This window comes from Megascapheus bottae, chromosome 30 (assembly GCF_031878675.1).
Source record: "Megascapheus bottae isolate mThoBot1 chromosome 30, mThoBot2.hap1, whole genome shotgun sequence".
Taxonomy (NCBI): domain Eukaryota; kingdom Metazoa; phylum Chordata; class Mammalia; order Rodentia; family Geomyidae; genus Megascapheus; species Megascapheus bottae.
This window is the reverse complement of record NC_143538.1, coordinates 12,219,251-12,291,339: the sequence shown is the minus strand read 5'-3', so window position 1 is coordinate 12,291,339 and position 72,089 is coordinate 12,219,251.

Sequence of the window (72,089 nt, the reverse complement as noted above, 5' to 3'; positions counted from 1 at the left end):
CTATTTAGAGTGAGTTTTCGCCACATATTTTAGCACACACTCCTCCTTTCCCCCCTCCCTTTTTCTGTGTCACTCTCTGGAAATTATAAATAGAGATGAAAAATGAAAATCTCCTTTTAGGGCCATCTTGCTGGACTCTGGATTTTGGTTCAGCATTGTTGTTGTTTAAGGAGCTGGTTCTTTTTTGAGGACAACTGAAGCTTGGGTGACAGTGCGCACTAGAAGATAATCAAAGGAGACCGAGTGAGAAGACAGGTGCCAGAGGCCTGTGGTCGTAGCAGGCTGAGGATCTAGATGGTGTGGTAAGGAGAGCAGAGCCTGGAGTCCACGGGCGATACACAGACCCTCTGGGCAGCACCCAGAGAAACCACTGGACATTGGAGGGGCATTTGCTGAGGCCTTGGGATCTCCTGTGGATGGCTCCGACTCTCCTGGTTGGGGCTGGCTTTATTCTACTCCAGTGGGTCAGGCATCCTGGCCTCTCCCTCTGCCTGCTGCCCCTGTCCGGGCTTGCTCTCCTGTGTCCCCGCTTCTCACTCCCTGCGCCCAGCTCTCTGAGGATCTGCTGAGGTCAGACATAGTCCTGGCGCAGAGAGCCATGCATGGACCAGCAGCCCCCCCGTAGGTGTCTTTCCTGGCGTCTCAGCGTATGAAATTCACACCTGCAGCAAGGAATGTCGATTCCTGAACAACGTCCTTGGCTCATGAGGGGAGCTGCCCGGCTGGGAGGCTAGCATGGCCCAGTCCCCAGGTGGAACAGACATCTAGGTCTCTCTGTGGTCAGAGTCCAGGAGCCCTGGAGATGGCCTCCAGGCCTGAGGAGCAGTGCTCTTTAGGAAACCTAGCTCTCCGAAGGCTGGCTGGTTGTTCTTCCATGACGGAGGAGAAACCCACCACCCGGCCTTCTTTGTCTTCTTCTGTCACTTCTCTAGTACATGACACACGAAGCCGTTCTCTTCTAGTGCCACCACCAATCCCTTGTTAAAACAACGATGGCACGCAAGAGTCCTCACAAGGTCGGGGGGAAAAACCAGAGTGACACGAGGCCCCGTGTGACCGGGAGGACAGATGAGTGACATGTAGGGTCTCGTCTCACAACTGCTTTTCTCTGTGCATTTGCACATTTGCTCAGTGCACAAGCCAAACACATGGTATCTGGAGTCAGATTGCCCAGGGCTCATAATTTGGCTCTACAACTGTGAGGACAGCAGTACCCTTCATTCTCTGGTGCCTCAGTTTCCCTTACCTGCACAGTGGGCACACGGATAGCAACTCCTAGAAAAGTAGATGTGTGCATGCAACTCAGCAAACACTTTTGAAGGTTGCTGATTCGTTCACTGGGTACTCTTCCCTCTAGGGGAAGCCCTTGACTTTGTTTTGTTTACTTTGTAAATTCCAATCGTTTGGCATAGTTTGTAGCACCCAATAAATACTTAATATTTGTTGAATGAATGAACCATTATACAAAAGATTAGTCTTAGAAAAAAAAAGACTCAAACTCATACATCTCTTCTAGCACAGGGAATTTGCTTTCTGCTCCCTTAAGACATTCAGCTTTGACAGCCATGCATGAAACCATATTAAGCTTGGAGAATTTTCCATCCACTCTGGGGGTTGGTATTGATTTTTACCTACTGAAATATTTGGCTCTTTCCTAAAATGAAAAATTATTCACAAACAAAGCCGGGAAAACAGTCTTTAAATGCTTATATCTGCAATTCACGTGTGATTTAACATTTTTTTGTTTTGCTTTTGCATAGGAATGAAAAATATCTTTCTGTTTTGGATAGGAGTTTTAAAAATGGCTCAGAATCAATTGGTTATTTGGTCTATGGTCGTTTTTGGAAGATGGATTGAGAACAAAGAATAATTTTGTAAACTGATTTTTGTTTAGATGCAGTGGATCAGATGTTAGCCCTGGCTCAGCCAGAGACTAAGATTTTATGTATCGGATTGTGTGTATGTGTATGTGTGTGAAGGAATTTGCCAATTAAGTGGGTCAAGTATTTCTTTCAGGCATCTTTCAACGCTGTGTAACAATTTTTTTTTGGATAAACAGATGTACTTTTTTTTTTGGAATGGGACAAAGACTTTGATTAGCCATGCCTTGAAGAAATCTAGAAAACATGCCTGCTTTTGAATATTTGCTCATTTATCCCTCCTAGGAACCAAGTCTTAAGAGTAGAAACCTGGTGATTTTTCTACGCTGGGAAATGGGATCTGATTCTTTTCCAAGTCTCCATTCAAGTGGAAACACAGCTTTGTCATCTGTCACAAACGACACGGGATCTCGGTCCTCGTAAAGGTGGCACGCCACGTCACGAACTTCGAGCTTCCATGCTGGGCTTTCACGTGGTGGCTCAGGGATGAAGTCTTCCTCCATTCTTTCCGTGCACTGGGAACCCACAAAGAGTGTGGTGTGGTAAGAGGGCTACTCCCTCTTCACCCCAAGGCAGGTAAACCCCGGTCCTCACCCTCTGTGCTGTGGACTTAACCTCTTTTGGAATGAGAAAGGCTGCAGATAGAGTCAGCAGGTTAATGAGAAGTTTCAGTGAGCGGGTTGTGGCTGTCTCCTTATGGGGAGAGCAGCTGGGGATACGGGGAAAACAGAGGAGGTTCTGGGATTGGGAGACTGGAATATGACTCAAGATCATCAAGGAAGCCATCAAAGGCTGGGAAAGAACAAATTCATATTGTTTTATCACATAGTTTGTGGTCATTTTTTATAGCAACCCTAGGAAACAATCCTAGGGAGAGAAAGAGGGAGGGAGGGAGGGCAGGAGGAAGGGAGGGAGAAAGAGGGGGAGACTTTCCCATTGTAGATATATTTAAGCATTATAGATTCTACATATTGTCTTCAGATTTATTCCAATGAGAAATGAACCTCATCCTTATTTTTTTTTGCACTCCTGTCCATGGCATATGTTTCCTCTGGCTGTGTTTATGAGATTTTTCTTTTTATCATTGATTTTAAGAGACTTGATGGTGCTATGCCTTGGGGCCGGTTTTTATTTATGTCTATTGTGTTTCGAGTTCACTGAGCTGTTCGGATGTATAGGTTTATGGTGTTCCACCAGATCTGGCTATTTAGGATAAACAGCACACAATCCACTGATGGGAAGTTTTTATTTTGCAAGCGATGTTTCCCTTTCTGCATTTCGTGTTGAGGCGTTTGGAGGGCAGTGTCTTGCATTTCACTAGACACACTGCCTTCTGAGAGCCATTGGTTCTGCCATGAACACATTCAGTGCAGTTTTCATCCCAGTGCAATTTTTAAACTCTATCCAATTTTGGATCTATTTCTTGTTTCGTATGTCTCTCCTTAATATGGTCAGTTTCCCAGTAGCTTCTTGAATATATGAAAAAAGGCCATTCATATCCATTTTGATAGCCTCAACAAGCCACTCCCTGATTTGTGTCATTCTATTGCCTGGCTCATAGATTTCTTCTCCTTCTGGGTTCCATCTCAAGCTAGTTTGCATGTCTGATAGTTTCTGACGGACATTACACCTTGTCCAGTGCCATTTTCTTGTTTGGCACTGTGAGTGCTGGGTATTTTTCCATCCTTATAAATATGTTTGAATGTTTTCCCAGGAGGCTGTGGACTTTCTCAGATTTATTTTCATCCTTATATGTCTTTTTTTTTTTTTAAAGCTTTGTTGGGTTTAGTCTCAGGGTGACTTCTGCCTGTGACTGACGGAAGAAGCTTCTTGGTTTTCTGATGTCCTGGGAGGTAGGAAGCAGGAGCCACGCCCTCACCTGCAGTGTCCAGGAAGTCAACGGCCGAGCTGTCCTATTGCCTTAGAGACCCAGAGATCCCTCCCCTGCCCTTTTCTTTATCTTGTTTTTAATTTTTGGAAGTACTGGGGTTTGAATTCAGTGTCCTAATACTTGAGGAGATGGCCCCTTTATGTTTTACTTACTTTTCCTCCCAGGATTGACATTCTTACCTGGGCAGATTAGATTACAATCTTGCCACTCACTCAGGTTTCCCATACTTAGTCTGCCCTCGAGATGAGGTATCACTTAGGCTTTTGACCTGGTTAGCCTTGAACCCCGATGCTCCCCATCTCTGCTTTCTGAGTCATTGAGATTACAGGGATGAACAACTAAACAGTCATCTTAACATAATTTTTAATGGATTTCATCATCATGTTTCCATTTACCACGGATTAAAGTACTGACTCATTTGATCTTAATACCCAGCTGTTGTTTGTGTATGGACGAAGACTGCCTGCTTTTCTCTACCTTTTCTTTCTAAAACCCCCGAGGCTCAAATTGCCATTTATTTACTTAGCTTTGGCAGTCGACCACAGAAGGGTTAACCAAGAAGTTTACATCTGGACTCTCCATGTCTTCTTCATTTATTCACACCTCAACAAATCTTACTCCATTACCGTTTGGAATTATAGTCGAATGTGGGTGATTAACTTTAAATGGGGGATAAAACCCTGACAGGCATTCACAGAACGTCCAAACATTTCCTTACCATTACTTCTTAACCTCCTTTCCAACACTCTTTCCCACAAGATCCTTTTACTGTCTGTACCCAACAGAGAGGCTCACTCGAAATGAACAAGGCCGGGGAAAAGACGTAGAGTCTGTGTTCTCACACATCCCTGCCTGGAGGGGGGGGGGGGAGGCGAAGGCTGGAAGCCGTTCCTGGGATGTTTGGGTGAGAGTGTGGCTGGTGGGAGTTTTGTTCCCATTATCACATCTGCTCCCTTCCCCAGATGGAGCAATGCATGCTGGTGAAAAGCAAAAAAAAAATATATATATATATATATATATACCCAGCTTGGTGGGCCAAAAATAGCATCTGAACTGCACACAGAACGGGTACGAACCAGAAAGCGTCTGCTAGGCAGGGGGAGGGGAGAAAGAGTCTGGAGATTTCAGAACCCTGGCACTTGCTCTGCAGACTTCAGGACGGGTAGGTAAGTTCGACGTGGAGTGGACCGGCTCCCGTGTAACTTGGGGATGCTAGAACTATGTTCTGCAGATGGTGAAATGCCCACAGGAAGTTCTCAATCGGTGGGAGCTATTTAAATTATTTTAGGGGAGAAATCGAATATGATGACCCAAAAGCCTTCTCCTACACCTGCTGAGTCCTGTCTCTTTAACTGGTATAATTTCCATATTTTATATATCAGTTAAAATGTGTTTAACCCTTGACCCTTGACCCTTGAGTTCTACTTCTGGTCCACTCAGCCTGGGGGGTCTCAGTGGATGGAGCCATTTACTTTCGTTTTCCAGGTGACACCCAGGTAAATCTATTTAAACCACTTGCAGAATGTCTGTTAACCAGACCGCAGCAGCCACGGGTTTGAGTGTTTCCACAGCAGCCACCGAGAGAGGTCTGCGAAAGTTCAGGAAGATTGTTTCAAGAGAAGAATGCACAGTCACCGTGGGCCATTCCTCCAGACCACGGGCTCGCCTCCATATCCGGTAGGCCCCACTGATGAAGGATTTGGCCAGACAATGTTTGGAAAAACAACCACCGTTCCATCTGTACTGAGCCTGTGCAGGCTTTTCTCTTGTCACGATTCCCTGAACAGTACAGTGTCCCCCCAGTTTACGAGGTGGACACACTCTGTGCAGTATTAAAAGTCAGCTGCAGGAGATTACAAACACGCAGAGGGTTCCAGATCTCCTGCACCAACGCTGTGCTGGCTTACGCAGAAGGCCTGAGCGTCCAGGGACTTGGGGATTGGTAGGTAGGTCCCAGAACCAATTCCCCAGAGCTCTTAAGATGGACTGCAATTAGGGTATTTCTGTGGGGGAGGGGGGTTGTGGCAAGTCACAAGGAGAAAAGCAGGGAGAGGCCAAGACAGGGAAATGAAAATTATGTCATTAGAGGCATAGAACTCCACCATTGCAGTCTGTAGTTACACCAGAAAGTCTGGTCCAAGAATCACACATGGGTCAGAATACTTGACATGATTCTCCTATTGCTGAAGCAGAAGTATCTATGTTTATCGGTGTATATGCGGGGGGGATGTAGTAGTCTGCCTTTGAATGCCACCGGGTAGAAAGCAGAAGGCAGACACTTATGGGTAGTGATTCTTTTGTTGTTTGTCTGGATACCCGGTGGTACTCTGTCTGCCCATACCTGCCATTCCAGTGAATGGAGGGGAGTGGAAGGGGTTGTTCCCAGAAAACCTGACAGGCCCAAGCAGTCTCCACACAGAAGCATTCCCCAGTCAACAGCCCGGAAGAGTGGAGACCTGCAGGAAACCAGCTCTGGGCAAACAGTCACAGAACACAGGTGTGTTTCCTCCAGCCATGGTCTGTGGATCTCCTTCAAGCTGGTGAAAGACAAGATGCCAAACCAGGAAACGGACAAGCCTGCTTGAAGAGAGCCCTGGTGAGGCGCAGCGGAGGCAGGAGCGCAGATAAACACAGACTGACACCGGCAGAGATGTGGCTGAGCAGAACGCACAATAATAACGCCGTTCGTGTCATCAAGAGGGTAAAGCAGCAGTGGCCAATGGCCTGGAAACCCAAGGAGTTCACACAGCATCCAGGGCCAATGAGCTGTAACTGCTCAAAGTGTTTGGGTTGACAAAAGTCAGGCAGCCACCAGGGTGAGGTGGCCAGGAACAGCGCATAAAATGGGAGGCTGGAAATGGGTAAAGAACAGAACGCTTAGTGATTTGGGAGGCACCGGAAATTTTAAAAGCAGAAACCACAATCTACTGAGAAGCAGTTGGACTGGGTGTTGGGTGTGGAGGATTTTTGGAACAGAGAGCCAGCCAGAGCAGTTTGGATTGAGGACATGCTGATGCTTTTATATGTATGTATGCGCATATATAGAAATATATATGTATATAGAAATACGTATATACACAGACACACATATAGATATTTCTTCCTGGATTCATTTGAAGCAAATATCAAACACCACATCATTTCACCTGAAGTACTTCAGAGGGTAAGGCACAGCACGTGTGCTCCTTTGTTGATACTGGCCTTGTCTTCCCTTCAGAAGGGGAGCTAATGAAACACGGGCCATTGAAAAGGCAAATGTACGTGCGTTAGGCTAGGTGAGGGCCAGCTCGTTAGGAGACCTACAGGTACCGGATGGTACTGGATTCCCTACACAACACCGAGAAGAAAAAAAAGAAGGGGAAAAAAGTGGAGCTCTTTGTTTGAAAATAATGTGTGGCACTGAGGCTGGCACTGGGGGTCTTGTTCTTGCAGTCATTTTGCCACCATGTTAGAAGACAGCTGGGCTGCTCCATTTTACTCCATGTGTGTCACCCAGGGTGCCTACTCACGGCTTACAGGCTAATTCTAGCTTGCACACACAGCCTCACCACTTCCGAGGCAGGGGAAGATGTCAACGTGATAGTAAACTTGATTCTCCTCCCACACCCCACCCCTCACATTGACGTTTTTGATTATGAGTGAAAGGTATTAACGAGCTTGTGAAGAGTAAGCGGAAAACTTAAAGAAAATAATGATCACTTGTCCCTACACAGACTCATATTGTGACATTCTCCATTTTTATTGAGTTTAGATTTACTCTGCGACATAAATCATTAGAACGGTATCAAGCCAATCAATCTAGGTACACAATAGTTAGAAACAGCAGCATGTGCACAAACCTGAGAGGAGAGAAGAGACAGAAGAGCACACGAGGCCTCTTTTTTTTTGCTATTATTCAAATCTATCCACTTGACAAAGAGGCAAGAAACAAAATACAATCCTACAGAGAGATTATTGTATATTTAAATGAGGGGATTATTTTGTAGGACAAAACAGGAATAAAGCATGAATCACTGGGGAGCAGATAAGAAACATTAAAAAGGATGGACTATAATAGTCTCTCAGTCATTTATCTATGTCTGTCTATCTATCTATCTATCTATCTATCTATCTATCTATCTATCTATCTATCCATCTATCTGTGAGTGCTCCTTAGCGTTTCCTATTCAAGGTTAGTGTTGAGCACAGCTTCATGTTCTGCATTTTGGTGGCTAGAAATCAGAGCTGAGAGGCTCATGGGCATTCGGGCTGGGCTAGCCTCCCATCACAGTTCTCAGATCTCAGCCTCCTGGTGTGTGGGGATTATAGACAGGCATCTCCAGCACTGGGCTGAGATCATTTTGACCAGAAGCAGCGGCAGCTTTCGCCAGCTGTGTATAAACTGTCAGAATCTGGATAACAATGTCCCAGGCACTCTTGGGAACCCTTCTTGGTCCTTGTTTAATCGCTGTGTTCTACAGTCCTACAGGGACGGTTGCTGCATTGTAACAGGACAGAGGTAATGGTCTCTGTTTCTGCCCAGTCTGGGGCATCCAGGGCCCCCAGGCAGGGGAGAGAAGCATCCAGGCCTGGGCCCTTCCCCTCATTTTTCAGTGACTGTGGATTTAATCATCCCCCAAATGATTCTACCTTGAACCACAGTCTGAGGAAACAGCTACAGAACAAGGACTGCAAAGAATTCCAAGAAGCTGCCTAGAAACTTCCAATTCCAGTCTCTGATAATGGTGTCTTGCTCCCATCAACAGAGGGAAGGGGGGGTCATTGCCCTTCCTGCATCCTGCCTACCTGTCACCCTCTCTATTCCTAAGGAAGTGAATACACACACACACACACACACACACACACACACACACACACCCCTGATGGAAAATGTTGAGCCATGTTGCAGGGTGGCGTTCTTCCCCTCCCTTTAGTGAGCTCCTGGGCTTTGCCATCCTGGAGCCAGAACTTCCACTGGGCCCTGGCAGGCCAGCGACGGAGGTGGCGTCGGGGGGCTTGGGGTGCATGCAAGGTTCCCAGCTCTTTAGTCAAAAGGCAAGAACAAGACTTCTGCCTGGCCAGTCAATTTTCCTAATGAGCCATTAGGATCTGTTTGTGCTGAACCCTCTGCCCTCATTAGAAACTCTGCTTTCCTAGCCGCGCGGCCCTCTCTGCCCACTGTAATGAACAGAACAGAGTGCCACACACTTTTAATGAGTTACAGCACAGATATAAAATGGAACAATTTGCATCCGGGAACACCTCAAAGTAAGGCAAAAGCCAGTGAGGACATTTACAATGGCGGTACCACAAACCAGGTAGGGGTAACTTCTCCCTTCCCAGCTGGGCAAAACCCAGCGGGCTGTTTCCGTAAGCTGTGCCCTGGAGACGGGCAAGCTGAGCTGGGAACTTTCCTTCGAGTTCAAGGGGAAAAAAACCCAAAAAGCCACTGTGGTCTTTGGGAGCTGGAAGATAAAATAGTCTATCTATCCGCAGTCCCTTTAGTGAGGAACTACTAAATAAGCTGTAGCCAACTTATTTGGTGAAAACTACACCCAGTGATAGTCTCACAACAGGAAGATCACCCAAAGATGTATTTTTCAGGATGTATCCGCCATTAAGTGACATGCAATGTTGGCTAATAACGCGCTGAGAATGTCAGAGCTTCATTTATCGGATATTATGTCAAGCCCCCTGGGTGCCTGCCTCAGAGGTGTCTGCTGGTTTTCTTTTCTTTTCTTTTCTTTTTTTTTTACAGTGCTAGGGATTGACTTCAGGAACCACTAATGTTAGATAGGTGCCGAGCTACATCCTGAGCCTTACTGGTTTAATTCTTATTTCCTTTACTTGTTGACTCCTTCATGGATGGGTTGGTTTGGGTGGTTGCAGAGTTTAAACTCCGGCTTTCCCGTTGGCAGGTGGCATTCTGAAGCTGTGTGTGGGTTTGTTTCTGAGATCGTGTCTTTGCTCGTTTCCGAGGTGTGCGCCTACCTGGACTGCAGGCCGCTTGCTGGAGGTTTCCCGTGGAAACTGGGACTGCAGGCAGGCGAGGGATTGAGAAGGGGTCTCCAGCCATGTTCTTCCCCCGGCTGGTCTCAAACAATGATCCTCTCGTTCTCAGCCTTCGAAGTAGCAAGGATTGTGAGCCGGTGTTTATTTGATTTGCATCACATTATTTGAGGTAGCCATTGTGGCTGTTCCGCCTCTCTCTAGGTACATGGGTGGGTGGGATCAGGTTTGGGTGGCCCTGGCCACTTGGTAAAGCCGTGGCAGATGACCCTGAGGCCCCAAGGAGCAGGCGAAAGCCTGCCGCTGCCTTCTGTGTGGCCTCTGCCCTGGGCCGGCAGGGCAGATGGGGAGGGGGAGAAGCTCTCTACATGGCAGGTGTGAGAACTGCAGAGGTCGAGGTGAAGCGCAGCCTCTAAGGAAAGTGGGATAAGATCATAGGGACAATTAGCACCTCTACAGCCCGGAGAGCTCTCAGTGCATGGCTGGCTCTCTCCTTCCCAGGTGCCTGGTTTGACTTCGGAAAGGCAGCTTGCCTCGTCAAGAGGAACAGGGATTTCCACGGAGCTTCTCTGGAGCCCTTCCCTTCTCCGGAAGGCCCATGCCCCTGGCCTGGTGGGCTCCCGTGTGTTGATCGGATGATGGTAGGTGTCAGAGCTGGGCGCTGTCCTCTCTCTTCTTGCTTCCTCAACCAAGGCTCTCTTGACCTGTTCACCCGCTCCCTTCACGAAGGAAGCGCTTCTGAGGCCAAGAGGAGAAGCAACTGAGAGCTAGGGCACAATCGTGGCTCTGAGGCAGGAAATCTTTTTTAATAAGTCACCATCCAAAGGTCAACCTCTACAGGCGTCTAGGTTTAGAGCCAAGCCCCTACCTGTTTTAAGTTAGTGAAGACATACAGCCCTGATCTAGCCCTGATCTCACCGTGACCTTTCCAAAGTACAGTCTTCCCCTCGGGGATATTATGAAGTCATTGTTTTTGTTTTGGTCCTTGGGAATAACAAAAAGAAGAACTCAGCGGGGTTTTCTGTTTTTCTTTTGTTTTTTGTTTAAAATGCCACAGTTTCTACAGCCGCGGGAAGCATTTCCAGCAGAATGGAAAGGGCCAGGCAAAGATGCTTCCCCTTTCCCAGGTTCATGTGTCCTTTCCCATGTCACGAGAGAGGAGAGAGGGGGCCCACAGTCTGATCCTGAAGACGAAGCCTGAACTTTCTGCCTGCAAAGCTCTGCCGGTGGGGCCAGGGGTCAGGATCAACACAGACCAGGGGTGGACATTTCCCGGCCTGTGGGTTGATTCCAGGCGTGGTAGGGGTCCCTTAAGGCCTGTGCATGGATGTGACCGAGCAGGTGGCTCTCCAAGCCATGCTTAGGGGGCGTTAGAGGTAGCCATGTTTGAGTCGTGATCCAGGTGCAACAGAAAGGGCGTGTGTGAGGGGAATGAGGAGAAAGCGGCGACTGGTGGGTGAGGAAGAGGAAGAGCTGGAGGCACAGCTTCGGATGTGAGATTTAGGGCTGCCACAGTTACTGGTGGGGGTGGACAGCCATCGGTCCCAGTTTCATGGGCACAGACTTGTGTGTGTGTGTGTGTGTGTGTGTGTCTTTTATTTTGCCAGCTGATGTCAGTGGAAGCCTTAAGCCACTCAATTTCCAGTTTCAGACATAAGAGGCATTAACACCGGGAAGAAAACCCAAACAGTCTTGAGGCTGTCCCCAGGGCCCTCTTTTCTGAGTAACTGGAGCCAAGACAATATTCTCAGTGTCACAGGGAAGGGAGCGGAATTTACGATTTCTGCTCCCAGGAAAGCGTGTGGCTGAGGGTCTATCTTCTCCCCTTGTCAGATAGCCCTGTTCCCAGACCTCGGCCTGTCATCACTGAGAATGCCCCTCCATCCCACCCTCTCCTTAGTGTCTCTCTGCTCATATCCCACATCAACTTTGCCTATCTGGCCACCCCACAGAGGCTTGCACCCTCATGCCAGCTTCGGGAACCCTCAGGCCTGTATTTAGGTGTGTAATTGTTTCCTCCATGCTCCTGGTCCAGTGGCCTTGCCTGCAGGAAGAATAAATAGTTAGGAGGTGAGTGGGGGTGGAAGGTGGGCAGGCCAGAAGGCAGAGCAAGAGCCATGCCAGAGGAAGAGGTGGGAAGACATAGAGCATCGAATGCAGGTTCCAGAGCCACAAAAGATATCTGCCCACCTGTCCATCTGTCCATCAGCCCATCCATCTGTCTATCTATCTATCTATCTATCTATCTATCTATCTATCTATCTATCTATCTATCATCTATCCTCTATCTATGAATGAGACAGGCTAGGAAGAAGAAGGAACAATGTTGCCAGGGATAATCTAAATTATAAGAAGGAATGGTACGAGAAGGGTGCTTAGCATCAATCCCTTAGAGCCATACATGAATGTATAGTTTGTGTGGTTTAAAAAATAAGAGATTGAACTAAAATACACAGGGAAAAAAATACCCAAGCCCCCAAATCCAGTCCTGAGTCAGACAGCAGCAAAGCCTCGCCACCTACTTGCATCGTCTCAGACTAGGATAAAGATTCATGAGCTTTAGTTCTCATCTTTAATGTGCATTAATATGCATGTTTAAATGTCTAGAGCAATACCATCAAATTAAGCTTTTTTTTAAAAAAAACATGACAATGAAAATGTCCTAAAGATTCCTGCCTGCCCCTGCACCTCTCCATGCCAGTTGTAGCCATTATGAACTTGGGACGAGTCCATCTGTGACTGAGGAGCTCAAGTCTTAATTTCATTTCCCCCTAATTAATTTAATCATCATCTTAATGTGGCTGGTGTCTCCATAACTCTCAGGCGGGGGAAGATTCCTGAAATAACAGCGGCGGGACATCGTCTCCCGGTGGGTGACAAAGGAACACGCCTGTCTTAGTCTTATTTGCGGTGACACAACTCCCCCCAAAGGCATCCAATGAAAACAACACAACAGCCATGATGTCATGTCCCTCCCCAGAACTACAAGGGGTTCCTTCAGTGCTCCTCCGGCCTGGCCTTCCTGCTGCCCTGTCTCCAGGTCCGGGGCTGAGCTGCTCTCTCCCTCTCCCCCTTCCTCTCTTGTCTATCGTCTTCCATCTCAGGGAAGGCTTTCCTGGTATTTCCCATCAACTCAGGCCCCTGGCACTTCCTTCACAATGCACGCGAGTGCACACACACACACACACACACACACACACAGGTTCAGGAGATAGATTCTCTTCCGCCCTGTCTTGGGTCTGCATATTTGCATGATGGTGCAACAGCACTGTACGGATTCCAAACACAACAAGAGGCAGGGAGATGGATAATGGGAAGCGGTGACAGCTGACAGTATGATAAGGAGGAAAACAAGCAGGTTATGAAAACCACGGCATGAAGAGCCATCCTGACTAGTGACAAATTGCTTATCTCATACTCGTGCTATATGGCAGCGAGGCACAATAAAAAAAAATATATATATGTATACACACGAATCATGAAGACCTGAGATGTCCGTGCAAGAGGTTATTGTATGTTTATGGGCTGGGGATGGGGCATTCACACCTGTAATCACAGATAGTCCCTGAGAAAAGAGATCAGAGATGGGCAGGCTCACAGCTGGAAACCAGCCAGGGCAAAGAGTTAGTGAGTCCTTCATTCAGTCAAGAGAGCTAGCTGTGGCGGTGTGCATGCCAGGGAGGCCATAACCTGGAGGAAAGCATCTGAAGGCTGGCCCCCGCCAAAACATACACACATTTGTGTGTGTGTGTGTGTGTGTGTGTGTGTGTGTGTGTGTGTGTGTACAGATTTCTCTCTGTATATACTTATCTCTGTAAATGTACATATATATACATGACATGTGACAGTAATGCAAATGGCAGGAAGGGGGAAGAAGAGGAGGAAGAGGAGGAAGAGGAAGGGGAGGAGGAACAAGGAGGGGAGGAGGAAGAGGAGGAGAAGGACGAGGAGAAGGAGGAGGAACTCTAATGTTCCTTCTAGTTACTAAATTCTATTTTTTCCTTTTTCATCGACACTGTTAAGTGAATCTTATCAAATAGCTATCACTCTAATGGTGGCTGTTTAGCTTAAGAACTGTGGATACAAAGGAGAAAGACAATGATGTGAGGTCTCTAGGCCCCGCAGGAGTCTACCCGGGCTTCTGCGATGCCCACGTGGAACGTGTCTCACGTTCCAGGTGTCTGGGGCTACCTGACCCCCGTGAAAGTCCAGCACAAAATGCGCCTCCATTGTTCCAGGCGGGCAATTTAACATTCCGACTTCAGGCCAACCTTCACACTTGCCTAATTGCCTTGCCCCGAGTGTCTTCTAGAGATCTCCCCGACACAGCATTCTCCATGACATTGCATGATTACAGAGTTTCCTCCTTCTGACCCTGACGGTCCAGAGGAGGCCGGGGAGGTGGTGTGGTTCCTCCATCCATCCTGTCAAAAGCAGCACAGCCAACTTCCCTGTGGTTTGCAGTGGGGGGGGAATTTCCTGTGGGAAACGTGATCCGTCCCTCCATCCTTCCCTGCCAGGGCAAGGTGGGCATGGGGGGGCACTCACAATACTAACATCGACTACACAGGCACACACGCACGCCTCTCCTTAAATGTGCCACGGAGCCGGGGAGGGAAACGGCTCACCTCTGTAATCCCAGAGGCTCAGGAGGCTGAGATTTGAAGGTCATGAGCAGGCAAGTCCAGGAGACTCTCGTCTCCCATTCACCAGCAAGAAGTAGAGTCTCAGCACCAGCATCAAGCCTGAAAGCCGCCAAGGTCCTGAGTTCAAGCTCTGGTACTGATGTGCGCGCGCGCGCGCGCGCGCACACACACACACACACACACACACACACACACACACACACACACACACACCCCTCCCTCTGCAGAGGGGAATGTATTTCCCCTGTGTGGTGTAGGGGCTAAGCAGGCTGTTAAACAGTCTCTATCAGTTTCTACAGGATGAGCCAGCCCCTCAAATGTGTGCCAGAATTGACTTCATGTCTCCCACCCATCTCTCACAGGCAGCTCCTCCCCTCCTGGGCTGGGCTCCCTGTCCTTTACGAAGCTCTGCCTGGACCTTCATGCTTCAGAGACCCCGAGTTTCACATTAGGCCGGGCTCTCAACGCCCCAAGTCATCTCACCCCTCCACTCAGAAATCGCAGCCAGCCATGCCAGCCTGTTTAGGATACAATAGCTTCTTTAGAACATACTTATAAATATTTATAGCACCAAGCAACCAGTAATGGACTGCTATTCAAACACACCTGCTGGGGAAGAAAGAAATATAAAGGGGAAAGAAGAAAAAGAAATATCCCACGTACATCCATGCTTACACCTTTTTATGTTCACGATCTGCAATCATTTAGGCATTTATACCACACAGCACATGTCCAGAACGATTGAAATCACCCGAGCCTGGGGTCTCCACGCTGAGCCCTGGGTGAAGAGGCAAAATCAGGGCTCATTTGGTTTCAGAGGCTGCTTTGCCGGGCACCGACCCTGCTGCTGGAGGTACGTCTGGAAAATACTGAACGGGGCAAAGAATAAACAAAAATTATTACCCAGAGATGGGAGCATCCACCCTCTGAGGAGCTCTTTTCAGCTCCACGCCTGGAAACAGGGTAAAAAGTTCCCCTCATTTCATCCTTGAAAATGATATTTTGTTGTTCCAATTTGTATTGATTTGGTTATCAAGGGCCCGTTACCAACTCAATCGATAAAGGCCGCTTTTCAAAGTAGAACCGAGTGCTAGGATCCTAAGGCAGGGCAGGGAAGTGGGGCAGGAGCGGAGGAGGAGGCAGACCAAGGGTGAACTGGTCAGAATCCTCGCCTCCCGAAGCTCGTGGGTTGGTGGAAGCACAGAGAGGAGTGTTTGCCACCAGCGCGGATCAGTCGCCATTGCTTCTTCTCCTGTGACCTGAGCGTCAGGGTCTTTTAATTGCTTGAGTTTTGGATGGGGTGCCCAGTAAGTGAGCGTTCATATCCTCGTGCAGTGGGAGTAGTTGGAAAAGGGAATGTTTCATTTCAGTCAGTCCTTTATCTGACCATCAAGCCAGCATCTGCAATAAAGAATGGTATGTAGGATATTGCTGTAAGCTTACTTTCAAATAATTCACAAAACACTGGGCTCTCAGAGGCCCTGAAAGCAATAAATGTTCAAATGGGAAAAACTAAATTAAAAGGAAGAAAAAAAGCCAAATGGCTGATCATGATTCAAAAAGTATCTATGATCTATGTATCTCTATCTAATCTATCTATCTATCTATCTATCTATCTATCTATCTATCTATCTATCTATCTATTGTGTGCTTTTCACATGCAGTATTTCACTTTTACAATTCTTGGGCATAGGTTTTTATAGCTCAGCAAGTGGGCTTTAGATTTGTCTTTTGTGTACCATGTGTCTCTGGATTTCCAGGTAACTGAAATGCCATCACTTCATTTATTTGTTCATTGTTTGAAAGCATCCTGGTGGTTTATTTATTTATTTTTAACTTAGGGCCTCGTGTTTTTGCTAGGCGGGCACTCTACCACTTCAGCCTTGCCTCTCTCCCTCTTTCCACCCAATACTTTGCATTTAAATCGTAAGGACTTGCTTCCATTTTAAAGTAAAGCCTCCAGGAATGCCTATTGCACAGACACTCACAGATATGGCCTCCGAACTAAAAACAAAGAAACAAGCAAGCAAGCATATGGCTTTCCAGCAGAAATCTCTGTCTGTGGATGAACAACTGGCCTCAGCAATGTGTGTGAGGAAGGGTATCCTTTGATGGAAGCTGGATATATCATGGCTCATTAATGCAATGCTGGCCTAGACTGGAGAAGGCCGGGTACCAGGAGACAGGCGGAGGGTTTCAGCAGCCTTGAATGGAGGTGCCCCCCCCCCCGCCCTGTGCTAGCTCACTGTCTCCCTGCTCTCAAGGTCTGATCTGAAAGAGACTTCACAAGGGTTTAGACATTCCTCCCCAGAGTCCACCGAAGATCCAACGTTTTTCTGGGTAAGAAAGGCAACCAGAAGAATTGTGGAGGGCATCAAAAGTCAACCGGGCCCACGGCAGAGACAGAGACAGAGCGCAGGGGAAAAGAGAGAACCCTCCACATGCCACAAGAGCAAAGAGCAGTGGCTGGAAACCAGGAAGCCCAGGGGAGTTTCCAGGGCTGGGTAAGAGTTTTCCCGACTCCCGTTCTCCCCTCTTCTCTCCCCTCCTCAGTCATTCTCGGGACTGACACAAGTGTGTCTCCCTTTTGCTTGGGGTACCTCATCGGATGGCCTGCATGTCTGTGGGTAGATCTCCCCACACCGGGTTCAGGAGGCTCCAGGCTGGCTTTCTCCTACCCCGAGTTACTGTATTGTATTCCCCTTCAGGTGAAATCTCTCTGTAAGAAGCCCCATGCGCCTTTTCCAACCCTCACAGCTGGATGCTGTGAAATCATCTGGATAATCGATCCCTCACCACCATTTATCAGGGACAGCTTTTTCTCCCCCTCCCTCTTCCCCCCACCCAGTATTGCCAAATCTAAGGAAGAAGAGATGTCCCCAGAGATGATAGATGGTGCTAGAAGCTCTGGCCCTCACATGCCAGCTCCCCAATTTGTGAGGGAAGAAAACGAACGAGAAGCAGCCTGTAAATGCAGCAGTGATTCAGGGTTCGCTTTCCCAATGGCCTTGGTTTTTATTTCCCCATGATCCCTCAATGCAGAAGAGTAGAAAATGGTGATTGCTTGTGAGATGCTTTGATGCAGACGGAGGAAGTGAAGCCATTTTGTCCCTTCTTTTTTTTTTCTTTGCAGACACCCATTTCCCTCCCTCTCAGTGCTGTTTGGGACTTAGCCCCATTGTCTCTCTGGGTAGGTGCCTACTGATCCATCCCTTGATTGGTTCCTGACATTTGGCTTTCATCTATCCTTCTCAGTGAGATAAGGTGGAAATCATCATCATCATCATCATCATCATCATCATCATCATCATCATCATCTTATTAATCTCATTTCTTTTTACAGTTGTTAAAAAAAAACCAAACAGACCAAAGTAATTTAACTAAAGTACACATAATGTCATTCCAGACTCCAAATCTAGATTGCCCCATCCTTCATTTTTTCGTCATTAATTGCAAAGGCAGACGTATGGCGTTCTCCAACCTGGTCTGCACAGGGGCCTTCCCATGCTCCTATTCTGTCCCCAGGCTCCTCAGATGACTGAAATACACCGGGGACAGCACTCCAGATCTTCACCGCCAACCCACCAGACCACTTCCCCTCCTGGCTTGAGGTCAAGACTTTCCTGGCGGTGTAGGAAGGAAAAGGTGAGACCATGCAAAGACCTCTGGGGTTTCGTGGCATGACTCTCGCTTGGAGGAACGTCAAGTGCAAATGCAAGGGGGTAGATGTTCATAAGCCCTTCCCCACCACCTGCCCTGGGCCTGAAACCGAGGCTCAGCAGTGGTGCATGTGGTCATCCACTGGAGGGAAAGCCACAAAGCCCTTCAGCAACTTCCCTTTCCTCGGCATTCCAAAGCGAACTTCTTCTCATCTTACTGTGACAGCGGACATCTCAGCCATCAAAGTTAATGGCCACGGGCGGGAGGCGTGGGGCTGTGGAACCTGGATATGGTCTTTGTGTGTCAAGGTCTAAAACCAACCCTGTTTTTCCCACTAGGGATTGTACTCAAGTGTGTGCACCTTGAAACTTTTAAAATGTTCTTCCCTTTCTCTGAAGAGTGTCTGATAACTGTGTGTGTGTGTGTGTGTGTGTGTGTGTGTGTGTGTGTGTGCGTGTGTGCAACAATTTTCTCTTTCCTACTCTGCAGAAAGTGATTTGGGGATCAATGGTGGTGGCAGAAAGAAAACAGATAGAAAAGAATCTCTAAGACTCTCCCGGCCAGCCGGTATTGATTGAAATACTTGCTGTGTTGCCTCCATTGTTCTAGGTGCTGTGTGGATGCCCGGAATGTAAGGCTGGGTCACTGCTTCCTGAGACATTATAATGAGCTTCATTTCAAACACTTTAATATCTGATAGAGGGCAAAAATATCATGCTTGCCCTAGGGAAGTCATAGAATCCCAGACAGGTAGGAGAGGAAGGGAGCCCTTCTCACTTGAGGCTGTCTCCTCATGGATGCATTGCCAACGGGGAGCTAGCATTTCTCCAGGGGCCCAGAATTGATGAGAAAGTCATCCAATGGGTGTGTGTGTGTGTGTGTGTGTGTGTGTGTGTGTGTGTGGTGGGGGAGAGTCTCAATGTGCACAAACTAGGCAACCCCTCTTCCTTTTTTCCCCCCAATATATGAGGGCACCCGTCATCTCTGCTCTTATCATCCTGCCTCCCCCTGCACTTTCCCTTCATTTCATTTCTGGTTCTGGATGCATTCCAGAACCATCTCTGAATTCCCCCTGGCTAGACAAGAAAATAAATAAATAAGTTCTTTTCAATGTGATGGGCAGACCAGACAGCATAGACCCTGCAGATTGTGGTCCTGACCTGGGCAGATGAGGCACCATTGATGCTCGTCTCCCTCAAGACAGACTGAGGGAAGGGTATGTCCACTCACACAGCACCCACCCATGCTGTACACGGGCTCCCGTAAGCTCCAGCAAATTGTTGTTGTTGTTGTTGTTGTTGTTTTAGGAAAGGATGCCAAGTTAAAAAGTCACTTGAGGACTTTTCAGAGCGTTTCAGAGAAGTTAGTCTGTGAGATCTGAGTGCTAGCTGTGGCTTCTCTCCTATTTGGCTGTGAGGCCTCAGGCTTGTCTTTATGTTTTCTCTGGGTTTCACGCAAACACCACTGTCAGGTGAGGTCATAGAATTTATGATCTTTCAAGTTCTTCTGAGTCTATGATATTCCATCATCTAAGAGAGCAATTGTGTTTTGGAGGCTTACATGTAAAAAAATTTCACATTTTCCCAGTTCTATTTGTCTCACCTATGTCTCTCCTCCCCGGGAATGTTTGGCTTAGAATCCCAGGCTTTTAACCACTTTTTGAATTATAATCCCTTAACCGAATGCATTAATTCTTATGCATTATAATATTTCATTGGCAATAGATCAGCTACTTAATAAGCCCTTTTAGAAATCACCTGACCAGTTTCCTTCCAAGACTGGTTGCTGGTCAACCTTGCTTCTTCAACCTTGCCCATCTCTCACTACCGACACCTCCAGATTAATTAGCTGTGCAGAATCTACCACTGGATACTTTTTGGAAATCAGGGCTAAAACTAGTGTCTTCAGTCTGCAAGTTTATCTCAGCTCTACTAGTCTCACCTCCTCAGAGTTTCTGGCATAGGCATTCATTGCATCTACAAATTCCTTTCATCCTTCGTGTACATGAAGGGGGGAGGTGACATCTTTGCAACCAGCGATGTTCTGGTGGGGGAATGTCCCCACAGTCGTGGGAAGAGCTGGGGCAAAAGTGTATGTATCTATCTATCATTTCTTAGAACTTCCTGTGAAGTTACAATGATCACACACACACACACACACACACACACACACACACACGTGTTTAATTTAAAAGGAATAATCAGGGCGATGCTGTGAAATACATCAAAAATTTTGGGTCAGCTTCCCTTTGTAAAATGCTAGAAAGAAACACATTATTATGAAAACTGGTTCAACAAGGCCAAGGAAATCGCTCTCTGTTGTCTCTGTTTAAATTATATCCCCAGGCAAGCCAACATTTGAGGAGAAATGTTTCCTCCTTGAGCGTTTCAAGCGAGCGGGCAGAACTAGAATGGTGGACCACCATATCAGTGGTCTGCAGCCCTGGGCAGGCTCGTGGAGCCATGCCAGGCCTTGTGACATCTCTCAGAAAGACAAAGGGAAATGCAGGAGGTGACACTCGAAGAGAGTGGCCATGTTTGCATCCATTGCTTAATCTTCACCTGAAAAGAGATGCAGCCTCAGATTTGGGTGAATCCCCAGGAAGGTATGTATCACCACCTGTGACATATTCTTGCCAAAAAACAAATAAAATGGAATCTGGCCAAGGATCTCAACCAAATTGCCAGTTTGGGTGAGACAGGTGAGGGTTTAAAAAGATGGATTAACCCACAAGGTGCATCTTGGAAGAATCTCAAAGGTAGGGGAATCTAAAGCACCAACCGGCCACCTGATTTCTTAAATTAAAAAAAAAGGAAAAGAAAAATTAAAGGGCTGGGATGTGGCTCATTCCATGGCTAAATGCGTGCCTAGCAAATACAACATCCTGGGTTTGATTCCCTGGACCCTCCAAAAAAAGAAAAAACAAAATAAACAAGTAAATATTTAAAAAAAAGAGGAAGGGGCAAAGAGAGGAAGGAAGCATGAAAACAGATGTCATTCACTGGCCTGGTATGAAAAACTGATCTCCAAAAGGAAACCATAAAAAAAAAAAACAGCACATAAATGATCAGACAAATGGAGCAAGTTCACATGCTGAAGGGGCCTGCAAGGCAGGTGAGGATTTATTAAGTTTTTTATTTTGTTTTTTATTCAGATGCACAAACGGCAATGTGGTTGTGTTTAGTGGTTGGTTGGTTGGTTTGGACAAGCTACTAACTTTAAAGACGTCTACTGTATTATTCATGGGCTGCTGTTGGCTTCTCCTTCCCAGTCCAGTCCGCTGGGAGCCAGGGAAACCCCAGAGGTTCCATCAGGGTTCCCGTAGGATCCTGTATTCCTGCCTGTATTCCTCTCCTCTGCCTCTATTCCAGACTTTTTGTAATAAAATATTTAAAATAGGTCCAGAAATCTTTTCTTCACACTTCCTCCTAACCCTTCCTGGCCCCAGTCTCCCATCCTTTCTAACTCCAAGTATTAGAAAAATACACCTTAAGTCTCACCTACCTGGATTTAACTTCTGTCTCCTGGCATCTTCCCGACACAGGACCCGTGGAATTCCCTGAACACTCAAGTCCCACCGGGCAGTGCCTCTGCACAACAGAGCAGGGTGGATGCTGTGGAGCTCATGGGAGGTCTCTGATATGCCCGTGATCTCCTGCTGGTGTCACCTGTGCCCTCTCATTTGGGGTTAGGTCTCCATCCCACATCTACGTTGGTTTCATCTTTGGTGGTGGCGGGGTGGGGGGAGGACGGGGAGTCACTCTCTCTGGCTGGACCAAAGAAAAGAGAAGGTTGACAGAGCTCTGCCGTATTCTTTGCCCCAGGTTAAACAATATACCTGTCTTGCTTCCTTGGCTTTTTGTAGCATTTTTGAGAATCAGTTTGCTGTGGTCCGGCTCTCCTCCTGCTGCACCCCCAGGGTTTTTCTTTTTCTTTTTAAATTTTTTAACCATACACTGATTTTATGTCTCTCTTACCCAGTTAGTGTCCTGTAGATGTTTATATACTCAATATACTCGGTCTTTTGCAATCGGAACTTGTCAGAGAGCTGTCTATGAACTAGCATCTTTTACCTGAACGATTCTTCCCCTCCCATAACCTTGAACTCAGAACTCCCTACCTCCGTGTTATCCATGTACCCCTTTTGGTTTCTCTGAAAATGGAAAGACTTACAGTCACTTTCTTCAATTCTACTACTTTAAGTCAGATATAGGGATGTGTACGTGTGTGTGTGTGTGTAAATTTGTTCCAGGTGTTGCACTAACTTTCTCCCATTTATCAAATTTTAACAATACATACATCAGTCATGTTTCTTTCTTAAAAAAATGAAATCCATGGAGTTTCAACCATTGATCTCACAGCTTCTACACAGGCCAAGTACTAGTGACAGACTCCACATCCTCTTGGCTCCAAGAGGCTCATCAATAATTGATGCGTGTGTAAATGATTATTTTTTTCCCTTCCCACTGTTACAGAAGTAGAGTCCATGGCCACATCCTTCCCGAGCCTTGCCGTTCCCGTGTCACTGAGGTTTCCTCATTAGTCGGTCTACCATCATATAGGTTTTCTGTCACCCTGCCCCCAATCGTCAGTGAAGTCTGATGAGATTGGTAGATGCCTTGGTCCTTGCACGATTAGGCTGCTAAGCGGCTCTTGGAGACGTGAAATTTCCCTTTTCCGTTTCCTGTGTCTATTTCATAATGTATATTAAGGAGGAATAAGTCGTGTCTTTGAAGTGCATGGTTTGCAGGGCGTATTTGCATAGACATCCTTCCCTGCTTAAAAATACAATCTAAGTTCTATCCACCCAGCATCCATTTCTGTCCCAAGACTCTCTCTACTCAGTGACAGACCCCTCAGGTGCCTACCCTCAACACCTCTTAGAGGAGAGTAGAATTTTATGCCTCGCTCTAGTTAATATTCAATTCAAAACAGATGGTGGGGGGAAATGGTTAGAAGGAGCACTGGGTTCTGAAAAATCTGAGCTGCACTCAAGGTGCACACTCTGTGGTGACAGCATTCTAAATGTGCTTCATGGAGCATGACAGCCTTGCAGTCACGTGCTACAGGTAAAGAGCTGGCCAGGTGGCGAGCCTACCCCATGTCCCTGATACTGCTACACAGCAATGCCAAGATTCCCAAAGCTAGAGGCCAGCGTGCAATGCCCAACCTTGGCTTACAGGTCAGCTGTCATTACTGGGACTCAAATCCTGAGGCAAGTCACATGAATGTCTTTATACTCTTAATTGAAGAGAATCACTGACAGCAAATGTACAAACCTGCAGCTCACTGAAAAGCCCTCTCTAAGTACCATGACTCACCATGGTGATTCATGAAGCTGGCGCAACTGGCAACCGCCAACGTATTTGAGACAGATACTATGGCGTGTCACCCTTATCCTTAGCGTTCCACAGTTCATTCAACTATCACAGGGACCACATGGCGAGGATAACATCATCTTTGAAACTTCAGAGACAAGAAAAAAAAATAGGACCTAAAGAGTACATAAAGCAGGCTGCATACGAGATAATGCCTATTTTCTGAACGCCCTACTTCTGGTGCCGGACTCCTGGAAGAGCACCTTTTGTCTGCTGTCTTACGCTCGTCATTTCCATTTTGTCAAGTGGGTCAGAGCTGTGGGAGGGAGAGGAGAACTGTGGGTGACTCTTGGCTGATCTACCTAACAAACCCAAAACCTGCACGACCACACAACGCTCGATTCGCAAAGAGTTGGACATGCGCTGTCATCCAGGGAGTTTTTTTTTTCCCAGCCATTGTCAGAATTCACTTCTGGTGACAGGACATAATGGACTCTGGGGTTTCATTAAGCAGCAGAGACACTCCACGAGAAATGTGAAGTCTTTGTTTGAACAAGAGAGCTCAGTCAGGAGGGAAGAGATACTTGGTCAAGGGAATAGATTAGAGGAACTTACAGAACCCAGTACCCACTGGCTCTAGCTTTCTTTCTTTTTTTTTCCTGTCTCTCTGTCTCTCTTGCCTCTGTGCCTTGCAGACATGACCCTGAGGTCCCAGCATCAAAAAGTACAGGAGGATGAAGAGGACGGATTGGACTGGGGAATGCAGTCCAGGCAAGTGGAAGAATAGAAAACTTCCCAGACTCTCCGGGAAAGGGGTTGACAAGGGTCAGGGTAACAGGATGGCTAGAGTAGCTTTTCTCAAACCTCCCAAAGTAGATATGGTCAAAAGAAGAGCAGTTTTCTCATAAACCATCATAATACCCTCCTGCATGCAGGAGAGAGGAGAGAAAAGAGAGGAGGCAGGACAGAAGGTAGAGAGAGGAGAGAGGAGGAGAAGAGTGCTCATTGTGTTTAGTGGAAGTCATGCTGCACGGTGGGAGGGTAGAGAGCATGCTCATTTTCTCACTGGGAAGAAAATGCGGAGACAGCGCCTCTTAATGAGAGCCTGGCTATACGCTTTCTGCATCCAGTCAGTCCCACTCATCCACACAAGTATTTCTATCACTCCATCAACTTTTCCTCCAATCTCTCAGCCGGGGTAGCGGGCTCTCCTCTGTGCTAACTCTTCATGGACAAGTCTTGCTGATGGAACTTTGTTTTTGCATTTGATTTGACTGGTGGATTCTTAGGGCTCTGAACCCTGGACTAACGCGGAAGGCATCTTTTACTGTGTATTTAAAGCATCTAGACATGTCCAGGTCTGGAAGGTATGGTACTCGAGCGAGTTGAATGAACCCTTCATTTCAAAGCTCCTTGGATACATATCCAAACAGCTTGTGGATCTTGAGTCAGATGTGTTTTTTGTTGTCTTTGTCTCCCCCCTCACCCCCAATGATTGTTCCTGAAACACAGATCAGGATGTACTACAGTCTACGGCCATACCACCCTGAACACGCCTGATCTCATCTGATCTTGGAAGCTAAGCAGGGTCCGGCCTGGTTAGAACTTGGATGGGAGAACACACTACAAAGAGGGCCAGGGCCTCTTGAATATCCCCTGGAAGGGTTTCAGGCCAGGAGCCATGAGGCTACACTGTACCACCATCTTCTTATCCTCTCCCCCCCCTCTGCTGGAAGCTTGGTGAATTAACCAATTCATCAAGGGAAGCAGCAGAGAAAATGAACCCTGCTGGTGAATTTAAAGGGAACCAGCCAGGGCTCATTTTCTCTGCTGCCTCCCTTTTCCATTTGTACCATCGTCTTCCTTTTGCCTGATGCTAGTTGGGGTGGAACTCAGGGTTCTCACACGACCTGAGCTGAGACCACCATGGGAGAGAGAATAGAGCATCAACTGGCTGGGCTTTGCCCCACTTCACTCTGATTGGTGGATTCTACATGAGGCTGGATCTCTCGTTCTTCACTCTGATTGGCTGATTCTAGGTCACTCTACTTGGGATGCCTCACTATTCTGCCCAATGCTGGCCTCCATGTTGGGCGGGCTCAGCTCTCCTGTATTCTCTGTGGACCTGAGGACCAGATGCAGAAGAGAAAATGGAGTGTCTCTCCTCTTTCTCTTCGTCCTGCCCCTCTGGGCTCTGCTGACCAATTTGTTTTCTTGGAGTTTGCTCTGAACTCCACGGCTCCTGTGCTGTTTGAGTGCCCCTTTTCCTGAGCTTTGTCTGGGCTTCCCCTGGAGCCTTTTAATTTATTTATCCTTGCCCGTGTCCGTGGGTGGCTCTGGTTAGAGGCATCTGCAGTACCCTGGGTGCTAGGAGGGAGGTCTCTGCTGTGTTGTTCTCAGGTGTCATGCTTCCAGGGAGTCCATTTTCTCCTGCGCATCTTCAAAGGCCTCCTGCCCACACTGTTAGTTGAGTCCTTGTGTTTTTCCACGGATGAGAGGGAAGAACTGAGAGGAACAGACCCCTTCTCCAGAATTTGTGATTATCCCAACATCCAATCAAGGGGACTAACGACTTGGCTCCACTTTTCAAACTACTTAGGTGGCACAAACAGCAGCCCACACCCAATTTGTGAGTTCTCCTACGAGCGTCGGGCCTGTGGCTCTAGCATCATACGAGACCTGGTTTTCTGTGTGAGCCTCACTCAGATGTGGCTTGTTCATATCTACTGTGCTGGGGGAAGGGGGCAAGCTACTGATTCTGAAGGGACCAAAGCAAAGACTCCTTTAGCCAAGCTGCCAGAGGCTTTGCCTGCTCCCTTTCCTGGTGTGCTTTTCCAATCAAGAATGGATGGATGCTCACCTTCTTTGCCACCCAGGAGACATGCGCTGTGGAGGCACACAGCCTCCTGCAGACAGATTTGGGACTAAGGAACCCACCCCACAGAAGCCCCAGGAGGCTCCAGGCTGTGGCACCGCATTCCCGCTTGCGACACAGGGTGGAGCTCCGCCTGGCTTGCCACCTTGGTCATTATCCTTGTCAGGACCACTGCAGCCGCCGCCTCTAATACCAGTGGTCATGCAGGGTCCTGAATGGCAATTTGCTGGTGGGTGGGCTCCTGGTTTGTGGGTTTATAACAGGCATATTTAAGGAGATGTTGCAGTAGGAGAGTGGCAGAAAACTGGAAAAAGGAGGTGTGTTTGGGAGAGAAAGAGGAGAGGGAGAGGGAGAAGGAGAGAGGAGGAGAGGGAGAGAGAGAGAGGGAGAGGGAGAAAAGAGGGAGGGGGAGGGAGGGGGAGAGGGAGAGGGAGAGAGAGGGAGGGGGAAGGAGGGGGAGAGGGAGAGGAAGAGAGGGAGAGAGGGAGAGAAAGAGACACCAAGATAGAGAAGAGCAAGGAAGAGCTTGATACAGAATGTTTTTGCTTCATTCTACCTTCCCTATGCTAAGCTCCCATGCACTCTTTTCTTTCTTACCATGGAAGTTATCTGCCCATCTGGGAATAAAACATCAGAACCTAAAAGCAACCAGTTGTTGGGGGTTTTGGTGGAATGCCAGGAACATTCTATGTGCAGCTATGAGCGTGCAGGAGCCCTGCTGTAGCCAGAGAGGTGGTGGAGAGATGGTGTGGGGACGGTCAGAAGGATGCAAGGCTAGTCACTGGTGAAGCAATTACAGCTGGGGCCCAAAGGGTAGGGCTTTATGCATCACTGTTCAGACTGGCAAAGCTGTTGCTCTTGTCCAACAGGCAGGGCTAGAAAGGGTAAAATGGAAGGCAGAGAAGGCCTGGGTTTAGCTGTTACCAACAGCTAAAATTAATTAAAAAATAAATTGCCTTTGAATTTGGAAGCACTTTTTAAAATATTAACTTTGGACACTGTGATCCTTCAGATTCTACACTGTCATTGATAAAACTGAGCTTTTTCTTTTCTCCAGGAAACAACAACAACACTTTACATTGTTCCTGGATGCTAAGCTCTCAGTCCCACTCTGGAAAGAGCCATAAGCAGGCCCTTCTAGAGCCTTCCTTCCGCTGTCTCTCTGAAACCTTAGGTCTTAGGTAATTCCTTCTATTCTTCACGCACTCCTCTGAACTTCAGGAAAAAGCATGTGACCATGGTGTGAGATCATTTCCTAAATATTTTATGCACACTTAAAGCCATCCGACAGCAGATGCGTGCATGAAAGGATTCAGATGTTCTGCAAGGAGCCTGGAGCTTGGGAAACAAGAGCTCGGGATTCATTTGGGCACAAACCTCTGTGTGTACCCACAATACATGCCTGTACTTGTACATACGATGATACACAATGCTTCACTCATGATCTCTGGTCCATACAGCTCAAGGACAGTCACAGAGTCACCAGGGAACCTGGCATGGTTCAGGAAGACACCAGCTGGAGGGGGCATGAGGTTGAGGGCACATCCAGGGGCCAGAAAGGTAGAGGTGGGAAAACAGTGCCTTGGTTCAGTGAACAGCAGCCTGAGATCTCGCTGTAGGAGACGGGTGTGGAGATTTCCCCTCATGTATGCCTTCCCATGGAGGCAAATTAATATTGCCAAATAGCCTTCCTTCTTCAAGCCTTCTCCCTGGCATGCTAGTTAGAAGGAAGGCTTGTGTGGAGGAAGACAAAATGGATTTGGGGAGCCATGTGCCTGTCTGCCAGAGCCAGGCAAGCCAGGCTTCACCCATTCAAATAGTGCACCTTTCCCAAAAGCTCTTTGGTGACTGCTCTGACAGCCCCTCTGTTACCAGGATGGTGTTCTGGGTGCCGAGAGTGAGAAATGAGAGGGGCTGACGCCCAAGACAGAAACACTATTTGCGTGCATGCGCACACGCGCGCACACACACACACACGCACAGACACACACAGAGGGAAGGTAAATGATGTACACAGGACATTTATCTCTGAGGTTGTTCCCCCAGCAAAACCAATTACTGGCCTTTTCCTTGCAAACGTGCATGGAGTGTCAACTTGCTGGGGAGGGGGAGCACGATGTATCTTTGTGATATTCATGAGCCTGCCGAGACTTTCCAGGCAAAAGGATTTAGTATTTCTGTACTTCCTTGGGTGCAGAGAGTGAAAAAGCACATTCGGGAAGAGCTCTAAGGAGCAGCGTGTTGAAGTGGTATTCCTGCAAACATCTAACCTCAGGAGCTGCAGGGGGAAGCTGGAGCCTTTCTGGGGGAGAGGGAGGCACAGGATGCGGAAACACAGGGCTGGATCAAGGGCAGATGTGCTGACCTTCAGGAGAGCTGTGGGAGGTAACTGGTGTATGCTTGTAACATGGAGGGATTGGTGGGGGGCTGGGGTTGGGGGGACGGGCTACCTTTCACCAGCTATCACGAGAAACAGGGAAGCAAAACCAGATGTTGCAAAGGGAAACATAGAAACCACCTCTGGGTCCTATTGTTATCAGAAATGGATCCATGGCCTGTTCAAGATCATCCTTCATGGAGCAAGTTCTGTGTGCCTCCTGGGAGGTTCCCTGGGGCAGAGCTTCTGCACTGGAGCCAGCAGCCTGGGTTCGAGAATACAGACCTATCCTTGATTCACGCTGCCCTGCTCTGACTCCTTCGGGTGTTTTCTGCAGGCGTCTACTTTGCTCCTTTCCCTTCAGGTGGCTGCCTGCACTTGGTTCTGTGCTTTCTGTGTTGCCATGAATTTATCAGCCAGGGAGCCTCGTGTTCCTGGAATAACGCATGTGCCAGGAGGACATGCTTTTCTCTTGGTATGAGCTGGAAGCCCTGTGGATGGTTGCTGGCTTCTGTCCCTTCTCAATCGTGGGTCCTCACTTGTACACTCACAGACATGAGCACAAGGAACTAAACAGAAGTGCAGGAATCCTGGGCCATGCCAACTGGGCTGCCACAGTGAGCAAAAGTAGAGAGCCAGACAGGTGAGGAAAGACAGCCAATCATACAGCACTTCTAGCCCAGCTCTGCCTTTCCAAGGGATCCTGCAACCCCCACGCCTGGAAAACAGACTCAGGGGTGCCTTCCAGCTCTCCTTTGATGGAAACAAACCCCGTGCTCTCCTGGAATCAGTGGAGGTACTCAATTCACTTTTTTTAAAAAAGAATCCAATAAAATTAGTGGAACCATAAAATTATGTTAGCTCTGATAGGAATCACAAACCAGTAGCTGGTAGGCGAGCAGATTTATTTGCTACCCTAAATACTTATTTTTTATTTATCTAGTAGTCACTTACGTGTTTTTCTTAAGGTGGAACGCACAAGTGTGTCTTCCCCAGGGCTCTCCCCCACCCACCACCACCCCGCCTTCTCTTCCATGTCCACCCTGCCAGGCACAAGGCTAGCTCTGGTTCTTGGAAGTGTAGTGAGAAGAGGAAGGAGCACCAGATGAATGTTCGAGGCTACTCTCCTTGTTTTTACAGTTGGAGGGAAATACACAACTGCACGTGGCTCTGCTGGGAAAGCGCACATGGCAAGATCATGTGATCTCAGGAATGCCTCTACGCAGCCATCAGTGAGAAGCTCAGGTCACTTAGCCAAACTAAAGCTAAAACCAATCTTACCAAGACCCATGTAAGTAAACTCGGGAGCAGCTGCTTCGGCAGTAACGCTAGCCCAAGAAAACAGGCACCGGAGAGACCGAGAGGCACAGAACTCAGTGACAGGGCACGTGCTAAGTACCTCAAATATGATTTCACGTCTTCTCCAGTATAACCTGGTGGGGCTTCGTGTCCCACAAGCAAATCCCACACTCGAGGCATGTCGTAGAACAAACAGTTTCCTTCTCACCAAATCACAATGCTTCTGTCCACGCAGCTTGCAGCCAGCGGCTCAGGAACCCAGCATTCTTCAAGGACATGACTACTTTTGAAACCACAACGAAGAAGAGAGTATGAAGAAGATGTACGTGTGCATCTGGGCACAATGGTGACACGGATTATTGAGGATAACATAGATCACTCCAGCTTAAATTCTTAGATTCCATTGGCCCAAACTCATTGCCCAGTGCCACCTAGATATGAGCAGGCAGGGCGAGGTTTTCTATGGCTAGGAAGTCACTTCTCGGTAACAGTTATGTTTGTACTCAGAAGTGGGCAAATACTTCTTTTTTTAATTTTTAATTTTTTTTATTTTATTGTAATTAGTAAAAGGGTTACATGATATTTGCCAGATAGAAGGTGCATTAATTCACATACATTGATACCCTTTCACATGTCTTGGTACCTGGGCAAATACTTCTTTCCCAGTGTCCCCTTGTTGTGTCCAATTGAGGTCTACTCACAAGGAAATCGGGGCTCAGAGAAGTCACCCTGGGTCTCAAGACCTGGAATGTGTCAAGGTCAACACAGGAAGAAATAGTCAGCTCTTCAGGGCTCCAGCCTTGTTCCCAAGAAGAGATGGGGACACTCAAGTCAGACGGCACTTGCTTTATGCAGCCTTAAGGCTACATTGTGTCTTTCCATACCTCTTGCCTTTTTCTTGTCTCCCTGAGCTCCGTACCTCTAAGAACCCATGACCAGTTAGCTTACTACCCTCCACAGAAGAGAGGGCCATCCTCAGTCTTTTTTTTTTTTTCCAGTCCTGAGCTTGAGCTCAGGGCTGAGCACTGTCCTTGGACTTTCTCAAAGCTAGAGCTCTACCATTTGAGCCACAGCACCACTTCCAGCTTTTTTGGTATGTGGTACCGAGGAATCGAACCCGGGTCTTTGTGCATGCTAGGCAAGCACTCTATCACTAGGCCCATCCTCAGTCTTAATCTTGCCTTGTTCGTGTCCTTGCTGTGACTGCACAGGGCGGCTACCATATCTGCTTTGAAGTGATTACAGGAATGGTTACGTGACCTCCATGTATTTTATTCTGTAAATGCCTGGGGTTTTCAGAGTAGCAAAAACCAGTAGGCTGTTTACTAACAGCGAACTACTTAAGAGATTCAGGCATACCCGAGGATAGACAGAAGAAGCAAACCCGATTTGTACCACAGAGTTCGGGCGAAGAAAAATGAAAAGGCTTCCTCTGGTGCTTTTGTGTGGTGGCTGGGTCTGAGGATAATGTCCCCATGAGACATTCACACTATTTGCTCTCTTCACCTTTCAGGGGTAGAAAAGACCCAGTGCTGAACTCTCAAATGCTAAAGGGGTCATTCGTAATTAACTGACACGCCAGGAATTTGTTGTGTGAATGTCACACGCTGCCTGTGTCACTGACCTACACCCCCTGGGGCCTCCATATTCCGAGGAACACAATGACTCAGCCACAGAGTGGCCCCCGGGTGGGAGGCAGTCCTTAATCTTTCCCTTATCCTGCAGTCTCCTCTCCTGGAAGCCCTGCCTGATACCCACTGTTACAGCCCAACACTGGGGCATTGTGGCCTGCCCTGGGCCTGCCTCTCCAATCCTGGAGGCATCCCGGGGGACAGCGCTTCAAAGACACACGAGCTCCCCATTGCCAGACGCTGGCTTCGAAGTTCTCACCACAGCAAACGTAGGAGCAGCCTCTTATTCGAGTGTTCTCTGCTCTCTCATTTCTACTTGTGCAGCTGTATGGATATTTCCTTGGGATTCTGGAAGCGAGAATGAGGAGGCTGTGTAAGTCAGGGCTAACAGCACCACAGATCCCCTTCTCCCAAGGAAACAGAAAGTTCTGTCTCCTTCCGTCCACTCAGGGGAAGAGTCATGCCTGTCTTCCACTAGAAGGAGATAAGTGTAACACCTCCAGCCAGTCAGAAATACGGTTCGACCCCCGTCTTTTGTGGAGGAGGAGCTTTCATGACACCCATCCATGCATATATCTTCTTAAAACGTCAACACGGGTGTTGACTCAGTAACTTAAATGCCACAGCTTTCTCTTCATCCTGAATCTTTCCTCACAGCCCGTAAGAAAACCGAGAGCACTCTCTCTGTTGATCATTATGAAAGTGGTTGGATAAAAAGTAGCACTACCTTACCCAACAGCATTCCCAGCCACGGATAAAATGAAGTAGAGAAGGGTGGCGGAGGAGCGGGGGTGCTGTGAGGAATCTATGCCACAAAAAGTACAGAGTTTCTGTTTGGTAGCAAGCATGTAAGAGGAAGGAGGAAGAAGAGCGTTTTGACTTTTCATTTTACAGCTGATATTTAATTTTTTCCCTTTTTAGTAGTACCAGAACTTGACCTAACAATCTTATAGCTACTCAGCTTGCTCATTCAAGCTTGACCACTTGAACCATGCCTCCAGTTGGTTTGGGGTTGGTTATGTTGGTGAGGAAGTGTCATGGCGTTTTCTGCCCTGACTGGTCCCAAACTAGAATCTTCCAGATCGCACCTCCCTTGAACAGCAGCTGGTGATCCCAACTTGCTTTTGTATTTGAAACAACTATTTTTTTTTTGAAAATTCAGACAGGAATAGCTAAGAGGAGGGTATTGGAACCATTTCTTATGCCTTTGTACAACCTGATGAGTTCTTTTTATGAAGTGGCAGACTTTTTCTGCCCAGGTTGGCTTTGGAAATACCAATCTCTGAGTCTCAGCCTCAGAAGTTAGGATTACAGGTGTGAGCCAGAGGTGGTTCAATTTATATATTTACTTCTGCAAAAGTTCTGGCTTGGTGTTTATCAACTTTTTTTGACTAATTTCTTTCTCTTTTTTATAAAATGTTGATTTATTGGCTCTTCTTTGAATCCTGTGGATATGAATCCTTTGTTGATTATAAGAGTTCCTTATCTTTGGGTGCTTTCACTTTGTTTATGGTGAGGTTTAACAGGAAGAGAGGTTTGAAGTTACATGTTATATAAAATGAGTCAAAGTAGCTAGAAGGATTCAGGCCCTGAGAAACTGGTTTTGACTGCTACGCATCTCGCTGGACTGAGGAGGTGAAGGAGCTGTGAGGTTGTGCTATGTCTAGAGACAGCACTTTGGTTATTGGGCCCTGGAGCTAGGTTTTAATACAAATCACTGCAGATTTGGGATTTGGGGAAGCTTCACCTCAACGACACCGAACAATGATAATGGGCCTTGCTACACACTAAGGAAAAAAAAAGTGATGGATATGGAATGACAAAGCCGCTGCCTGAAAAATAAATTTTATATGTGCTACTTTCTCCTTCCATCTTTCTCTTCTTTTCTAAGAAGAGGATTTGAAGATGGAAGAAGGAAGAGAGCTCTCGTTTTACAAATACCACCCACACCCCTAAGTGCGTGGACAAGGCTCGCTGTGTCTTCTCTGCTCATGTGCTAGACTCTGCTTCTGAATCGTCAACCTACCAACCACCTCCACCCCCTGCCAATTCATCAACTATTTGACCAAATCCAAACCTTTTCCCAAACCACTGCCTGCTGTTCAAATGCATGTAGGCAATCTCCAAATGAATACATATTCATGTGTGGCAATACATTTCTACCAGGGCGTATATCGACTTGAAATACAATTTTCCATCTAATGCATTTATTCACTTCACTGCATGGTAACTGCAGCCAGAATAATATCTTCAGTGATTATTCATTACTGAAATAATATATCGGCACTGAGCAGAGGCTTTTAAGTAGCTGCTGACATTTTCCCCCCCTTTTGCTGTAAATTGAACATGTTATTATCATACTGATAGAATAATCCTATTATTCCCACTAATTGAAGGTGAAGGCATTCCAGAAGTCTACCTCATAGAGTCGTGTTTAGGGTTAGGGGATAAGGGCTAAGGTGGGGGGTTTGGGGGAGGAAGTAGGCTGTGGAGGAGGTGAAGCTTTGGGGTGAGCCAAGAAAAGGAACAGAGCAGCAGGGGTGTGTAAGGCCAAGACTCAGAAAAGACCGTGTGGCCATCTAGAACAGAAGGCGAGATATGACCAGAGGCGTCTTTGGTTCTGTTTGTTTTTGTGCATTTGTCCTCATGCTAGTCCTAGGCCTTAACTCAGAGAGTTGTATGCTCTTTGCTCAGCTCGCTTGTTCGTGGCTGGACCTGAACCAGCTGGGTCATATCTCCAGTCTGGCACTTTGTTGGTTTACTAGAGGTGAGATTCTCATGGCAGACCTTTCCTCCTAGGCTAGGTTTGGATCAAACTGTTAGCCTCTTTGACTAGCTAGGGGTATAGGCTTTGGGCCACTGGTACCTGATGGGTCTCCTACTTCTAGCCCAGCTTCGGACTACCTTAGGCGTGGGATTACAGGCATGCACTACAGTCCCTGGCTCCACATGGGTGTGCTTTTGTGAGCCCCTGGGCTGTGCAGGAGAGGCAGCCACGGCAAGACATTGATTCGCTGCCCGCTGATTCCGGTTCATTCATCTCTGAGCTCTCTGAGCTCTTCTGGTGTGTGGGGTTTTCATGTTTGCTCTCTAGTGTACATTTTTCCTATTTTTTTTCTTTCATAAAGTTATCAGGCTTCAAAGTGCTGGCATCCATCGTGGAGGCTCTGAGCCATGGATGTGGCAAGTCTACACGGCGCTGCTGATGAACACCACTGGTCAAGTTGGTAATTGTCCTTTCAGTGACCGTTGGTTGAGTGTGCATTATAATGCAGACATGGTTTAAAGACCTGCAGGCTCAGCACGGAAGGAAGGCGTCTCTGGAGAGAGCCCTGCCCTTCGGAGTCTGACATCCCAAGGGGAAGATGGATAATAAACAGAGAGAGGAAGAACAAAAGCCTCTGCAGTGATGAATGTGAGGAAGAAGCTTTAAGCAGGAGCATCCTTTTCCGGTAGAAAATTCAGGGAAAAAAAAAACCAAACAACTCCCAGAGGAGATGTGATTGGAAGGGAGACTTCAGAGGGCTACAGCTCATCTTCCGGGAAGAGCCCTATGGCGAGGAACACAGTTGATGCCTTTCTTCAATTTCATTCACCACCTCTGCCCCAGTGCCAAGGCTCGGGTGGGAAGAGCGTTAGAGAAAGAAGAGAACGCAATGGGGGGCCGAGCATTTTGGAACAGAATGGCCCAGCCCCCAGCTGCCTCCCGAAGTCTACCTCAAGTGGAGCTGGGTCTCCCAGGAGCTAGAACTCGAAATAATGGCCAGCCTGGTAATTCCGCTTTACACGCATCTGGGCAGGATTTGGTGATGTCTATGTTGAACCAGCATCTTAGGTGAGGTCTGGGCATAGGGAGCCTTTCCAACCACACTGGGTACAACCCATTTCTCCTGCTCCTTCCCCCTGTCCTGTACCACTGAAGGTCACAGATGGCAGGACCTGATGTCACCCTTGCTTGGCTGTCACCCTTGTGTGATGTCGACACAATGGGATATCATACACACACACACACACACACAGAGGCAAATGCAGACTGCAATGAGTTTGTAGCAAATTAATTAGTGACAAAACTGCCTGGAGGCAGGAGCCGGAGCAAGACCCTTCAATCCTGCCCGTGGGCTGCTGACCCCTCTAAATGTTTATTATTCATAGTTTTCCAGGAGCCTCTCTGATACCATCCTGCCCAGACCTTGGGGACCTATGGTAACTATTTCCCCACCATTTACACGGCGAACGGAGCCCGGCTGCTTGGGAGATTAATTAACTTGTCAAACAATTAAGCGGACAGGCTGTAATCGAGGTTTCCATTTCATAATTGATTTATCACTGTGTCATTCCTTGGGTCCTCAGGACTACGGTGCCAGGTAAACTTCTCCGGGGATGTCAGGAGGCCGTGGGGGGTGGTGGGCAGAGTCCTCTGCTTTGACATGCGTGGTGAGGTCCAGCCTGGCATGTCGCTGGCCTTCTGACACAGGAGAATCTCCCGGTTCAGCTTAGATCACACCCTCAGCCTAGAGCCTCGGGGTTGCTTCCGGCCAGCCCTGCTGCTGCTCGGTGAGGTCAAAGGCGGCCACTCTGTCCTGTGACAGAAGTGACTAAAGAAATGGCACAGGTGACTCCTTTGTCCTGAGGCTGTGACTGGGTCTGCAATGGGTCCTCTTCCCCCAGGCCTCTTCCCGGGAAGGTCACGAGCGGCCCAGTGTTCAAATCTTCAATGTGCATTGGCTCCACCGGGGTCTGCCAGCTACCCTTGCCTTTGGAGTTCTGGGATGCACTTCAACCCCAGACGATTCTACTGCTGTTAAGCCACACATTTCCTGTTCAGGTTGCAGGAGAGCAGCAGGGGTGGGGGATGCAGACGCTGGTGGGGATGGGGTGGGGGCTCCATACACAGACATCTTATGGTCATTTCTGTTTATAAAGATAAAGCTTTAAAAAAAAACTAAGACAGAAGAAAACCTTCTCCTGTTCATTGTTGGTGGTCATGGGGCTTGAACTCGATGGTCAGTTCCAACCATGCCAGCTCCCCGGGGGCCCCAGACCAATATCTGTGTGTGTGTGTGTGTGTGTGTGTGTGTGTGTGTGTGTGTGTGACAGCTAACACGCATGCATGTTGGGTTACATCTGCATTCATTTTCTAGTCATGTGTGTGTTTGTGTCTGTGTATAACTCACACATGCATGCATTTTGGTTACAGGGGTTGCGGCAGATGGCATAGAACGATGGCCGATCCATGGATGTGTGACTTGACAAACAGCAGGACCACAGTCCTGAGGAGGCCAGAAGACAGCATGGGTGCAGAGGCCCAGCCCAGGTGACACCGGCTGACATCAGAAGCAGGGAGGGACACTCAGCCTGACACGCAGCTTCTCTGTCCAGCATCCCTCCTGGGGGTCCTGTGGAGAGGGCCTGTGGGGACCCATCCTCTGCTCAGTCCGGGTTCTGGCTAATGACCCACGCAGGCTATGACCGACCCGGGCAGTCAAGGTCGGGTGAGAAGCATGGCCACGCAGGGTCTGCACGGGAAGGCTCATGAAAACCCTGTGTTCAGAGAACGCTGGTTGACCTAAGCTAATGTTTTATTCAGTATTGCAGTGGGTTCCAGTGACTGCCAATTAGAATTCAACGGCCTTTCTATTCCCAGCGACACTTGCCCTCCCTCCGCGATGAGTTTTGCGATTAATAAATGGTTTGGCATTAGTCACCACCGTCTTCTGCCAGAGGTCCGAGGTCCACTCCTCCCCAACACTCTACCTTTCCATTTCTGACTGACCGGGGCTAGCTTCCGGCCAGCCCTCCACCTCTTCTCCCCTTAGCGACCAAGCAAACCGTGTCACAGCTAGAGGAAGACAGCAAGTCATTTCACTGGCCCTTGAAACCACGGGGCTCTTAAAAATCAATGGGCTCCACTTCCTAGAGGCTGGGCTCTGACGCTTCACGTCTGTCGAGCAGAAGTTTCTAGAATAATGACAGAGGTTCATCATAGGCTGGGATTCCTGGACACGAATGTGTTTTACAGAGGTAAGGCCTCACCCCTTGGTTCACGCCAGCGTTTTTGGTTGTTTTTTTTTTTTTATCATATCTTTCCTTTCTAAGCTGAGTGTTAAGTGCAAAGGGGGTTTTGAGGTTAGCTTCGCTCCTGGTGATGATAGGAAAGTAGTGGGCGCTAAAGAAAGATATGGAATAATAATTATTATTATTATGGCCTGGCAGGCCATGTGAATGTTATTCCAGAGTGTCTTGTGAAAGAGAAACGGAATCTCCCTCTTGTCTTGGTGCTCTGATCATTAGATTTCCTCCTTCCCCAAGGAGCTCTGACATACAAACTGTACTTTGTGCCTTGAGGACAGGCAGGGAGGCAACGCCTGGTTTTAACTAGTGAGAAGATGGCCGTGTTACTGATAGAATCCTTGGACTAGAGGTAATTGATGATATTGGTGGCCAGTTATCAATAATCAATACAGTAGAGCAGTGCTGAGCATGGGTGGCTAGACTGTAACACAGACTTCCAGAAAATTCAAGTTAAAGACAAAAAGACCCCAAAACGTAAGAGCATTTTTCTAGGCTTTCTGGGAATCCCCTTTCTGTGTACACTCGAGACCATCGTCCCCACTTGCTTACCCCAGCCCAGACTCCCCTGCCCTGCTCCACCAGACCCCCTGTACATTTCCCATATCCTCACCAGAAAACGCATTCGCTTTTGATACCCTCCTTGCCAACACTCAGCCCACCAGAGCAAACTGCAAACCCAAATCGCCATAAATTCCTTCTCATCCACCTTCAAAGGCACACAAGAGAAAACAAAATGCTCATAATCCTTCCTTCGTTAACCAATTGTTTTACAGACTATAGAAATCTTGTCGTTGAGTAGCAGTAATAGTTCCTATAGAAGACCGGCACACAGATGCTTGATTTGTGAGTGGGGAAAACAAGAAAGGAAGGGATGGAAGAGGCGAGACACAACTGGGTGTGTCTGGTGTTAACACTGGTGTGTGTGTGTCGCTATCTGCAGATGTAGTGTGGAAAACCTATGCATTATTGTCAAGGGGAAAGACCAACCGGCCTTGAAATAGACAATGGTAACTGTTTCACTTCTCATTGTATCTTGGGACAAAAGAGAGATACCTCGGCGGCAAAGCCCTCCTCCACCCCACTAAGCGAGGGGGAAAGCTAGCCTAGTGTTTGCTATTTCCAAAACCCAAGAGAAGTGGATGCCTTCCAGTAAGGGAGTGGATTGCTTTCCAACCATGACCACAGAGTCCAGTAAAGTCAGTACTGGAGAAGAGGACTTGGACTACCACAGTCTCAGCGTGCTGGATGGACATGCAGTCTGGTGGGAGATTCGGGCCAGATCCCGAGCGACTGACTTAGCAACTGGGCAACTCATTCTGTGGGTGGGGAGCAGAAGCCTGGGCTTGGAATGAGCAGATCGGGAGCCACAGCGTGGGTTTGACGGCTTGGGTTTGGTTTGTGCTTGGGTAGGTAGGAGGTAGCAGAACACATTTGTCTGCCCCCCTGAAGATGGTACCTAATTGCTCTGGCAAATTCCTTAAGAACGAATGTGTAGTTGAGATAATAAATGTAGGATTAGGGGAAAAGAGCTGGTAAGGGACCTTAGATGTCTGAGCTGACAAGGACATTGAAAACCCACCTGGGTGATCTCTCGCTTGCTGATTCATTCCTCCAAGTAATTGATTTTGAATGTCTTCCATGCTGCAAGAAGTACTGAAATAGAATCTGGTCCCTTAATACATAAGGATAGTGCCCCCCCCCTCGCTGTCTGTCTCTCTCTGCCTCTGTGTCCTCTCTCCTTTCTCCCTCTCCTCTCTCCTCTCTCTCTTTATAAACATGTAAAATGAGATTTGGACAGGGTCGTTTCTCGCACAAAGTCCACGCTGTCCGTCTAACTGGAGCTAAGGTGAAAATCCACACCTGTTCCCACCATTTCATCATTCTGTTCACACTGCTGCTTAGCCACAGAACTCGGGGTCTCATACCCTCATCACCTGGGGATCCGAGCGCATGAGAATGGATGGGACAAATTCAGTGTTGATTTTAGGAAGATGAATAAGATGCCTGCGAGACATGTTTCCACGGGGGAGACAGGCCACACCTATCAGACGGGTTCTTTTTTTTAACGGAGATTGAAAAAGAAACAGAATATATTTCCCGGTACTGAGACCCCTCTAAACTGTTGAAGTACTTGGATCCATTTATACAGCCAGGATTCAACAGGTCCACCTCGGTTTTCCTAAAGCCCAAATGTGAAAAAGCACATGTCTTGTAGTGAGTATTGATAAAACAAATATAAAGGCAGCAATGTGAAAGGTCAAAGAGCTATATAAAAGCAGCAGGTTATGCTATATATGTGTTATAGATTGTATCTTTATAACACATATCATATGACATATGTAATGTAGATGATAGCTTGCATGAATCATACCCTCTACGTGTAATACGCACGCATCTATCCACTGGTGTTTTCCTTGCGTGTCCTCAGCTTGCTCTAACCTGTCCAGCCATTTGTTCACCAATGACGTCCCTGAACTTATCCTCTCCCTGCCTTCCTTTCAAATCCGTGGCTTCTAGTCCCGAAATGAATTCTGTTCCATGTTTTCCAAATTTGTCATTTCCTTCTAACTTCTTTAGGTGTTGGCTGAGAAATTCTGCTCACCTTGAGGACTACGAGAGAGAACAGATCCTTATTTTGAGGCACCCGTTTTTAAATTTCGAGAGAGAACGGATCCTTATTTTGAGGCACCCGTTTTTAAATTTCGGTTTTCTCTCCGTTGTTGAGGGGTTGTTTCTCACCTCGACTCGTTTTGCTCCCTGAGGGCCATGTGGAAAAATCTAGAAACAGTTTTGGCTGTGACCCCTGGGCCAGTCTTCTATAACACACCGCGATTAGGCCCCAAGTGTGAATTGTGCTGTAACTGAAGTAGATAATTACCTGAAATTAATTCTAAGGTTACTCAACCACTTGGAATTAATAACCATAACTATGTTCTTTGAAACCAATGTGGAGGTCAGATCACATCATCCCCTCTCGGGAGAGTTTGGATGTGCTGTGTACATTTCTGGCTGTTTGTCATAGCCTCACTCCCTCTCCCTGGTCATGCGCAGAACATTTATTAACATGCAGGTTTTCTGGGTCCTGGGAAAGATTGGATTGACTCAAACTCACTGGAGGTCCAAGTCAGTTTCTGCACTTTAATGGAATTCTTTGATTGATTGCTGAGGTACAGAAAAGTCTGCTTACATCTTATTCTATAGGTCTCTCTTATTTACTGGCTCCACAAACCTTATAAATTCCTTATTTCCTGACTCTCTCTCTCTCTCTCTCTCTCTCTCTCTCTCTCTCTCTCTCTCTCTCTCTCTCTCTCTCTCTCTCTCTCTCTCTCTCCTGGCTGCAGTAAAATGCTAACATGGCCTATGTTGCTAATTCCTCTTCTGGCATTTAATTACATTTTTAGGTCTATTAATCTGGGATGGCTGTAAAACTCCTCAAGGTCAAACTACAAACTGTATACTATTTTCAGACTTCCCAAAGGCCAGTCACAGCGCCTCCCAGAAAGTGGCAGGAGGTCAACCGCACACACTTATTTTCATGCAACTGAATTTAATTATTTAATTATTTATTCATCTGTTTTTGTGGAACGGCATTGTCATTTTATACTAAAGCCTTCCCGGAAAACACAAGGACATCTACATTCTAGACGCAAATGCTTCAGGTGTGCATGGCATGTGATTTCTCCCAAATGGCGAATTAGCAGGCTCCATAAAACCAACAAAGATCAATCAGAAGCGACGGGCAGGTGAACTGTCGCAAGGAGTGTGGGTGAGCTTTCATAATGTCCTCTCTCCAATGCTGGCCATTAGCTAATTCTGCCCCCCCCCCCCCGCCATTCTCTCTCTCTTTCACACACACATACACATTAGCAGCTGGTCTACTGAAAACGAGTTTATTCTGCTTGGAAGCCGATATCCTCTAACAAGAAGGGGAAACATTATGAGAAAATCTCAAGAAAGGCTGGCCAACTGGGCTAGAGATTGGGAGGAGAGAAGGAAGAGCTTAAGAGCCACAGCGGAGGACTGGGGACAGCGGCTATGGTGTGGCCAGGTGACGCTTGGCACGGCGCTGTCACCATCCCTGCCATCAGAGCCTCCTCCTCACCCTCCCCACCTCACATCACACTGGGATGGGCTTAGCCATGTGAAGACCTTAACTAAAAGCTGGTAATCTTGGACTGTTTAATCAGGAGAAGGAGACTAAATGCCTATAAAGAAGGCCAAGACGCTAGAATTAGAAGAGTCTTAGGAGCAAACCAATGTGAGAATCCTCATGCCTGGATGAACCACGATTTCCCAACTGTAATACCAAATGCACAACTAAATGAAGGTGGGAAACACAGATAAAGGGGCTTGAAGAACATTATTGAGAGAGCGGAAAAGGCCTCCCATTAAACGGGAAAAGAGGCTCTCACTGTATGTCTAATGAGAATCTCATTGCTGGCCTAGTCAAGCACTTACGTCAACAATAAGAGAGAAAACCCAATTAAAGTGGACAAATAATTCGAACAGAATTTTCCCCACGGGGGATATGCCAAATGCACGATCCGATCCTTCCCTAAAAAGATGACCTCAAAGGCCACTGCCTTGAAAGTACTTCAGACCCCTTCACACCCTCCCAGAGGGCTGGCAGGAAAAGGACACGTCAGGCAGCGACGCTGGGATTGCAGGGAGGGTCGAAGCCTCCTGTGTTGGCTGGTGACCGTGCAAAATCACCTCCTCACCTCCTCCCCATCGTCAGCTTCTTCGGGGAGAACCACAGAATGCTGTCAGACCCCGCCACGCCACATGCCACATCCATGTGTGGGTGTGAAAACATGTGTGCCTGTGAGAAGCTTGGGCCTCAAGGAGCGGAGCCCCAGAATGAGTTCCAACAGACGGGAAGAACTGGCCCATGAGTGCATAGACAGGAAGGAGCGGGTCTGCAGATGCCAGGACAGGAAGGAGGCCAGGAGACGGGCCTTAGACACATTCCTGTGTGCAAGAAGCCACCGGCACGCCATTGAGGGTTTCTCAGTGGATATGCATGAAAAGTCTAAACATGCAAGCACATAGGAACGACCAGAGTCTTAGGACCTTTCAGGAGTGGTGAGAAAGCCTGTGGGTGCTGTCTGTTCAAAGGTACAGAGTTTCCACCCCCCCAACTCCCACCAGTGGGTGTGGAAAACATGTAGCAATCAGATGGTGGGGACAGATCGGGTGACATCAGGGAGTGGTGGCAGTTGTGCGGGTTGGTTACAACTCTAAGAACTGTGTATGCTCTGTGCTTGGAAAGGTGCGTTTTTGGTTTGGGTTTTGTTTTTGTGTCGAGGGCAAGTGCAGCTTGGAAGGCATCCAGCTTCCTCCATAAAGACAGCAGCAAAGCCCGTTGCCTTCCACGTGACGAGCCCCTCGGACCCACTAACGTGGGCTCAAGTAGCCATCGCAATATGGGAAAAGCTCCAACATGGGACGCAAATGAACAAACACGGCATTCTACCTCCGCTGATCGCAGTACCTGACCCATCTGTTCACGCAGGCTGCGGGGAGCACAGGCAAAGGAAACACAAGACTGCCAGGAGAGAGAGAACCAGAGATCTACTCGACAGACTCCCTGTCCTCTATTTTTACACTATCTCTTCAGCTGTCTTATTATAAATAAATTATATAATACATTGTTACGTATGTAATATATTATTATATTATTGTGTCAAATTCAGCAAAGGTTTAGGAGAGTGCAAGACACTAATACCTTCTGCAGTTCACAGAAACTCTCCAATCTTGCCTGTGAAGCCCCTGCCCAAAATTCAAAAATAAAAATCTGATTCTCAGATAAAGTATGAAACTTGTGAGGTAATAATAATAATAAATAATAATAATAATAATTTCCCCACCCTCCTTAAGTTGTCCTGTGATCTCTTTTCTAGATCAGGAGGAAGAGACACCTCTCTGATTTCTCAACATGGTCACCAAGCTTTCGATGGAAGTTTGAAACACAGGGATTCTGAGGGTCCACTTAGAGCTAATGAATGTAAATGGAGCCCAGGAAAACACAGTTTCAAAAAGCCATTCATTATGTTCAGGAATTCCTTGCTGGGAAAGAGAGGGTTGATGTGCTGTCTGTATTTTGGCTCCTTAATCCCTAGAAAAGGGTCTGGCATAAAGAAAGTGCCTGGTGAATAATCTGCTAAATGAAATTTAAGCAAACTTCACCCTATCACCTGTGAGTGACAGCATTGATTCCTGTGTTATTTAAACTGACCCTTCAGAAGATGGATGAGGGGGTTAGTAACCGCTGGGTCCCATGGGAGCAAAGCAGCATTTTAAGACCCATCAGATGACACCAGCTTGAGGATGTTATGCAGCAATGGTTGAGAGAAAACTTGGGTCCCCGTAGGTGAGGACCAAATGTCATTTTTGTCATCTTAGACACATGTAAAAGACTGGTCACCTGGAATGTTGTGACTGCCACTTAGATGTGTTCAGAGCAAGGATTTCTCTGACATATGTGCTATTGTTGCGTGTAAGACTCAGGGTTGGTGGCATGAGGTGAGGTTTTTATCTCCTTTGTCCATTTCGTTTCTTCCTTTCACATTGCCTGGCGCCGAGCTCAGCGATACGATACACATCAACTGGACAGTTCACCCTTCGCCCTGCTAGTTCTGTGCTTCCTCTTACCTGCCCCAAACCAAAGAACTTGCATACAGGACACAAAGCACAGGACTCAAAAACAGCCACTGAAGGGGAGAAAAAAAACCTCACACAAAACCAAGTCACCAAAACTAAAATAAGAAAGCATCCAGCGGGGATACTTACTGGACACTACTCTTGACAATGAACTCTACAACGTGGTGGAGAGGAGCTTTGAGAGGCAGGGAAAAAACTGGGAGAAAATGAAGAAAGAGGTGATACTGCTCAAAAGAGAAATGTACTCATATCTGACCTTTATGACTGGACATCACCTGGACAATACAAATAAATTACCCAGAAACTGCCTTTTCCTTACAGAGCTTTCCAGGCAAGGCTCAGCTCTGATTTTGGCTTCTTGAGGAATGGCCACGTTTGAGATCTCTCTGTGTTTCAGTGAACCAGTTGCATACTACCCAGCGTCTTTACTTACAAGTTTATAGGCCGCACCTAGCTTCCACATGTAAGGGAGGACGAGAATCGTTTGTCTGCTTGGCTGCTGCCCAGATGGTGAATTTGGAAAACTAATCCTACATATCCCTCTCCACAGAGTCAACCTTTACGTAAACATTGGCGAAGCACTGCGGTGGAAGCTTATAACTTGCCAATCTTCTAACATTCCTCTGCATGAATCGATATAGACCAAAAGAGGATAGAGATGATATAAAAAAGATACCAAGAAACCCCCAGAGCTTATATTCAGTTACAAAAAACTTGATGATCAGAGAACTATGGGCATAGACACAAACACACGAAGACGTAGCTGTGCCTAGAAGAGCCGAGACTCTAAACTCCCAGCTCTCTCACTTGAAATCTAGATCCTATGTTTTGTTTAAAACTTCCCAGGCAGATGATAATCCTGTGCTGTGAACGCCTGAGTTAAGAGTTGAGGGGCTCTATGCAAGCACACTTTGGAAAGAGAGATTAACACACACTTTTGACATGCAGCTTCATCCTTCAGAACACATGCACGAGCACGCACGCACACACACACACGCACACACACGCACGCGCGCGCACACACACACACACACACACACACACACACACACACACACACACACACACACACGGGCTGCCAATGTAGCCAAGTGGAAGGGACACTTACTAGACTACCTAGCTTCCTGGGTAAGTTTCTCGCACTGCTACAGAACAAAACCATCCGGCAAATCAAAGAGGAATCACTGGGCATGCACTGACAACTCTGCTTATTGGGGTTGTAATTCTGAAGCCTCAGACCCTGGAGAAGTGTAGCTGAGACATCGCAGGATTCATGGGAACATGTTTCTGGGCCCGCTTCTTAAGTGGTTTGTTTCCTGGTAATATATGCAAACAATATTCTTCAGTATATGGCATCTATAACCCCGGTGGTGTGTGTAAGATAATTTCAGGTAGTACTCTAAAATTTTTATGGTAATGCATTTATTTTATTATGTATGAAATTATAGCCGGTGCATCAAATTTTACTTCATAAATAGTGTTGCTTAGGAAATAAAGAAAAAAACCTTACAAAATTTACATTAAAGGTAGTATTGTGGGCATGAGAGAAATGAAAAAAAAAAAGGAGATAAGAATGACTGAAGTTGGAAAGATATGAACTAAAGAAAAAGCTCCTGCATTACAAGAAAGAATAATCCTGTCCCAGCATGAAGCAACATATGTATTAAACTAGCTTTGGTCATATTAATTGCCCAGAGAAGCTAACCTTTGACTGAGTCCTGGACTGTGGAGTGGTAAAAAAAAAATCAATATGTATCCTACAAAATTAAGAGGGTAGGGGTGGTCTGGGAGGGTTGGGTGAGATTGTGGAAAGGGGGTGACAGTGATCAAGATGCAATGTATTCATAAATAGCTCTGTTCAGTGGTAACTCCCTTGTGCAACTGCTTAAAAATAAGAAAATAAAATTAAAAACAAAACTGTGCAAGCACGCATGCATACACATGCACACACACACACACAGGAAGAAGAAATTGACATTTATTCCACTGGAAATTATGGAATAAGCAAGGTCAGTGTTGGGGATCCTGGAGGCTTTAGGTTCATTCTGCTCCCCTCCTTTACCTTTCCTCTGGGGCTATGTGTTCATGTCCATGAAAACACAGTTGGGGAGTCTGAGCGGTTGTAGTTTGCTCTCCAGAGCTCTGCCCCCGGCTCCCTTTGCCAGGAGGAGGTGGCAGTATGAAAGTGTGAACCCCCACACTCTCTAAACCCCCCACCGGTGGCTGTCAGAAGCAATTTGCGTGGATTACAATGTATATTCCGAAGAAGATTTTCCTTCATTTCAAAACCTGGAGCAGCTCCAGAGAGGATTAGGTTAGGAACGAAACAAATGACCTCGTTTGCATAAATTAGGGAAAGCTGAAGAATATTTTGTTTGTGGTGCACAAGCTCCCTCAGAACCTTCGAGATTCCTTGGTGCCACATGGCTCTTCTGGCTAAGTGTGACCAGAAGGAAAAACTTCCTTCATCTGCAAAGCAGAAGACCCTTTTATCACGGTCCGTGTGCTTTGATGCAAAACAGGAAACAGATAAATGAATTCATTTCTTTTAGGTTCTATATTTATGGTCGAATAGAACTTTCAGGGCACTAGAGAGATTTGTGAACCAGAAGTAACTTTTCAGGGTACATAGGCACCGAAGATAAAATAAGGATCCTGTTTCGCTTACAAGGTCAGCGATTTGACCTTCCCTCCACTCATGTTTTTGCGCTTGGATGGCTTCCACGCGTCATTCAGTCCCAATCTTTGAAGACATCAACAAACGTTAAGGGTTTATTAGCAACCCATCCACCTATTTTCATCCTCTATAGGAAGGAACCAGCACCCTTAACCATTAATCCATGTCAGCCACCTGAGCCCATCTATCACACTGCACAATTAATTCTAGATTTGTACCTGAATGCACGTGATTGCTGATTTAGCACTCACAAAGCCAAGGGCTAGGCCATGACAGGTCCGCGACTCTGGTTTCCCTGCATCTCCTCTCACACTTCTTTTCTGCACCCATATTGTTGTGTATGGTTGTGGAGTGCAGAAAGAAGTGATACCACAGGCTGGCTGGCTCAGCGATGGGGAAGATTCCGGAAGGTGGCCTGGACTCCAAATCAGGATTCGTTGTTGTACCGACGAAATGAGAAGGAGCATGGATCACAACCAAAGTATACCCAGGCTACCCCAGCATCAGTTATCCCATGCTGGGTCACACTGACAGTTTTGCAGGAGTCTCAGATGGGGAGATATTAATTTTGAAATGGAGGCAAGTGAAAAAGAAGAGAGCTTGGAATGCTAACCATCTTTTCTGCATAGTAGTGTGCAGTCTAGACAAGAAGATATACATTATTTATCTCTGAGTAAGAAGCAAACAAAAATTTAAAGCATAATGTGTATTATTGCAATTTGGCATAAACCTACCTAGATGAATAGGTAAATAAACAGATGATGATCGATGAATGGATGGGTAGACTGGGGGACAGACAAAGAGAAAGACTAGATAGACATTTGGAAGGATGGATGGATGGAAAGCTGACAGGCAGACAGAAAGATTAGATTTGTTACACGTATATATGTTACAATATGACTATAACACAACTAAGAAAGTTAATTTAGTTAAATTAGCTGGCTAGTTTGTTCTGCTTGCCGGACTGAATTTCTCCAAGGCAGAAATCTGCCTGGGGTGGGGTGGTGGTGTCGTAGGTATTTTACCTTTGGGTTCATGGTAATTGCATCCTCAGATGGCTTTTCCCTTCCCTGTCACCATCCCTCTGCACACTCATCTTTCCCATCCATCCATCCATCCATCCATCCATCCATCCATCCATCCATCCATCCATCCATCCATCTATATGTCCAGTCTTTCTCTTTGTCCATCAGTCTATCTGTCCACGTGTCTATCATCTATCTATTTGCCTACTTTACCCAGTGATCTACGCTTATCATCTCGTCATCTGACGCCCTTCCTGCAGCCCCCCTGCCAAATCAAGGCACATTTTCAAAACCTGCCACTTTTCTCTCCGCTAGGTGACTAGGTGGATGGAAGTCGTGGCCTTTTCCAGGTCTGGTTCCTCTGACATCACTGGCTGCCATGGTGGCACTGGGCTATTTTGCACCAACTCCAACTCTTCTACCTCTGAAGTCTGTCGTGTCAATATTCTACCAAACACACTGGTGGGTCTGCCTGCTGGATGGCTGCTTTTGACTCTTGTTTTTCCTTCTTTTTCATGCCTGGTAAACGCTGACTCCTCCCTCCATGTGAAAGCCAATGCCATTTAGGTCAGGCTCAGCAGCCATTGCTAATTGCTGGTATTAATTCAGCCCATACTTTTCCCCTAATGAGGGCCTGCTTTCTTGGTCTCAGAAATCTTGAATTCACAATTCAAATACAAGCTATCCAGAGGCGGGAGGTCTGGGAAGTCTTTCTGCCTCGTCTCATGAAGAATATGGACGTATCGCTTAACTGGTTTTGACTCAGGTGAAGAAGGGAGCTGACCCATTGTCAGGCTGGCTATCAATGGACAGTTCACCCTCACAAACCCAGGATTTTCCTGAAATCCTGCAGTGGAAATCAGTGAACCGAGGAGCCAGGGACCAGTCTCCAGGGAAGGAGTTCAACAGGTTGCGAGAACGACGAAGTGGAAAAAAGAAAGAAATAGAGCTAATTCTCTAGGAACTGGTTTAAGGGTATAGCTACAAAGTCACTTTTTAAAAAATATGTCTTTTGTGCAAACCCTTTTTATCTGACCTCATTAAAATGTCTCAGCTTTGTTTATTCAGTATATCACTTCATCAAAAACCTGGGCCTGGTCCTTTCCAGGATTCATTTGTGAGCTAGATGAGCAGACATTCTGCAGGGCAATAATGAAGAGAAATGGAGGAGAATTATAGCAGGTTACTTTTCCTTTTGTTGAATAGTAAATATTTTATTAATCCATCTCCATTTCTTAAAATTGGTTTCTCTTTGCACTGTGTACCACTTTGCCTTAGATAAAAAGCCCTGTACATGTCTGAAAATCAGAATGATTAGAAGGAGGTTCAGTTATATTTCTTAATATTGCTCTTTGCCTTTCAGGTGTTGACCTCCCACCTAGGAACAAGAAAGCAAATCTTTTCATGCCCAAAGACGCTGTCCCTTTGTTACGTTGTTGGAAAATGATTAAGGGCTATGGGTCTTGTAGAAGAAAGCTGAGGTTTGATCATATTTACTAGGGATCTAATAAATATGTGTAAGATAAAAGAAGGTCATTGGAAGATGGTAGTTTCATCGCACAGGTGAGAAAACCAAATCTGGGAGGTTCACGGGTGGACGCTGTGGGTGTGGGATTTATTTCTCCCTCTGAGTCATTCCTGAATAACAAGTGGCTCGATGACAGGAAATACATTTGTCTCAGGGGAGGATCACGGCCTGGCTCTGAGAGCCATCCCAATTGTGTCAAGAATATAAACATAATTAACATCGGCTGGATATTTACCATTCTTCTTGGACTTGGGAAACCAGGAATATGGCTCGATTAAAAATAGATGGAAACATTCAGATAAAAATACAGAGATAAGAATAGCTAGCTAGAGATAGTAGAGGGAAAGATTTTTAAAGTCATGGCCTGGCTTTCCCAGAGAATTGTAAAGGATTTCTGGGATAGATTTCTTTAGATGAGTAGAAAAGAGGATGCTTTCTAGAGTGGCTGAAACAAATGAGCACCAATTGGGTTTCTTTTAAACATCAGAAATACACTGCTGAACGTGGATTGTAGGCAGGTACTCTGGCTCTGAAGGCAACACGTCTAAAATCAAGCTTGTTTTCTCCTTAGCGTCTATCTGTGGGTCTAAACTTCTCTATCTGATGAAGACATCCATCCAATCCCATGCCAGTCCACCCTGCAGACCTCACTTTAACCCAACTGCCTTGGCAAAAGACCTTCTCTCTCCGAGAATGAAGCCACGTGCTAGGGTACTGGGGTTATGATCCCGACTGCTGAATTTGGAGGGGACCACGATTTCAATCCTTACCAAAGGCAGCACCATCTTTCAAACACGGCTGTTGCCTGGAGCAACAGCAGCCACCTTGGAGCCATGAAGTTCTCAGGCTAATGGAGGCAAAGCAGAGGAAGAACAGGAGAAAGGGGTCACTGATAACATCTTTGCTCATAAGAGTGCTTGTCAGGAAAAGAACTGGTCTGTAACATATGCTCCATCTGGACTGGGGTAGGGTGACACTGTGGGCCGTTAGGAGAGTGTACTACAGTCGTCCTCTTAAACTGACTTGAACTGGAGTGGTGAAGAGAAGAGCCCCAGTCAAGAGACCCCAAGGCACAGGCTTTGTAATGGTCGCCGGAGACGAGGGCTCCATCTTACTTGCTGCGGGCTTGTGGCTGAGATTGCAGTTAATTTAAGAAATGTTCAGGAAGAGAAATGGAGTCACAGAAAACAGCCGTGTTCTTAACACAAGGGACTTGTGAGCTGAACTTTTCCTTCTTCCCAGGGGGATGATTTTTAGATCTTACCTGACAGCCTAAAAATAGGCACCGAAGGTAAGTGCCTCCAATCCGCACGCCCTAAAGCTGTGACTCAAGCAATGCTAATTCCGGGAGTCATTAATAGACCTTGTTAAACTTAGGAGGTGAGGAAGGAGAGGTTTCTGCAGGGGAGTCTCCGTGTTCAGAACTTCCCAGAGCCTTGATGGAAAATGCCAGCCTCTGAGCTAAGAGACGCAGCATTGCAGGACTTCTGAAGCCTTCACTGTCTTCCTGGGGGATCTTCTGGGTTGGTGACGACCTTTGTTAAGCATGGGGTGCGTGGTGCGTGCTCGAGGCAGAATGCTGCAAAGGGTGATGACTCGTGGGGCTCCTCTTCTTTTCCTCTAAACATCGCGGAGGGCTCTCCACTCTCCGCAGGGTCAACGGCCCATTACTGATGGGATTGCCAATTTCCTGGGGACCCACACGAGCCTCCGTGCAGCACTATCGACAGCCCCATTTTACAACACCTAGGCAGGAGATGAGGCCGGCGGCTGTGTGGATAGAGCTGTTCCTCGGGAGACGGGAAGCTGGCAAAGAAATCTATCAACCTGCTTCATCTCAGGCAGCGGGGAAGAGACACAGCTAGACCTATTGGACATGGAAAGCCCGTGCCCGAGAGCCCAGGACACCGAATAGAAATCCCTTTGGTCCTAGGCCGCTCACAGAAGGGAATTTCCTGATGAGAAAAAAACAAGGGGCCATCTTCCCTAAGGAGCTAGAGGCTTTGACTGTGTGTGTGTGTGTGTGTGTGTGTGTGTGTGTGTGTGATTCATTTTCCTGCACACGGGCGGCTTCTTTTTACCCAGCCCCAGGCATTCTCTTTCCAGGCTTCCTCGGCCATCCACCAGCTCCGTGAACATGCCATCCAAAGTAACCTGAATGGAGAATACAAGGCTAGTCAGAGAGTTACAATGGACTAAATCCTCTCGGTGTGTAGAGATGATCCTCTTCAGCCCCCCGGCCCCCAGCCCATCTCCTAAACAAATTCCTGAATCCACTTTTAGCCTGGGAATCCCACGGAGGCCATGATCTTGGTAGTGATAATCAAACAAGATCTGAGATCTGAGGATTGCTATTTGAAGCCAGCCAGGGCAGGAAAGTCCTTGAGATCATAATACCAGCAGCTCAGGAGGCTGAGGTCACCGAGAGAGCCTGGGGAGACAGCACGGGACCCCGGCTGGCAGAGGAGTCAGAAGAGCCTCTGGGAGGTCCACTGAGGAATTCCGAGGCCTGCGATGGCCCCGAGTTCACATGACCAATGAATGAATGAATGAATGAATGGGTAAAAAGAATTACAATGAAGCAACCCACAGACCCTCATCTCACAGAATCCCAGACCCATGCACAGCTGCTTGGCTTTCTCAGGGAGAGGAAGAGAGCCTGAGTTGAACCCTAGGTCTCCGGGGCGCTAACTGTGCATTGCTGAGAAACACAGCTCGGAACATGCCATCATTAAACAACGGCGAATGTACCTTACTCGTTGGTGGGGTGAGATGATTTTGGTGGCATGATTTACCAGCAAGGTTTAGTGCAGGCATTGTAGACAATACGCTTTCTGTATTCAGACACCAAGTAAACTGGTAAGGAAGAGATTAAGAATGAAGAGAGAGACCAGTCAAAGAATTGTGTTATTTGGGGAACCAGCGGGAACTTATTTGAAAAACAAGTTCTATCATATATTTTCAAAATCATCCTGTTTTTCTGGGGATCCCAGCATCTTCCTCTCTGTGCAAACACTCTGCCCTCAGGGCTAGGTGGAAAGCGCTTCTCTACAGCAACCAGATTCTGTCAAGAGTTAACAGACAGATCTTACAATTAAAATAAACATTGGAATAAATTTCCTATCCTGGAGGGTTTGAAGATTAAGATAACTTCTCCCCAGGAAGGGTTTCTTTTTTTGGTTAAAAAAATGCTGCTCATAAAAATGAAACAGGAAGACAAACTAATTTGGCCCTGAGTTTATACTTGGTCAACTATCAATGGCCTGACCATTTATAAGGCATGAGATGTTCAGCTAAATTCACAAAGGGCTAAACGAGAGGCAAAGTTACTCAAACAAGCTTCCGGTATCTTTGATCCAAGGAAAAAAGCCTGGGAGAGGCCTTAAAGTCGATTGCCACCTACTTTTGTCAATTATATTGTCAGAACTAATTTTTGGCTTTGTTTAATGAGTGTGTGGATTTCGATTCTGAATACAATGTTTTATCACGTATCACGTCATCAGAGCCACACAGTTCTGGTTAGTCTTTCATCTGTTGTTAATTCATGAAAAGGTTTAGACTAATATATATATATATATATACATATTATATATATAATATTACTGGTCATTGTCATAAAAAAGAAGCCAATGAGGAAGCCACTGAAAGGTTGTTGGCAGGATTATTGTCGAGGACAGAGTATTGATTAAATAAGTATCATCACACATCTTTTAGAACAACTGTTGTCAAGGGACTTTTGCAAGTGTTGTCAAAGATGGAAAATCGGTGGGGTGGATTTATAAATTAATATAGCTATGTGAAAGACAGTGTGGAGATATTCCTAAAAGTATCAAAGTGGAACTAGCATATGAAAAAAAGAGAGAAATGAGTTTCTCATTCCTCTATCAGCTTGGGTCCACCCATGGAAACTGAAAACCATTCTAGCTGTTTTAACACTTGAGATACAACGTAGACCTGTGAGATAGGTAAGGAATGAGTACAAAGGACAGAAGCAGTCCCTGAGCTGAGAAGGGGACACTAACTTCAGAAACTACCCCTTGCCAGGGAAGAGGAGGAAGGAGGGATGGGCCTGAGGGCTTGTTGGAAGGTCCCCAGAATTCCAAGAGCAGGCGAGGAGCTCAGGGAGCCCGTGGCTAGCCCATGTGGGTGACTGTGTGGTGCAGTGAACAGTGACACAGTGGCCCCCACAAAGATGAAGAACCATTGCTGGAGTGAAACAGAAGAGGGAGTAAACCACCTCCAATACCTCCCGACTCCTATTGGCAAATAAAACCAGGGAAAAAAGGGACCGGCCTATCAGAACTGGGAGTTTCAAAGCTCCATAGTTACAATCCTGTGCCACAATGAAAGATAGATGAGAGCTAGTACTTTGAGGACCACAGCAAAACCTTATAAGAAGCTAAAATAGAACCTGCATGAAACTTCTGACAACACACACACACACACACACACACACACACACACACACACACACACACACCCCAACTATCCTATGTTTAGTGGTCTGAGAAGGCTCCATATATAATTAGTAATTCACTCATCATTCATTCATTCATTCATTCATTCATTCATGCATGCATGCGTTCACTCACTCACGGGTTCATTCATCCATTCAATAAATGTGATAATGGTCCTACAGTACCATAGTTCTGCTAAACATCACAAACAAGGGATGAAAACAACAGTCCTGGTATTTATCTTCAAAGAACATGACTTAGAAGGAAGGGCAAAAAATTAAATAATAAACAGCTTCTAAAAAAAAAAGTCTACAGATCTGGTTAAGTTTATGTAAGGAAGCAAAATACCAAGAGATACAGGATCTAATCAAGAGGTACAGGAAGAGCTGGAGGCTGTGAGGGAAGGTGCTGAGAAGGAAGGAAAAGACATTAATGAGTGCTAACTGCAAGGGGAAGGGCAGAAAGCAGGGCCAGACCCCCAAGGCAGGGCGAGGAAGAGGGAAAGGTGGTGCGGCTCAAGGTTGGAGGAAAGGGCCTGGCCTGGACCGATGGATGGAGGCTGACATTGTTTTTGTAGGGCACAATGGAGACGAGCTCTCTGTTCAGTTTGTAAGTAGGCAAAACTCAAGTTCTTGTACTAGGACAATAACAAATCAAAACCACCACAACAAAACCACTTAGGCTCTCCCAAGACCCAGGGTAGCTTTGAGTTAATCTACTTCTATTTTATTTATTTTTTTTTTGTTCTGTTTCTTTTCTTTTTCTTAGATGAGTTTTGTGCCCTCTTGGTAGAGCAGAAACTCTCACTGTATCCAATGTCCGCTCTGGGCTTTAGAACTTCATTAATTAGCATCTTTTAAATGCTTGGGTAATATTCGTTTTTCCTTTTTCCGAGCCATTTCCCCAAGCCCTAATTTTAATAAAGCTGGTGTTCACGAGCATGAGAATTTTAAAGCCCTTGGTTATAAGACAGACAGAGGGTGCATTTTAAACAAGAGCCGATCAAGGATAACTCTGGAGATGAACAGGACTCTCCTGCTTTTATGCATTTACTTTTAAAGATTCAATATTATTTTAAGAGAGTTTCATTTCTTTTCTTTCTTTCTTTTTGTGTTCCTGTAGATAAGAGCAGAAAGAAAACTTCCCCGACTCTCTCCAGGCTTGATTAGGGACACAGAGAGACTCTAGACTCTAGGCTCTGGAATTAAAAGAGCTAGTCTAGCATATATTTTCAATGTGGGTGGCAATTTCCTTTAAGATAGAGCCATAATCAAGTGATTTTTATTGTTTATATATATATATATATATATATATATATATATTGAGCACAGTATCTCAGGTGGTAAAGCTGATGCATTCAAGGGCTTTTAGAGAAGCTAACACATGTCTGACAACCCTTGAAGACCCGTTCCCTGCCCCCCTCACCCCACCCCTGCCGCTACACCTCCAAACTTCTTGTGGAATTCATGCAGCTTCCAGTAGAGTCTGCTCAGGGCAGCTAGTCGGCCGTCACCTCTGCAGTGACACACCTGCCTTGGACCTCCTAAGGCCCCTCACCTTTGGAGACCCTGCCAGGCAAGGACTAGAGGAAGACAGGCTCCCCCTCACCACCCCGAGACCTCTGTGGAGGGGTCTTAACACCCAGAGGCTTGCAAGCAGGCTCCCTGGGTCTGTAAACTTAAAAGCAGCCAGTGTTCATTTCTCACCCATAACCCCTGTGGGGTGGGGGGTAACTGGTTGGTGGGGAAATATTTTCCCTCCAGCTTTCATTGCTTTCCGCATTCAGAATCTGGGCTGAGGAAGGAGGAGAGAACGCTAGTGACCGTGGGAGGGGTGACTGAGGGTGAGGCAGCCATCCACCCGTGGGGGAAAACAAATGAAGTTGAACTTGTCTCTGTTAGCCGCCTGGCCCAAGGTCAGCTCGCTCACTCTATCTATCTATCTATCTATCTATCTATCTATCTATCTATCTATCTATCTATCTATCTATCTATCATGAAGCACTTTCTTCTGTGCTTTCTGTCAAACATTTCTTGTGTTTCAGAGGCTCCATTTTTCCCCCTCTGGAATCTTTCTAATCCTGTTGCCTGTCCCTCGTCTTTCTGACCTTCAGCATGCTCCGATGGAAGGCCTGTGGCTCTCAGGGCTCTTCTGCTGTTTCAGGATGGTTCCTAAGACCTCTGCCCTGGAGCTGATGGGGGCAGAAGCTGAACACTCCCTCCAGTTTCTGCCAACCCGGGTAAAAAGACACGGACATTTCTCCAGGGCAGAGAGGGCAACTAGTTGAATCATTTAATCATTTAGGGATTGGTGATCTATCTTTGAGGGAGGTAGAGTCTACCTACCCTCATTAATATACGAGGAAATATTGAGGTGCTTTGTAAAGATTTTAACATTTTTGCCAATGTGTGAAGATATTTGCCAAAATACGTTGACTTTCACTGACGACCACACCCCTGTCTTCCCTGAGGAGATCCAGACGTTGCTCAGTTACTCTTCCTCAGTCGTTTATCATTGCAATAGCACCTTAATGTACTTTAAGGGTGGGGACGGATACTCTAACACCCACCCACCGTCTGGTTATTGAACATCATCTCTTAGTGCTTGGCGCAGAGGCTGTGTGATTGCAGAGGAGATGGTACAGGGCTGGCACGGGGTGGGGGAGGGTGGTTTCCAGATGCCCACTATAAAGCCATTCCGTAGCCAGCAAGTACATCAAAGGGAAGACGAGACCATTCCCAACCTTCAAAGCAGCACCAGCTCTGCTAGGGGAACTCGGTTTCGGCTGAGAAGCCCTTTCCAGCCTCAGGAGAGCAATCCTGGCTTTCTCCTTTCTGGTTTTTACCATCCTCCCCGGGGGTGGGGGGGACATAGGATTTCACCGGGAAGGGTGCTGTGACAGCTCAAGCCGTGGCTCGCGGGTGGTGCCAGCTATCTAAGGAGCCTGGTTTTCGGAAGGGCCGTGAGGCACTACCCTCAGCCTGTGAGCTGAACTGCACAGGACTCTCTCTGCCAAAGCCGCCCGCGTGGGTGAAATGGGTTCTCAGCTGGATTCTGCTTGTTGCAGACAGAGGCAGAGACCATCAGCATGCAAAAAACCCCAAGGAAGAAAGAAGAATTTAGTTACTGTGGATCACCCACGGTCGTAGCTGAATTGAGGTAATTTACTTAAATTGCTGAGTTCTGGGTTTTACCTTCAGCTTGTAACTTCTTTTAGTACACACACACACACACACACACACACACACACACACACACACACACTCGGTTGGCACTTAGACTCTCACCCTGTTGGCTTTCATAAAGGTAGATTCAAGAAAGCCTGCTGGACGAAAATTCAACTTTGCACAACAGAGCAATTAGTGGACCAGCATTCCAACCATGCGAGTTTGAAACAGAATTTGACTCTCCTCCTCCCCCGCCCCCCTCATCGCACGAGGAACGGGTGATTAGCGCTGCCTCCCAGATATTAAACACGGAAGCGCTCAACTCACAGACAACCTTCCAGAAATATAGGTGTTATGTAAAGGCTGATGGGCTGGCAGACATAGCTCAGGATGAAGTCAGAGGAAAGCTGCCATAAGATCTGAGGTTCGGTCACACAACCCTTGAGTCCCCCGAAGTTATCATTATAAGTGAAACACACCTTTCACTGGTAACAGAAGTTTGCCTCCAGCACCTGGAGGTGCTGCCAAGCTGAGCCAAGCCTGGCTGCCCACCTTGGAGAAAAATCTCAGCTGCTGCTGAGTTCACCCAACAGAGCGGAGAAAGGGAACAGGAAGGATCCTGCTTCTCTTACACCGTCATTGCTCGTCTGTCTATTCTTCCTGTCCAAAAAAGTCACCTTCCAAAATGGCTCGTTTGCCGGTGCAGGGAGCTCACTGTCTGGGCAAAAGTGAAATTTGCCTGGGCAGAATGGTTTTCCAAAGGAGGCCCACTACATCTTCCCTCGCTCAAGTTGGATAAATGAGAACAAGCATGAGTAGCCCATGGTCTCTGGAACCCCCAAGAGACCGGAAGCTGGCAATTAGACTTCATTATGTGAGCTGTGATAACACGTCAGAACTGAGAGGCATGGCACGAAGAATCCCATTTTCTACTTGCCTGCTCCTCAGAATGGATAAGATCACCTTTGTGTGTGTGGTGTGTGTATGCATGTTTGTGTGTGTATGTGTGTGAGTATGTGTGGTGTGTGGTGTGTGGTGTGTGTGTGTGTGGTGTGTATGTGTATGTGTACATGTATGTGTGTGTGGTGTGTATGTGGGGTGTGTGTGTGTGAGCATGCTTGTGTATGTGTGTGTGTGGTGTATGTATGTGTGTGTGTGGTGTGTGTGTGGTGTGTGTGTATGTGTGTGTATGTGTGGTGTGTATGTTTGTGCATGTGTGTGGTGTGTATGTGTGTGTATGTGTGGTGTGTGTGTAGGTGTGTGTATGTATGTGCATGTGTATGTGGTGTGTGTGGTGTGTATGTGGTGTGTGTGGTGTGTGTGCATGTTTGTGTGTATATGTGTGTGTATGTGTGGTGTGGTGTGTGTGTGTGTGGTGTGTGTGTGTATGTGTGTGTGTATGTGTGGTGTGTATGTGTGTGCATGTCTGTGTGTGTGTGGTGTGTATGTGTATATGTGTATGCGTGTGTATGTGTGTGTGTATGTGTGGTGTATATGTGTGTGTGGTGTGTATGTGTATGTGTGTGTGGTGTGTATGTGTATGTGTGTATGCATGTGTATGTGTGTGGTGTGTATGTGTGGTGTGTGTGTGTGTGTGTGTGTGTGTGTGTGTGGTGTTTCTTACTAATACGAGAGTCATAGCTCCACTTCCAGCCGTTGTTGTTACTTGGAGATACGAGGCTCACGGACTGACCACCTCGAATTGGGATCCTCAGATCTCAGCCTCCCGAGCAGCTAGGATCAGAGTGGGGAGCCACAGAGGGCTTTTGTCATGAGAAACATATCTTTGTGATGACCTTTTGCCAGTGGTGGTTGTGAATGAATGTGTTTGACGTGGCTCTGAGAACTCCAGGACCCTGGAGCCTCTTACGGTACCTTCTTTAGACCTAGTGGTCAGCTTGGTGAATCTATTCGGAGGTGATCAATAAGTCAAAAAAAGAAATCATAGCACTATTTTTTTTGACTGGGGCCTCTTGGGCCCTGCAGATTCTGGCATTTGATTCTTCAAATGCAAGAATTGTGGGGAGCTCATCTCGTGTTTCCCTACTTTTCCTTCCTTTTTATTTTTATTTCTTTCTTTATTTTTTTGTTGAGTACCTGGAGCTTGAATTTCCCCAGGCCCATAATGCTCTCTTTCCTGTTTATGTGTATACAAACTACATATTTTATTCTCCTCCCTGGTCTGGATGCAAACCTTTAGCCCTTTGCATTCTCATGCAATCATGGCCTTGCAAAGCAGATTTTACTCACAAATGGGAAGGTCAAAGAAACAGTTTCTATATGCATCGCATAGGAAAAAAAAACCATAACAAACACAGATCTTCAACTGGAAAAAATATCACTTTGGATATTATTGTTCTCCTGGCTGCCTTTCTAGGTACTCGGTTACCAGGATTTTATTTTATTATTTATTTATTTATTTATTTATTGCCAGTCCTGGGCTTGGGCTCAGGGCCTGAGCACTGTCCCTGGATTTTCTCAAGGCTAGCACACTACCACTTGAGCCACAGCACCACTTCTGGCTTTTTGCTATGTATGTGGTACCGAGGAATCGAACCCAGGTCTTCGTGCATGCTAGGCAAGCACTCTACCAGTAGGCCAAACTCCCGGCCCCCAGGATTTTATTTTTAAATAATATTTTAAATTAGTTTTAAATATTAATACTTTAAAATATTTTCCCCATTCTGCAATCTTTTGGGTTTTTTTTTTTTTGCTTCTTTTATATTCTCTTGCTTTGTCTCTTTTTTTTTTTGTCTCTTCCTTTCTCTCCTGGAAGAAACATGGAAATCAATTCTTTTTCTTTTTTAGGCAATCAGAATTATCCTCCTTTTGGCAAACTTTGGAGGTTGCACTTTCTCATAGGGAGTTAAAGGACATTAAAAAAAAAAAAAAACCAAACAGACCCAGTATCTTCCATAACCAGAACCCTAGGGCTGGCTGTTTAGATGACAATGACAAGGCAGTAATTATTTATCTCCACACCTGAGCATCATGGGATTACATCACAGGGGCTGGAGGCCACCACTGATCTTCAGTAAGTTCCTCCTCTCCCGTCACCTGGGACAGATAGGCTGAGCAAAGGCTGGTCCTTGTGTCCCCAGATCTGCCTCATTCAGAGCTGTGGCGGAGCCCATCTGGATCACCCATCGGAGACCCTACCTGAGAATCGATCTGAAGAGAAAGGTCACACGGCCCCAAACAGCGACATCATGCCACCAAAACGTGTGACACCGGGCAGTGACAAGAGTCAACTTATGCCACTGACAGGGGCTACTGTGGACCCATCAAGGCTTCTATATAGGGAGAGGGTAGCCTGGAGCTGCAGCCGGCCGATGGAAGCTTGAGTCTAGGGCTGTCCTTCAGAACAGAGAGACATTACGGAGGGAAAGAGGCCAGCAGATACCTGAGCACCTGTTTGGTGTTATGAGAGATATGGCTAAGTTGACTTAAAAAATAGATCTCTAGAGTCACTCATATGGCCCCAGAGAGACTTAATTCAATCAGAGCAAACAAGAAGTACTAACATTTGTGTGTCTTTGCGTTAGCACAGAACCAACCAACTGAAGAATAGAGAAACAAAAGTAAAATAACACGCAAGACAATTAACTACGTGATTTGGAGGACTTTGTGTGAGCACATCTCATGTTTATTTCCTCACAGGATTGAAGAGATGAGGTTTTTTAAGTGCTGTGTAAACAACAACAACCAAGGATATGCTATGTAAATAAATACCAGGGTGCTTGTCGTGACTGTTCAAAGTCTAGAAATAAATGTCACCCAGAAATGCTGGTTTTTGTTCATGTTTTCGATAGTAGAGGAGGTGATGGCTGGGGAAGTTTACTGGAAAGAATGCCACGGAGATGAGTGTTGGTGGCTCAGATCTGGGATGCTAGCTCCTTCAAAGGCTGCGATCTGAAGGAGTAAGCTTTGAAGCCAGCCTCGAAAGAAAAGTCTGCAACTCCCCAAACTCCCCAAAACACTAGACTGGAGGCACAGCTCAGATAGCAGAGTGCCAGCCAAAAATCAGAAAGTTCAACAGCTGGTCCTGCCAGAAAAAATGCAACTCATGCACCTGCTTGGTTATAACCGAGGAACTCAGTGTGGTTTTGAAGCATCCTTTGCCTGTGAACCCGTGATTTCTGGAACCTTCCTCGGGGAAGATAGTCACCATGCATTCATGTTACCTGGTCCTGGGAAAGGTCCATCCGTGAAGCAGATGGCTTGTTGGGCTAAGATCAAAAACTCAGAAGCTAAAGTATAGCTTCAGTGGAAGGCATCATGGTTTTGGATCCCCATAAAAGCAAACAAGTCTAAGATGAGTTGCAGGCCTCCCTGGGTGTCTGATCATGGGAAAGATTGTCTGGCTTTATCTAATCTTTAATTTTACTTGCAGTTATTGACTGCTGGCAGGCCAGACTGTCTCAGAACAATTTCATCTTCTGTACCAGAGTTCATGGAAATCATATCAAAGACTCTCTCGGCACCTTCCTGGATTCTCATTCCCATCTGCCATTTTGCTCCTACCCATCTCCGGACAACAGCCCGTCCCTGGAGTTACCACATGAATCATTCTTCTGCAATATGACGCCTAATCAGCAGGCTCAAAGTGAAGACTTCATTTTCCTCAGCAGTGACTTTCAAAATGTCCCGTCTATAAGCAATGTGCGTGTGTATGTGTAGGAAAAAAAAAAGAGATAAATCCAAAGGAGAAAGAAAGAAAATATCCATCTAAGTGTTATCTTAACAATAAATGAAACCTTCCTTGCTGGGCAAACTTTAACTTCATTACTGGCTTTAATTGGCAACCGGGAGGACAAATGGAATACACGCTGAATGCCCCAGTCTTGACTTCATTAACGCGTTGCGCTGAGCACTTCAGCGAAGGATAGCCCGTCAGAGCATTTAAACAGGCTCCGGGTGAGTAATTGCAGTAGCTGGGAAGCAGTGGGCTGCGTGGAAAGGAAGATACCAGAAATGACAAGGCATTTCAAAAAGACAGGCAGTGACAACGGCCCCCGTCTTATTCAGCATCTTTCCCGATGTCGTCCGTGGAAGGGGGAGGCGTGCCATGTATTAATTAAATTTGACGGGAATGCTGATTTGGTTAGCAGAGTGAACCTGGATGCTTTTTGACATATTCTGAGGAAAACAGGAAGGAGGGAAAGGGGAAAAAATGCAAATAGTGCATTCTGGAAGAAATAAACCACGAGAAAAATACTGCAGAGGTTCCCCTAAAATAAGAAGTAGGGCACGTGGAAGGAGCTAGAGATAGAGAAGCCACACTTGCTAGCTTTCCCCAGCCTCCATTAGAGCCCTCGTGCCTTATGCAAGCCCCAAGGCTGGAGCCCAGGGACTCATGTGGCCTCAGCCATCATGGAAGGTTTCTCCCCAAGCTACCCGGAGTGGGTGTGTCTATGTGGCTTAAATGGAAGGATATCATCCTTGTTGTCACTTGGCCATGTTTGATTTCATCGTTTCCTCTTACCCCTCTGGCTGAGCATCTACCTTCATCTTTTCCAGTCCCCAGGCCAGAAATTTCTACCAGGATTTCTTTTTATTTTCCCCCCCTTGGGAAGGAGGAGGCTCTGCTCTCTGGATAGGGGTTAATTTCGATGCATGATTTGTTGTCTTTTTGAAAAAGATGTTACCAAATGAAAGCTTCCAGTCATTTTTTAAAATATTATGTCTCCCCGGGAGACACTTCAGACTGTCTAACCTGCAAAGGTCTCCATGAAGCCGAGTGCTGTCGTGTTAACAACATGATACGGCCATCTTTAGCGCCATCCTTTGGTGGTTTTACCCATCAGCCCTTGCTTGGCCTGTTGACCACAGCGCATGGGAATCAATGCTTTAAAAAAAGTAATCCATCTTTTTTTTTAATGCCTGCCAGGCTTAATCAGGACCCCAAAACTTGAATTCTCTCAACCAGCCGACCCGTGTCTCCTTGAGGTAAAGCAAGAGACAGAAAGGGGCGAACAGAAGCTTGGCCACTCCTGAGCCAGCAGAGGTGTCTGCTGCTCATATCCCAGGCTGGGATAATGGTTGGCTGCTGTTACTACACAGCCCAGCGTTAGAGGCCTGCAGACCAGCCCCAAGTGTGAGTTCAGCTCCTTCCGCTAGCTGGCTCACTCTCCTTCAACCCAGAGAGTACCGTGGAGGAAATCTAGAACAGAGTAGCAGGGATACTTAAAACTCTCAAAAATAGGCTCTGGGAAGAATGCTCACAGCAATTAGTTATTTAGCATCAAAAGAGAAAACAGCATCTTGAAATAGGATGCGTCTCACGTAGGCTATTTACTATCTAGGAGTGACCGCTTACCCATTGCTTTTATTTCTTTCCTTATTCCCAGCTACTTTCTGGAAGGAAATCTGTTGAGTTTCAAGAGATAAGGAGAGCGTATGTGACTCCCCACGAAGAGAGTTATGGTTTATTTATTTATTTATTTTGGCAATATCATTAGATAGCAGTAACAACTCCACAAATGAAGACACCGAGTCTCTCAGACACTACACAGCTAGGTCAAAACACTCAACTGTTTAGTGACAGAGGAGAGAAAGAAGGGAAGGAGGAGGGAAGGGATGGAAGGAGGACAGAGTAAAGAAGTGAAGAGAAAAGAGAGAAGGAGAAAGGGAAGGAAGGAGGGAATGAAAGGAGAAGAAAAGGAAGGAAGGCACGGAAAGGAAGGAATGCAGAAAGGAGAAGAGAAAAGGAAGAACAGAAGAAAAGAGGGAGGAAGGGAAGAGAAAAGGAGGAAGGAAAGAGTTAGAGGTGCCTTACACCAGATCCGGGGTATCTTTACAACAACAGTACCCGGCGGGCATTTGCTCACAAGTTCCCACAGGGTAAAACATGGAGCCGGAGCCTCAGCCAACTTTCCATTTTTCTTTACCTTTGCATGAAAGAAAGAGGCAGAGTGCGATAGGAAAATGGCTCTGGACATTGGCGGGAATGATGGCTTTGTGGCAAGGCCATGTGAGGGACCGAGAGAGAGAGAGAGAGAGAGAGAGAGAGAGAGAGAGAGAGAGAGAGAGAGAGAGAGAGAGAGAGAGAGAGAGAGAGAGAGAGAGAGAGGAGGGAGGGAGGGAGGGAGGGAGGGAGGGAGGGAGGGAGGGAGGGAGGGAGGGAGGGAGGGAGGGAGGGAGAGAGAGAGAGAGAGAGAGAGAGAGAGAGAGAGAGAGAGAGAGAGAGAGAGGAAGAAGAAGAAGAAGAAGGAGGAGGAGGAGGAGGAGGAGGAGGAGGAAGAGGAGGAGGGAGGGAGGGAGGGAGGGAGGGAGGGAGGGAGGGAAGGAGGGAGGGAGGGAGGGAGAGAGAGAGTCAGGCTGGGAACGTCATCATGGCTTGGCCATTACCAGCATGACACCGAGCATCGGACCGTGTGCCCATGACAAGCAGGGACTAATTCACTGGGTGATTTTCGGGGTGAAATGAAAAGACATCTGTAAACTGTCAGACACGTCCCAGAGACAAAGCCCCGGCATGAAGACGGCCACCGCTTCAGAAGATCAGCGAACGTATCCCCAAACCCTCCTAAACCACGCCCGCTTCAATCCCCCCTCTTCCTAATGCAGAGAACACACACCAGCCAGTGGGGCAATTGCCAGTTCCACACAACTTGGGGGGCGTCCCACATTCGAACGAGGGACGTCCGACGATCAATCACCATTTTTGATCTTCATTTGGATTGAAAAAATAACTTTAATTCAAGATTACAAATGATCATTCAGAGCTTAGTTTCCTTGAGTTGTATAACATGGGGTGTATCTTTTCTTTTTTCTGTTTCTTTTGTCAGTCATTGGGCTAGCAATTCCTGCCTGAGCTGGCTTTGAACCACGAGCCTCAGATCTCAGCCTCCTGAGTAGCTAGGATGACAGGCGTGAGTCACCAGGGCTGAGCTCTCTCTCCTTCCTCCCTTTCCTTGTACGATCCTGAGCTGTGTTCCATGGCGTGAATGCACCTACAATTTGTTTGTCTGTTTGTGTGATGATGGGCATAGGTAAATTTCCAGTTTGGGTCCATTGTAAATGAAGCTTTATGGTGCTAGTTGAAATGATTGAGACATACAGTTGCTTTTCCCGTATGCTCAACCACAAAACCAGTCCAATGTCTACCACTCATTTTATTCAGGCTCAACAAGTCTCAGAAGAACTTAAAAAAAAGGGAAAGGAAAAGAAAAGAAAAAGCTCATGGTCTTTCATGGAAGTCTCTTCTTGAAAGTTTCAGCATATTGAGAAGCAAACCCTTGAAGCTGTGTAGTCTTGTTTTCTTCCTGGAGTCATGCCAGGAGAAAAACAACTCCTTACATCCCTCATGCCACCTTTTCTAGAGAAGGGGAGAGAGGAATCGCCAAACACTGCTGGTTTTCCTGGAATTCACTTTACTGGAAAGCAGAATCCAATCTACTTGTCACGGTTTTCCAGCTGATGTGTGTCCAGCGTGGTTAGCGGTGATGAAAGGTGGGCCCGAACCAAGTTACCTGCCAGAAGTTAACGTGAACGCTGCTCCAGTGAGACGGGCAGGAAATGAGATCCCAGGATGTTCCTGGAACCCTTGTGGCAATGAAACTCCTTTCCATCCATCTCACCTCGGAGAAGTAAAAGTGTAGTCTGTGGCGTCTCAGCATTTGTTTGGGGGTGAAACCAAATTATTTAAGAGAAACCCATCCATCAAGCCTGTTTATAGAAGATACTATGGCTAGCTGGCCAGGCTGAGAGGCCGTGAGGAGAACTCAGAAATCACAGATAATGTCAAGGCAGGAGAGTGCCTTGGACAGGACTGCAAATATGGTAATGAAGAAATGGATCCCTGGACTGGAAGTTAGGCCCAGTGGAGAACCCAGGGGCTGGCTGGATAAGTTTCTAACTCCAAACTGATAAAGTAGGAGCTCGAGAAATTTAGGGTGGGACTGCCTTCTGGGGTAGTGATTGTCGTGGCTTGGGGAGTCAGTGATCAAAAACGGATCTGGAGACATTTCTTCTGCTATGTCAGGCATAGAAACAGAGGCATTTCCAATAAGAAATGGAGACTTTGGGAAATTAAGTAACTTACTCACCAGAGAGTGGGCCAGAAGGATAGAGACTGGAATCCAGAAAACCTGAGGGAAGCCCTGTGTGTGTCAACCCCACCCCAGACCAGATCTTTCCTTTTTTTTTTTTTTAAGTTCCATCTCTAACACACAAGACAACACATAGAGAGAGGTCTGGTAACTTCCTGAGTTTTATGGCTAATGAGAAAAGGCTGAGGACAGAGAACCCAGACCTGTGTCACCTCCCAATCATGTCCATCTTGTTGCATATGAAGCTAGTAAGTAGGTGAGGGAGGAAGAAGGGGTGGGGAAGGTATCGAAGAGAAGAGATGAGAAATAGGAGGATGGGCTCAAGAGCTGTGGAAGGGTTTGTATTCAGTTTTATGATCACATTTCACTTTGCTGTGTGCATCCCTTTCCTTGATTTCCCCCCCAACCCCCTCCAAAAGAAAATTAAGAAGGAACGTACATGCAAACACTAAACCCTCTCTTTTAATCTATGTCTCCCCCCGCCACCCTGGCCCAGGCCCCCTGGTTCACCATACAAAGGAGAGGAGAACTAGACTAGACGGGTACAGGGCCTGTTGGTGCGTTGCTATGGAGACAGCTCCCACGTGGTCTTCCATCATGGCTCGCCACTGCAGGAGCCTCCAAACTTAATTATTTATTAATAGGCTTAGGGAAAAAAAATATAAGCCTCCATTGCTGGAACATCTTGTCTCTAGCGCTGGGACAGCAGTGTGCAAGGGAAGGAAGCAAAATACTTTGCAATTACAGAGAATTAATTAGAACCTCCATAAAGGCACAGACATGCCCGGGGGAGGAGCCGTGGTGAGAGCCGAGGACACTCGTGTCTGGGTTGGAAGGGAGAGCAAGCACTTGGGTCTTCCATAATTGCTTTTCCTAGGGCACTAGAAAAGTTCCCTTGTCCTGGTCCTCCATGAAGTAGTTTGTTCAAGATAGACTGGTGACCCACAAACTGTCCCATCCACACAAAAAGCAAGTTCCTGCACGCAAGGGCAAGAAAGGTGCGGATAATGCATGTGTACACGACTCTACACATCCAGGCTGACCTTGATAATCTAATTAAGCAGTGGAGAGGTGCTGAGAAGGGCTCTCAGCGGTAAGAGAGGTAGGTTGTGTCAGGAAACATGGGTCCCTGTGTGTTTACAAGCATGATTGCCCATTCATTTTTCTTTCTTAATGACTAAATCTTGCCATTGGGCTTGGTATGGGAAACAGGGAGCTGTAGATGAACTTGTTCATTAATCAGTTGGCTCTCCCATTCTCCCACCCAGAGAATGAGAATCCCGATCCCCCCACCCCCTGCTCTTTCAGGAATCAAGTCCCGACTCGAGTATCATCTAGAGCTTGAACCCACGACATCTAGTGAGAGATAGGAGACCCATGGACTAAACTCCACTGAATACGGCGTAAGAGATGCATCAGGAAAAGTATATTTAAACATGCCAGGATAAGTAACTATAGCCGGAGGATGCCACAGGGCCGATGAGAATACTTTGTGTCTGAGATTGGCGTCCTTGGCACTGAAGCACCCTTTCAACTCACAAAAGACCTGCAGTGGCACAATCGCCTCATGTCAAGGCTGGCTCGTTCTTGTTGCCCTGGCAGATCTGGGTGGAAGCCACAGTGAATCATATGGATAGAATTGAGAGGTGTATTTGTCTTTTCCATTGCTATTGATAAAAGCATAAAGAAAGGTACAGTGTAGTTAGGCAATCACCAAGAAGTCTCTTTAGGTTACAGTACTGGAGGGTCAAGGTCATTGGCCTAGCTGGCATCACAGGGTAGAAACATGGCAGATGAGTGGTTGCAGGGTGAATCTGGGTTGGAAGCAGATGTGCCTTGGGCCTTCCGGTGAATTTTTGAGCTAGGAGCACCTTGCAGATAATAAATAAAAGCTGTTTCGTCTCCCTCTCTCTTTCTCTCTCTCTCCCCCCTTCTTGGTTCTGTAGGACACATCAGATTTTATATATAGTAGCTCTAATTCCTAAAATGCTATAAGCTAAGCAGGATTGGTCAGAGATTTCCCACCCCCAAGGAACAGAGGCTTGAAAATATCCATTAGAGATAGCTAGATATCCAAGATGATAAGCAAGATGTCTGTAGCCTCAAGACCAGAGTTTGTTCAACTGGATACTGTGGTTTGATCTAACTTCAATTCCCCAGCCTCACAGTGAGGGAAACTGGTAAGAAAAGCCTGTATTCCTTCCTGATCCAAAGATCTTAATGAGGTAGGAAGAGTTTGATCAAGAGCCTTATCTAAAATTAATAATCATCGTCGTAATTAACCGAAAGCCTGTAAAATAATTCTCATTGAAGTTGGGACTGTTAGAAAGATCCGCATGCAATCACAACTGTTCCTTCGGATGGAACTGAGGTTTGGAGGCTGGAAATAGGGAGGAGGAAACATCCACAATGGATTTCTTTGATTAAAACCCCAAGGAGAACAAAGAGAATGGGCAAGAGAAGCAAACATTGTGAATTGGGCATGTTACTTCCTTACAAATTAGAGATTCCAAGCAAGAGCTAAGGAAATACAAGGGACCCAGAACAGACTAAGTCCTTCTGAAGCATGATTAAAGGAAGAGCAAATAATCCAATGAATAAATGAGGAATTGAACCAAACAGGCATCGTTATACATAAAGAAATACAAATGACCAATAAGTACATGGGGGAAAAAAACATCGCAGCCCTTCAGCCATTAGGGAAATGCAAATAAAAGCCACAATGACCTCCTATCTCATCCCAGCCAGAATGGCTATCATCAAGAAAATAAGAACGATTGTTGGCAAGTGTGCAGAGGGTGGGGTGAGGGGGGAGAACCAGTAAATATGAGGTGGAAAGCAAGACAGTGAAACCTCTGTGGGAATCATTACAGAGGTTCATCAAGAAAGTAGAAATAGAACTAGGATATGAGCTCGCGCCTGCCGCCGTGCCTCCATATATATCCGAAAGAATCAAATTTGGCTTGCTCGATGCATACCTGAACACCCTCCGCTGTCATAAAGATCAGCTAAGGACCCATCCATGGATGAACGGAGAATGAACACGTGGTAAGTATATGGAATGAAATCTCGCTTGGTCATAAAGCTGAAATTATATCCTCCACAACAAAACGAAGAGATTATCACAGAAAGTGAAAAGGGCTAGGCCAAGGATCTCAGGTTTGGAACCTGGCGTTGGAGGAGAGAGCGGGAGGATCCCGGGTTCGGGTGGGTCAGGACAAAGGGAGAGGCAGAAATAACAAGATAGACTGTAAAGAGAGATTGAAAAAATTATCCATGAAGGCCACAGGAACTCTTTTTTAACCTTAGCCAGGCAAATCCTTCGTTCCTGCCTCCGTTAACCATCTAGTCTGCTCTGGATACAGGCTCACAGCTTGGTGTGCATCATTGGAATAAGGCGAATAGCTCTGTCTCATACACTAAGAAACTTTCACATATCCACTAATAGGCAAAAATTATTTCTAGAGAGGAAAGGGTGCGATCAAAGAAACACACCCAGGTGAGGTATGACTAGCGATAGTTTCAATACATTCTTTTTTCCAGAATATACAAAATGGCTAAAAAATGTTGAAAACTATCCAGCTTAAAAAATACACCCGATAAATAATAATTAAGTCTAGTTTCTTAGCAGGATGATGATGATGATGATGATATGTGTGTGTCTGGGTGTGTGTATGTGTGTGTGTGTGTGTGTGTATCAGCCTCATATCCTACACCATGTTAATTGTGAAGTAAGAAAAGCTTCCTCACTAAATTTGGAACGAGCAAAAGGTATGTGCTCTGCATAGAACTATTCATCATTGTTAAAGACATTAGCAATGAAATTAGACAAGAATGCAATTAGAGCCTTGAGAGTTGAAAAGGGAGGAATAAAGTTATTTTTATTTGATGGTGAAATGATTAATTAACTGGAAAGCCAAAAAAGAATATCCACGCAATGCTTACTATAAAAAGGAATAAGATTAAATAAATTTGCAGCTCATAATATCGGTACACAAAAGCAAGAATCTTCAGGCATACAAACAAAGCTCTCTGGAAGATGAATCCAAAGAGAAAAGTCAATTCTTTTATTCTGAAAAAAAAATAAAGGCAAAGAAATTCGGGCAAAAATTCATATGAGGAAGATTATAAAATTCTTATGAAGGACACAAAGTAGAATTGAATAAATAATAAAACATACCCTGACCTTAAAAGGAAGCGTCAACATCATACAAAATTTATTCATATGTTGACTTACAAATATGAGAAAACCATATTAAAAACATATTTTTTTCTATATCTAGGCAAGTAATTCCACAAGAACAAGGAAAGAAAGTAGTTAACAGACCTTTGATTAAAACATTATGAGCAAACTGGGCATTGGTGGTTTATGTCTGTAATCCTGTCTACTAATGAGGTTCAGACCTGGGGACTGATGTTCAAAGCCAGCCTGGAAAAAAACTGTGAGACTCTGAGCCCCAATTAGTCAGCAAAAAGCTAGAAGTGGAGTTGTGACTCAAGAGGTAGAGAACCAGCCTTCAGTGAAAAAAGCCAAGTAATCCCAGAGAGAGTAAGAGTGTCTGAGTTTAGTTCCTGGTACCATTGTGTGCACACGTGAGGGCTCATGACACACACATGCACACACACACACACGTACACACACACATTGTGTTCAAAACCACAGTGAAACGACATACGAAAGATGTGCATGTACACAAAAATATGAAAAATAAAACCTTACATATACTGAAAGAAAATACACATTATTTTATACCCCAGAAATAGGGTTAATTTCCTACTAGAAGTCCCAAAACTCAGCTTCAACAAAGGAAATGTATACAATATGCATACAATAATTGCACAGGATGGTAGATGCATATAAAATGCAGATGATATAGGATACAATATATAATAGATAGTACATCATATATTATATATAGTTTTTACAGTTACTAGAAGAGCTAGAAGTTTGCTTGCAAATTATATCATATTCAAACATTGAAGTATATGACAGGCATGTGTAGAAATGTCAGAAGAGAACTCACCTAAAAATTACAAGGATGAAAAGAAGAGGCTGGAGGGGGAATTGAGCTAAGAAAGAGTAATACAGGGTGGATATATTATGGACACCTATGCAAATATGCAGAGAATCTTCCACATTCTACAATTAATATTCATCCATCAAACCTGAGGAAGTACTGTGACACTGGGGTGAAGGATTCCACATTCTAAAGTCTTGGGACACAGCTTAGTGCGTTATAGTGACTAAAATGCATATGCTTAAGTGACTAGAGGAAAGCCCAGAAATGGCGGGGTGAGCTCAATCCCGCCTGGCTGGGATAAGACTCACCTAGCTCCCGTGGTATTTCATGTGTCAACGTGTGACATCCAGGCTTGTCCCTTATCTGCGGATCCTTGACTGGACTTGAGATTCGGCATGTCACGGTCTCTGTTTCTCCGAGTGTTAGGGACCGCCTGCCATTTTTCTTTTGCTGTTGTTGGCTAAATCTGCGAACAGTTCCCTAAATCACAGCCCCCCAGCGCGGAAGCCCCCATCCCTGGAGGTGAGGGAAGACAGTAGGAATCAATCACAGCCAAATGCATCCTGCTGCTCTCCTACCTGGTCCTCTGTGCAGGCATGCGGAATTGAACACCACCACCAGGCGTGGGGAAGCCAAGCTTTGTCTCTCTTCTAACAGGGTAAACTGTCCTGGGGAATACAAATTTCCAGGGAGGGGAGGAAAATACACCATTCAACCAGGAGGAGATACACAGTAGACCAGGCCCAGGGAAGATACGTAGACGAGCCTGAACATTAAAGTAAAGGTGGGCATTCTCACTATCAGCAGATGAAAACACTGGAAAGTGTCTATGCTGAAGTGACTGGAGGAAAGCTCGGAAAT